Below are 60948 nucleotides of genomic sequence, written 5' to 3'. Positions count from 1 at the left end.
TCTTGTGGTCTGTTAACTTGCTAGCGAAATTATAACAAAGTTACAGTGAGCCTAATTATTTAGTTAGCACTGCTAAGTAGTCCAGTCTCAGAAGTTTCATCTATAATTAATGAGAAACATTAGCTTTTGGTTAACAATACTTTATTAGCTTTGAATCCAAGCTAGCTAGCTAGCTAGCAAACCGATCTAGTGATGTGTTGACCCGCAGATAGGAAGGCAAAATACTTGCTTTCCAGTTCCGAGTAGCTTAGTCTCAGAACCTCAATTGGTGAAACACATAAATGTGACGTTAGCTTGTGGTTAACTACTTCCTAGAACGACAACTTTGTACAATCAACGGACATTTTAATGTGCTTCCTTTTTCCTGAAAGCTTAACGGCCTTCTGGGCTAATAATATCTCACCAGGTGATCCAGTGTCCTCCAGAGATGCTAGCTTACAATCGCTAACTTAGTCACTTCCTTTACACCATTTCAACAATTCCTTTGAAATGCCCACAGGTTTTCATTGTTGTGACGAGAAAATTCATGCAACCCAAACTTTGTAGCCGCATGTTAGATATCAATATCTGTGATCCTTAGCTAGCTGCTAACAGCTAAAATTCTTACTACAGTATAAGCTAGGACCTTATCTTTACCGTTTGGTAAGGCTGTGAAGCTAGGACCTTATCTTTACCTTATGATGTCACAAAGCTATGATCTTTGATTTTTGCAACTCGGAGATGGCATAGGAGCTTGCTCTGTCCACTCCACGCAACGGCCCGGTATTGCAGTACCTCCGGGAACGGTGCATTCGCAATGATCGCGGCAAGGCTTTAGGGCTAGGACCTTAGCTTGGCCTTTTGGCTGAGAGTAAGTGTCCCGGCTCCTAGGCTTTGTAGCGTATTATGAACTGACCGATAATGGATAATGATTTATGAACAAGCTAAATAACCCTTAAAACCCCTAAACCCCCCCCCCATTTTACAATAGAAATTTGAGTATTACACCCAACTCGAGATTTACTAATAAGCTACATGGTCATTAGCCTCAAGTGACAAGCTAATTACCAATAGCTCGGTTACTTTTTGGCTAGACAATGAAACAGTGGAAAATGCCTTGTTGCTTTATTTAAACCAGGGATGTCAAACTCATTTTAACTCGGGGGCCACACGATAGAACAAACATTCTGTCGGGGGCTGGACTAGTAGATTAAAGAGAAAGAAAAAGCGATAAATAATTAAGAGAGAGAGAGAGAGAGAAAAGTCGAGAGAGAGAAGTCGAGAGAGAGAGAGAGAGAGAGAGAGAGAGAGAGAAGTCGAGAGAGAGAGAGAGAGAGAGAGAGAGAAGTCGAGAGAGAGAGAGAGAAAAGTCGAGAGAGAGAGAGAGAAAAGTCGAGAGAGAGAGAGAGAAAAGTCGAGAGAGAGGGAAAAGTCGAGAGGGAGAGAGAGAAAAGTCGAGAGGGAGGGAAAAGTCGAGAGGGAGGGAAAAGTCGAGAGAAGTCGAAAGAGAAAGAGGAAAGTCGAGAGAAAAGTCGAAAGAGAAAGAGAAAAGTCGAAAGAGAGAGAAAAGTCAAAAAAGAAAGAAAAGTCGAGAGAGAGAGAGAGAGAGAAGTCGATAGAAAAGTCGAGAAAGAAAGAAAAGTCGAGAGAGAGAGAGAGAAGTCGAGAGAAAAGTCGAAAGAGAAAGAGAAAAGTCGAGAAAGAAAGAGAAAAGTCGAGAGAGAGAGAGAGAAGTCGAGAGAAAAGTCGAAAGAGAAAGAGAAAAGTCGAGAGAAAAGTCGAGAGAGAGAGAGAGAGAGAGAAGTCGAGAAAAGTCGAAAGAGAGAAGTCGAGAAAGAGAGCGTGCGAGAGAGAGCACACGATGCGCGAGAAACAAATCCAAGTACAGCGTCTTTGTGAGAGGAACCTTGCTTTGGCAACATCAAGTTGACATATTTCAACCAGCAGCTTGTTTTTCTCTTGCGCTTCTCTGAGTTGTCTCGCGGGCCGGATTCAATCCCTTAGCGGGCCTGATCTGGCCTGTGATTTAAAAAAAATACCTAAACACTTTCTTTAATGTTTTTAAAACCACCTTTCATTCAGAACAACACACAACTGGATTATCAAATTCAAGTTTATTTACAACCTCTGTAACAGTCAGAGAAAGAAAAACAGTGATCTATATACGTCAAAAACCAACAAAGAAAAAAAGATGGCAGCTATTCTCCCTGAGCTTTACAAAAACAAAAAGGACAAAAACAACCTGCTCGGTTGGAGACAGGAGAACAAGACAATGTCCCGATAGCCCTAACACCACACACGTCATACATCTCCATGTGGATATAAATGGCGTTATTTTGTTGTGGTCGGTATGTGTCGAACGGCATAAATGTCGTAACTATTCAGAGACAAAAAATGATTTGCTCGGTGTGTGTGATTAACAAACCAATCAAACTACTTCCGACCGCTAGCAAAAAAGAGCATCCAGTTAGCATGTTAGCTTCCTTTCCTTTGCTCAGAACAAGGGAGTTGAAAACTACTAGCATGTAGATTTTTAACGATAGCATTCAGCATAACCGATCCGATCTTTGTTATCAGCTACAAAAATACAGCCGGCTAATTTTTCCTGCTACTTAGCTAGCATCGCTAGTAGCATGTCCCTACTAGTGTGCATAGATGAAGGAAGCGATTACGAGAAGACTGGATTCGATATACTAGTGCAGTTTTTTTGTCATTCTACTAGCTTGCGTAGATGTAGGCTAATAATATATATTTTGAGTGGGTGGTCCGAATTTTGAGATCCGATATGGATGCTAGCCCGCCCGTCGGAGAAATTTCAAGTGTCTTACTAGTATGAGTCAATAGAAAATGAACCGAACTAATAAAATCAGACTACGACGGTACAGAATTCCGAAAGATCGTAAAAACATCCAAATCCGATAATAAGTACTAGTGGTCTGTTCGAAAAATACTTCCTACTAGCGTGCTAAATGAAGGTGGCGATAGAAAATGTTAGTAGCAAGACCAATAAACAAGAGTACAGGATTCTGAATGCTAGCAAGAATTTCATTCTCAAATCCGATATCGATACTATGTATATAAAATTTAAATGAGAATATTTCGGGTACCGAATTTTTAAATATCGTACGAATCGGATATTAGCGTATTTTTCGGAAAATATTTCTGTAGTTCTACTAATATGTGTTGAAGAAGGCAGCAATAGAAAACAAATGCTAGTAGTTAGCAAGATCAGTCATTTCCAATCCAATATTGTAACGACTTAGCTCCTCGAAAAATATTTCAGATGTCCTACTAATTTGTGTTGACTCTTTTGGACTTGGAGGCCACATGGTTGAGGAGGGGAAGGACAAAAAAAAAAAAAAAAAAAAAAAAAAAAAAAAAAAAAAATCACGGGAGCCTGACTAGTAGATTAGAAAGAAAAGAGGGACAGAGAGAGAAAGACAAAGGAGAACAAAAAGGACGTAGAAAGACAGTGGTAAAGACAAAAAAAAAAGAGGAAAAGAAATGAGCGAGAAACAAGAGAAAAGAAGTGAGAAATTGAGTGAAAAAGACTACACAAAAGAAAAGGAAAATGTATAGCTCCAGTGACTCTGCAGGTGAAGTTTGGCTCTGTCAATAAAGTGGAATTTTTTTTAACTAAACTTATTTTTCTCTTGTGCTTCACTGGGTTAAAACCCTCAATGGGCCTGATTTGGCCCGCAGGCCGCATGTTTGCCGTAGATGAAAGCATCAATAGAAATTTTATGAGTAGGACAGTATTAACAGAGTACCGGCGCAAAGTTCGGGAAAATTGTACTCTTAACACTTGCACTCCATCCTCTCGAGTGGGACATTAACCATCGTACTCAAACTTTGCACAAAGCTAACACCTACATGCTACTAGTTTTACACAAGAATCAGTTCTCACCTCCCAAATAAAAAAAAAAAAGTGACATCTGATAGCCACAAGGAAGAAAAAGTCGTGGCGCAAAGACCAATACTTAACACCAATCCAGAAAGTGAGCGCTAGGTTGTTAGCTTAAGCGCTAGTTCGTTTTTTGGGCCCGACCAGTCTCCAAGTGTGTGAAGGACGTCCCACAGAGCGGTAGAGGGACAAAAGACGTATTGCTTGGTTTAAGGTGGAGCGCCACGGCGACTAGCGCTGAGAGTTAGCCGTAGCGTGGCCGTTTTGGACGCCGCCGTGGTTGTTGTCGTCGACCAGGTATTCTTCGGGAGGCCATCGCAGTTCGCCGCTTTCCACCTCGCCGTCGGTGGGTTCCACCACGATGGAGGGGAGGCGGTCTTTCAGCTTGCAGCAGCGCTCAAAGTCCGACGGGTCGGGGAAAATCTGCCCAAAAATGGACAATATTTCATCAGTCCATCATTCAGTTCCATATTATTCAAATAAAATTTTAATGTAATTATAGCATTAAACAATTTGGCTCACCACACAAAACATTTTCTTCCCTCCAAAGTAAAATGATATTCAGGGTTAGTACACTTTCCATTGACAAATTCATGCACTTAAGGCCATTTTTTTTTTAAATTTCCAGTACCTTCAGAGAAATCCATTACTATTCAAAATACATTTTTGTTGTTTGCTCTGATGACTAAAATAAAGTCCCTATCTTGCTGCTAGCACATACTCTGCTATTTTGAGATGCCCCTATCTTTGTGTCAATGGACCGCTATGAACAGACATTAATTCTTCCATTCTGCTTTAACAATCCACGCACAGCTTCGATACGTCACACTTGTTTAGAAACACAGAAAATGGTATAAGTGTTGGGTAATGAGAGAGTCATTTACAGAAACTAAAAAAAAAGTACTGTACGTATAAAAAGCAGAAAAATGAGCCACATTTGGACTCATTTTAACGATTGCCAACTGCCTCGGTCACCTGTTGTGAGTCCGTCGTTTAATCCATAGAAGTGTTTTTGTAATAATGTGTATATGGTGGAGAGGGACACCAGGGATGAGAGTGTCATGATTACTGATGTGAAGCACCTGTGCCCGCTCCTTTGGCGCCAACTGCCTCAGACTGATTGGCTCCCTGTCCCTGTTAAACCACACTCCTTTCCGTCACCTGTTGTCAGTCCGTCTGCAAACCTCAGTTTACTCTAGGCAAGCTTTTCGACCCCGACTCACTCCTGATTTTGCTCCCGTCCGTTTCCCGGCTTCAACCCGTTTTTTGATCTTGACCATGTCTACTCCCCTCTCGTGGCTTTCGACTTGTTGCTGATCCCGACCACGTTTTTTTTTGCTCTCCTGTCTCAGCTACTGACTCGTTTTTCCATTCCCGACACCGCCATCGCTCGTCACGGAAGTGCCACTTCCGTGTTCAGAGCGACATGCTTCCCAGGACCAGCAGATCATGTGTGTAATTCTTTCCTTTCTTCCCAAAAAAACAGAAAGGAAACGCAAGTGGGTCCTGTTTCCGTTCTGGTCTTGACAGAGTGCATTTGATCTATCAATTTTAGTGCTGTTCTTTTGCTTTACTTTTGCACGTTTTTCAGAGGATCCGTGTTTAAATGCATTTAAATCATTTATTTATATCAGTGACACGTTCATACTTTTAATTCATGGTTTTGTATTTTCGGACTTAAATCTGTCCAGTTTGAAAAAAGATTTTTCAGGGATCCCTGCAAAACATAAAATGACTAATTACTAAAGAATTCTGCGAATATTTTTTTATTGATACTATATCATAAAAAACTAAAAGAAATCTCAGGAGTAGGTTGGGAGCCGAGAGTGATCTGAGCCAGTTCTAAATAGAGCCGTCCTCTTGAGTGCAACCAGTAGTGGTGACACTTCACATAACGTCATAATACACATCATAGATTTCTTTATTGAGCCAAACTGCCAAGAAACATGGCAATAGCAAAAAAGTTTAAGCATTTTTAATCACTTTATCGAAAATCCAAGAATTTTCCTGACCTTGAAAACGGAACAATAAAATTCAAGCATTTAAGGATTTCAAGCACCTGTACAAACGCTGGATATTTTCGTCCATTTAAAATATTCAAATGAATGTATAAAATCTTTACAAATGGAAATGCAAAACAAAGAACATTTTTAGATTTTAATCCAATTATTTCATCCAACAAAATATCGAGCGAGCCAGAGAAAAAAAAGCTGACGTTAACAACTTTAGCGGCTAGAAGGAATAAAATGCTAATAAAATGTTTTAAGACTTAACCCTGTAGAACATCGTAAGCTTTATTTACACATAGCAGCTGACAATGACAGCTAGTGGTGAGCTAAAGCTTACATCAAAGTAGCTAACAGGAGTGGCTAGAGAAGGAAAGGGTAAAAAGTGCCTGAAGAAAAGCGGCCAAGTGACTAGAGAAGGGAACAGTGGGAAAAAGGCTGAGTCACAGGACTTTACCACATTCTCGTGCAGAATCCAACAATTGTGGCAAGTCATAGCCGAGTGGGTAACATGAGTGCCTAGAGAAGGAAACTATGGATAAAAATGGAGTTTGTCCAAATCAGAGAACAAGGCTGTGAAATGCGAATAACACTGAAAGACGGAGCAAGCTTTATTGACACCGAGAAGCCAACGATAAGTGACTGATGTGAGCGGCTAGAGAAGAAAACGGAGAAAAAAAAACACCAGATGCCTGAATCAGGAAAATCTTCTGTGAGTGGTGAACGACACTGCAAGAGCGGTTTACAATAACAGCCGCGGCTAATATGAAACTCCGGAAAATAGTGTTTTTGCTTATTACTGAATCAATACTCTTACTCACCACTAGGAGCCGCTATCCTACACACAGGGGCTTTAAAACTATGTCTAAGAGGCTAAACATAATTACCTTTAACTACGACACCCACTTCACAAAATGGCAGCTCATCCCTCCAGCAGCGAGCACACATAACATGTTAATCTCGAGCATTTAGCGGGCCAACGGCCACAGAGATTACAATAATCCATTCCCGACCAATCAAAATCCAGTGTCCAATATTCCAAACCGGAGTCAAAAAAACGTGAAAATGTTTGTCTTAAGGCCCGGACGTCCCAGATGATTTGAGATTTGTCAACCTATAGTACGTTCTCAGGAACCGACGCATAAACCCACGGGGACCCCGAAAAAAATGAAAAGCGGCAGGTCCGAAAACAGCGTTTTTGTTTGCGCGAATATTTTTAGCCTGGCATATTTCAGCGAGACGGAGGTTGGCGGGTCGGCGTCTGGGCAACGTGCCGAGTGGAAAGTGAGCGAGAGACGAGCGGGACGAGCGAGACGAGGGGATGCAGCTGTGGCCGAGCTTGCAGGAATTTCCGGTCCATGCATGAGAAGAGCTACCGTTTGTCTTGCAGGTATGTTAGGTTTTAAATATTAAAATGTATCGTTTACCAAATTGATCGAATAGTCAATGTTCCCTGTAATTTTCCTTACGGGTCTGAGCGTTCACACAAAGTCGGTGAGCAACGCTTGAAACAACAGTGAGCAACAGCAATCCCAAGTGTGGCAACTAAATCATGATCAAACATGTCCAAAATTTGACATCCAGTTACATTTTGCTGAGTTTCCGGCGATGCAAAATGATTTTTCTCTTTTGAATGAATTGACTCATGTACGATTGCAAAGGTTGTACGGCCTACAAACGTCGTTTGTTTTTACAACAATTCTTTCACAAGATATCCATTTCTTTTTATTTCCCGATATATTTTGTCGCATAATACTAACATTTTGGGGGGCTTATTGAGTCGGTTGTAAGATACAGAACTTTACTTAATCACATTTTTCAGTGGAAGTACAATGTTGGCAACAAGATTCACTTGATATCATTGGAAATTATTTGAATGCAAGACAAACTTTCTTTTTTCTGTTTTTTTTTAAATTCCTTTAAAAAAAAATCTCATTGTGTTTATTTTTTCCGAGCTGTTCCTTTTTTCTTTTTGTTCTCTATTTTTTTCCTACATTTCTTTCTTTTCTTTTTTCTGGCTTTTTTTTCTAAATTTTTCCTTCTTTTTTTCTCTTCATTTGTTTTTTTTTTTTCTCAGCTTTTCACTACTTTTTCCTTTTGGTATTTTTTTCTTTTTTGTCCTATTCCCCCCTTCCTTTAAGTCATTTTGTGCATCATTTTACATAATATTTAGTCATGTTGGGATTAAAGAAGCAAAAACAACCCGAAAGAGCCGGTTCCTTTTAGTGAGCCGAGCCGAAGAAGCCAATTCTCGACAAACTCTACTAACTTTACTCGACTTCAAAATACCGCATTTAGAACAAAGTGTCAGTGGAACCCGTGTATTTTGACCTCCATGCACTGTAACTTTGACTTAAGTTGCTTCTTAATTAGTCATTTTGAGCCCTCATTTTTGTGCGCTGGCTAGATTTTCTTGTGCACTGAGAATGTGCGCGCAGCTTAGAGGGAACACTGCTAACAATGCGCGCTCGTTTCTTGATGGAAAAGGGCAGATTTAATTTCATTAAAAATTGAACTAAGTGAACTCCATCGAATACGACCGAATTAGTGTCATTGGAGTCTCTGGCGGGCCTTCTCTCTCAAATCCTCTAGCTTCTCCTCTCGGCCCACGTCTTTCCGCAAGATGGTGTGCCGGCTCCTCCCATGGGCGTGCCAATGAAGCCCAACGTGAGCCCCACCACCTCGCCTCGATGTCTTTAACACTTAAAACAGCACCGAGCGTTTCTCAAGATAATGCCTGCCGTCCTCAGTCATCGGGGCCTTTCTGCGTCGTCAGATGTGCTGACTGTCTTAGCCTCACGTCCCGTTCCCGCCATTCCTGTAAACAATATTTCCTACCAGGGTGCCCTGAACTTACACTGCTCATTGAACTTAAGCCTACTCGAGGAAAATTTTCATTGCACTCAATAAATGTAACTTGTATTCAATCGTATAAGATCCTTTATAGTCAAATCCTTGAGGCATAACGAGAGGTGGGGACAGGAGGGCAATAACTACTACTAGAGGTAAACAGATTATCCGCACAGAATTTTGGGAACTTATTCAACAGGCTGATTATTTAGGCTCAGATACAGCACAGCCTCTCCTTCCCTCTGTCTCGGACGATACCCACTCCGAACCTTCTGATTAGATAAGAGACCAGAGGCAGGAAGAATGACGTTAGAGCGAAGTAGACAGTTGCAGCTCGCTTAATTTACGAGTCCCAACATGCTTGTGAATCAAGACAGCTGATGATATGGATTTTAAAAGGTTAGTGGTAGAAAAGTGTGTGAATAATAGATGCCGTAAAAAAATGTCCGTAACTTGTTTTAGGAAAGCAGGTTCAAGTGGAGACTGAAAAATTAGCTCTTATCGTAACATTAATTTTTCATTTAAACCTGTGTTGCGTGAAAGAACGTAAAAAGCACGCTAAAGTGGAAGACTGAGTGATTAGCTGTTACCATAACATTAGTTTGAATCACTAGCTCCATTGAAATTTCGATGCACTTTATTTTAAGTTCATCTAAGTCATGTTGGTTGTATAGATATGTTTATTAATCGTTTAAAATAAATAGATAAAGTCTTGAAGTTTTTATGTACCTTTATAGGAGTGACTGCTAATCCCAATTTCCTAGTTTAGTTTTGGGTTCAAGTGAAAGATTAGTCATGTTGAAATTATAATTTACTGTAAAAAGTTTCAGGGAGCTCCAAGTTTTTACGTTCTGTATTTTGATGACCATAGGACGTGTTAAATGGCAGTCTCTGTAGCTGGTTCCATTTCTGGATTTAAAAATTACACAGGGCGCACCGCATGATTGGGTGCGAACACCCTCTGCTGAAGCAACCTTACAACAACAGACAAGTATACAAGTGTGTGCATTTAAAAATCCAATGTATATAATTATGTTTTGGTTGTCGATTGCGTTTTTCAGATTCCTCCACTTGCGAACCATCGATTCATTCATCTTTATTTCTCTGTTTTTTTCTGCGTAGCGTAGAAATCAACACACCATGGCGGACGAAAACACAGCAAGCATTCAATGGAGGGAAAGTGAGCTTACGGATTTAATTTTAGGGGGGTGGGCGAACTGTTCAGCCTGCAGTAGAGCAATTACTTTTAAATTGCTGGATATGCTACGGCGTTAGCATCCATGACTACTTCCGCAAACAACGGTTGCATGTCCTCTTCTGTGGGACACTTCAAACAGGAGATATTTAAAGGGATACCCAAATTCTAAAACATACAAATTGGGAGAAAATAGAACTTTTTTGCATAATATCTACAAGTCATTGGAATTTTCCCGTTAATTTCCGAGAGTCCATTTTTAGGTCTCGTCTTTGAAGCAAAACAATGAAGAGATGTAATTTTCAGCAAAGGGTAATATAGCATTCCGTCCCGATGGGCGAGTCTGTGTGCGGAACCTAGACAGGAAGTAGTCTTCCTGTGGATCAGCCCACGTCCTCAAGCCCTTAAAGACCCAGGTCACGCTATTCCCTCGGTTTCAGCACCTGGTGCGAATTGTGACGGCGGCCGTTTGACGGGATGAGCCGCCTTAAAGTGACAGCGAGACAAAGATGCTGCAAGACGCTTGTCAACAACACCTGATAAGCGACCGCGTCCGAATCAGCTGCAGTCTTCCACTAAGATGCAACGTCTCTGTGAACCATTTTGTAACAATGATTTTTTTCATTGCTTCATTTTTATTGGTTTTTACTAAAGGGGGGGGGGGTTCCACTATTTTTAACGCTTCTAAGTAGGGATGCATGACAACTTTTTTCCAACAGAGGCCATTAAAATCCTGCGTCAAGAGATGGATACTTTTCTCTTTTTACAATGAACATACTAGTCAAGTCGTTCATTTGTGATGCCCTTAATCACAAAGAGTCTCAAAGGGCTGCACAGACCACAGATTATTTCAAACTACAGATTTATGACAGTATCCCCTGATCTAAAACCGACATGAGGGCAAGAGAAAACTACAAAACCTCAAGTCAAGTCATGTTTATTTGGGACGCTCTTAATCACAAAGAGTCTCAAAGGACTGCAGAGACCACAGATTATTGCAAACTACAGACTTGACAGTATCCCCAGATCTAACACCGACATGAGGGCAAGGGAAAACTCAAAAACCTCAACTCCCGTTTATTTGTGACGCCCTTAATCACAAAGAGTCTCAAAGGGCTGCACAGACTACAGTTTATTGCAAACCATAGACTATTATGACACCATCCCCTGATCTAAAACCTACAAGAGGGCAAGGAAAAACCTAAAGTCAAGTCAGGTTTATTTGTGACGTCCTTAATCACAAGGACTCTCAAAGGGCTGCACAGACAACAGATTATTGAAAACCACAGACTGTTATACCATCCCCTGATCTAAAACCTACATGAGGGCAAATAGTGAAATATGACAAATGCAATTAGTTTGAATATTTTCATTTACAATTATAAAGCTCCAGAAACAAGTCTTTGAAAAGTAGTGTTGGAAAGAATGGAGACCTTATCAATTGATTGATCAATACTAGCTTTGTGTGTCAATAACACTGATATTTTTTCCCGCAGGTCAAAAGCGGTGCGTTACGTTGAATGAAGCAGTTTTCAGCTTTTCATAGAGTTGTTTACATCACGGGTTTTCAGATCATGTCAAAATAGCGATTACCATACAGTTAGATAGCAATTACGATCATAGTATGTCCTAATGTGCAGAAAGAAAAGGCGAATGAGGGCTGAGTCACAAGCAACTCATGTGGATTGTGAACTAAACGGCTCTGAAGTGAAACAAAAGGAGCTGGGTTCCCACCTATCAACAGCCAGTTCCCTACGAGAAGCCTTTTTTCCTTTGTGATTGGTCGATATGCATTTTTGGGGGAACTGTGTGGTTGACTTACAATTTGTTGAGCATCAAGGTTCAAATATGTTTATTTTTCCTTCCTTTTCGTGGTAATGCGTTTACATAAAAATGTAAAATTTATTTTCTCACTGTATTTTCATTTTTGCCTTTTTCTCCGTTGAAGTCATTCAGTGCATAATAAATGGTAAGATATGAACAAAAACAGCCAAAAGAGCCGTTTGGGACTTGAAAACCGGCTATTCAACTGACTCAAAAACTGCTGTTGGCAATTGATACGATCTCAAAACAAGTTATGGAGAAGTACGTGACACGACCAAGTTGTGCTACTATTTATACTAAAAATCAAAATATAAAAAGGAACATGAATTCATTCTTCCTTTTTAACTGTGTGAGTGTAACAGAGTTGAAATATGATTGTTTTGAGTTTTTTTGAATTCTCACAAAATCTGTTTTTGTTGCATTACTGTTAAAACTGGTACCGCATTCATTTATTAAGCCATGGGCGTGTAGTTGTCGTTTGGCACTTTATGGGCTTCTGCGCTTGCCGTACCTTCAGCTATATCACCTCATGCTGAAGATGTATGCAGTCATGCACAGACGCCCTGACTTATTTGTATTGTTTATTGAATGCAGGCAATAAACAGAGTGACTGAACCCTTGTGTCGCGCATGATGGAGGGTTGTTACATGAAGAACAAATATTTGTAGCAGTATTAACTGCTCCAATGCCTCACGCACATTATGAAGAGGTAAAGTGGAGAAAACCAAATAATGTCATAAGAAAATCTTAATCTCAATAGGCGAGAGTGTGCTGTGTCAGGTTTTCGATGTAAATCTCTTGAATTTCTGTCTCAAGGTAATTAGCTTGTTTTTATATTACTAAATATAAAAACAATGTTTCTCATACACACACACACACATAAAGTAACGTTTCAACAATGAGTGTAATTATATCTCTTGTACGTTCATCAATCTTGTATTCTTTTATTTTGAAGTCATGTTCTTGTGTGTACTGAGTTCTCTGACGCAAAATAAACCACTCGCTCTCTCTGTTTGGACTTCATCCATCATCATTTAGAATTAAACTATATACATGTATTTTATCTGTGCAAATATAGCCACCAAATAGTCTTAATATTGTCTATCTCTGACAGCTGGGAATCAGATGGACTGAACCATAAGGCAGTTGAGTATTTCTGACGCTGTGGGGATTACCTCATGTGCAGTCCCTTCCTAACCTTTCTTCATTTTCCTCATGTTGAGGTTTTTGAGTTTTCCCTTGCCCTCATGCAAGTGTTGGATCAGGTGATAGTGTGAACTTTGCAAAAGTCTGGTCTGTTCAGCCCTTTGAGACTCCTTGTGATGAAGGGCCAAACAAATAAACATGACTTGACATTCATTGTTTCACTTTTTTTAATCTAGCTGTTTTGTTTTTTGTCATATTCAAGTCTATTCCGTCCTGTCCTTTATTAAGAAAATGTTTTAAAAATGCTATAATTCTTGGGGGGTCTTAAGTTGAATTTTGGGGGTTTGAACACTCCGCAAAACGGGATGTTTACAGTATTTTCCACACTATAAGGCGCACCTAAAAGTCTTTATTTTTTTCAAAAGCTCACCGTGCGCCTTATAATACAGTGCGCCTTATATATGGCTCAATGGTGTGTCGCAAAGTCTTGCAACTAATGCAACAGCCGCAGACTAGATTTTCCCCCGAACGTGAAGTAGTCTGAGGTGTATGATGGGATTTATATACCGGCGTTTTATTGGCTAACCAATGTGTCAATCATCATTTGAATCGATCACTATTGGCTAAAGTTATTCAGAGGTAAAGGGGGCGGATCCTTTTTAATCATTTACAGGCTCGGATAGGCTAAAGGGGCAAAACAAACCCTGCAATTGGCCGAAAAAGATGAATGTGAATAGCAAGTTTGGTTGGTTGTCTACGGCATAGAGAAAGCATGTTTTATGAAAAATGATCTGCATTTATATAGCGCTTTTCAAGTCAATGACTTCCCAAAGCGCTTTACAATGTGCTCCACAGGCGCCAACCTGCTTATTGGGGGTATTAGGGGTTCAGTGTCTTACCCAAGGACACTTCGACATGTAACACGGACGAGCCGGGATTCGAACTGGGATTCCTTGATCCCAAGACGAGCACTTTACCTCCTGAGCTACTGCCGCCCCTTACTATTCTGTATTTGTAAATATTTTATTCTCCTGGATTTACTACACTCACGGACATAAGAGGACCATGGTTGCACATTATTATTGAACACAACGACTCCGGTGAGCTACTCCGGCTATATATTTTCCCAGTATCTTGTTTCAGAGTGATGGGTCTTTTTTTAAATTAAACTCAATTCCAATTGTTTATTGTCATATGCACAGTAAAGTTGCGAGCGAAAAAGAAAATAGAAACTAAGGAATTGTTGGCATTTCTTGAATCCCAAGACTTTAACCTTCCGAATGATATTTGAAACGATGCATTTGATTGACATCGTACGGACACCGCATCCGCACGTGTTCTCGACACGTATTTGCTTCTTTGCAAGCTTTGGGAATGTTAAGGGGGTAAAAAGTTGGACTGAACTATCTGACTGTTTTGTCGACATTCCCATTGTAGCGCCTTATAATCCGGTGCGCCTTATATATGGAATATATAGGACCAAAAACTATTTTTTGGGGGGTGCGCCCTATAGTGCGGAAAATACGGTACACCCATGTTCCTACTCCCAAGTCCATTTTCTATTTTAGTATGCTTTTGTGGACTGGAAAACATACCTGGAAAGGAAGTCTGTCCTTGCTGGGACTGAGCCTCATATCGTCCATGGGGGTGCTGTTGACCATCACCTCGGTCATATCTCACACAAACGATAAACTGAAGAGGAAAAACAAAAAAATGTTGTCGTTATAGGTCACGGGCCCCGGCCAAGAACTGAAAGTGAAAACATGGAATGTTTGCGGTTAAAAGTTGCTGACATCTGACCGAACAAAGAACCCGACGCACTCTCGTTCCATCGAAGCACGAACAAAGTTTCCGACTCGCGCAAAATCGCCTACGAGTCCGTTTGCTCGTTGAGACCTTTTGACTTTGATGCTTTCGTGGCCATTTTATGACAAAATTGGGGGCGGCGAGGTTCGCTCGCCGTCTCCGGGCCTTCTCACGCAGTCTATTTAAAGCTCGAGTGTACTTTGGGTGGCGGAGAACTGACAAGATGCTGGATGGGAGCAGACTCAATGGAGATTTAGCTTGACCCACTTAAAAAAAAAAAAAAAAAAGTAACTTATTAGAATTTGATAGGATTTCTATAAAAGTAGTGCCAAAACCTAATCATGGCTCCTCCCTACCTCTTGATAATGTTTGTGAGGCATCAAAGCAGACACTACTCAGTGAAGGATTTTATACATTTGACTATAAAGTATTTCAGTTCCAGACGGAGTCAAAACACATGTTGGCCTGGGTGCCACCAGGCTGTACTCGCCCTAGACACACCACAGGAAATGGTGCTCCTATGACCTGAGTGGATAAGGCAAAACCCAAATAAGAAGTACAAGCTGAGGTTTTTGACTTCTTCCTTGCCCACATGTAGGTTTTGGATCAGGGGATGGTGTCATGAGTCATTCCTAAGACTTAAAAAGTGGTCGGCGGCGCCCTCTGTTGGCTGCGGCTGCATCGGCTCGCTACAACGGGTCAGGTGCAATCGACATTTCGTTCTGTGTACATTGTTACACAGAATGACAATACAAGGAAATTATTATTATTATAATAGTCTGGTTGCAATAATCTGTGGTCTGGGCAGCCATTGGAGACTGTGATTAAGGGCTAAACAAATAAACATGACTTGAGGTTGAGTTTTCCCTCGCACTCGTGTAGGTTTTAGATCAGGGGATGGTGTCATAATAGTCTGTGGTTTGCAATGATCTGGTCTGTGCAGCTCTTTGAGATACCTTATGATTTAAGGGCATCACAAATAAACATGACTTGACGCTTTTGAGTTTTCCCTTGCCCTCGTGTAGGTTTTAGATCAGGGGATTGTCATAATAGTCTGTACAGCCCTTTGAGACTCCTTGTGATTAAGGGCTATACAAATATACGTGACTTGACAAGCACAACTTGGGCACCGGAGACCTAAATATCGCATGCAGTTTAAAAGAAAAAGGTTCTAAGCATTTATGTGAGGAAGCTATTCTCTTTATTATTGAAATATTATGTAAGCATTTACCTTATTTCTATTTTGACTTTCTAGAAAAAAAAAAAAAGCACAACTTGGTTGTTTCTCTGCTCCATCATTGCATGTTAGGTGCGAGGCACCAGAGAGCTTCTGAATATAGTATGCACCAAATACATAAAATTATTAATCATGTGGTCCGATTGACTGTTATGGTAATAGCTAATCAGTCAGCCTTCTACTTTACTGTGCTTTTTATGCTCTCTTGATCACAAACACACTTGATTGAACAATTAATGTTATAAAAGCTAATGTATCAGTCTCCATCTAAATCTGCTTCCTCAAAAAAGTTAACTACACTTTTAACCCGCTCTCCTAATCTCACCAACTTTTAAAAATCCCAATACAAACAGCGGTCTTGAATCACGGGCATGTCTGGACAGGTTGGTAGGCATCTGCTCTAACAATACTGTTGTTACTTTAGTGGCTCTGCCCCTGGTTGTGTATCCAAGGGTGTGGGGAGACAGGAGGATGACAGAGGGGGGAGAGTCTCTGCTGCATCCGAGCCTGAATAATCAGCCCGTTGATTAAATAAAAACGCAAAATTGTAATTAAATTACCGGTCTCTAAAACCAGGATTTTATCAGTATTTTAACAAGTTATCGTGTCGCCACATGACTCAGAAAAAATGCACCATTATGTAAACGTTATTTAGAGAAATGTTCACGCGTGTCAGCTGGAGGACATTTTGCTTAAAATACATTTAATGGCAGAACGGACGAAAGCCCAACTGTGAAACATGGGTTACATCACAAAACATCTCTCCTCAGGAATGCGGCGTCTGGCTTTTGTCGAACACGCCGACCCGGCGGTCCTCTTCAACGAGAGATCGGATGACGGAGCTTTTACACAAAAGCTTTTGCGCGAGTTTAAACAAAGGAGAATTTTTTTATAGAAATTGACATTGTTTTGCACAAATACAGGACTTGAATTAAAATAATTCAAAATCAGTTTAGGTTTTGCACAGGATGCGATTGTTTAGTTTGGTACAATAAAACGTTAATAGTTTAAAATTTTGAGAGATTGAAAGACTTGGAAACAAAAAATGTGAACAACAAGTAAGAATATTAAAACAGAAGTTCTACAAGAAGTGCCACAATTGACTTTTCTGGTTAATTTTCTTTACGCTCTCACAGTCCTAAATGCTTCACAAGAATTAGAACATCACGTTTTAAAAGACAGACTACAGATTTGAGGTTGAGCTGTTATCCAGCGGGCGTATTATGGCTACAGGTATCGGTCTCTGCATTTTTATTTAATCAACGGGCTGATTATTCAGGCTCAGATGCAGCAGAGACTCTCCCCCCTCTGTCATCCTCCTGTCTCCTCACACCCTTGGATACACAACCAGGGGCAGAGCCACCAAAGTGGCAACAATATTGTTAGAGCAGATGCCTGCCAACCTGTCCAGACATGCCTGTGATTCACGACCGCTGTTTGTATTGGGATTTTTAAAAGTTGGTGAGATTAGGAGAGCGGGTTAAATGTAGTTAACTTTTTTGAGGAAGCAGATTTAGATGGAGACCGATACATTAGCTCTTATAACATTGTTCAATCAAGTGTGTTTGTGATCGAGAGAGCATAAAAAAGACGCTAAAGTGGAAGGCAGACTGATTAGCTATTATCATAACAGTTGGTCAATCAGGCGCTAAAACAGGAACAAGCCCAATTTTATTCCCACATCAACTGCTATTTAAGGTCAACAAAAACAATGCCAGAAAACATCCATAAATTATTCATTCAGAAAGAGGAAAATTCTAACTAATGGGGCTGTAGTAAATTCATAATCCCAAAGGTGAGAACCACCAGGAAAAGTATGTGTGTGTCTGTATGTGGAGTAAAACTTTGGAACAATTTACAAGACGAGATCAAACAATGTCCAACTATTCACTTGTTCAAATTTAATTAGTCATTTTAGTCGTTTTGAAATTGTATTTTACTGTAAATGTTTTCAGAGCATTATTTGAGTTTTATTTTTTTGCATTATCAAAAATGATGCCAATTTTAAGCCTTTTAAACCTCAAATGAATATTGGCTCCCTCTTAGTACTAATAACCAGTATCATCCCCAAAAAACCCAAATTGGTCGATTTTTCCTCATCATTCAATGTGTATTACAAAAAAATAACTAAAAAACTATCAGGAATTGCCTTTTCCTCAGACTTAAACCCAATCGAGACCTTCCATCCTTTTCTATTGAATTGCAAAATTCCATGTTGCCACTTGGACAGGGATTCACGTACATGGTATATATTCTAGCCGCTAATGTGTACATCTGAGAAAAATATACTACTTATTGTTATCAAGTGGTATTTTCTTTACCAAAACATGTGTGACCTTAAGTATTGGAGCAATTGTATAATATTTTTCCTATAGAATTTGCTTCATTGTCAGGGTTTAGATTGAAGGATTTTTTAATTTTATTTACTTGACTAGAAGGGATTTAATATAATACAAATTACATTTGATGCAGTAGAGAGATTCACCGACTTTTTCTTCAAGGTACATTAGAAGGTTAGGCTGTCTGGAATGCATCAGACGACATTGGAGAACAGAATTCCTGTGATTGCTGATGCGGGAATTAGGCCTGGTTTTGATAAACGCTTGGCATTGCTTTGAGCGGATAAGCTTTCTTGTTGTGAGTCCTTCAGACATGGCGGTGTCTTTCGGTGAGGAGGTGGCGACTAGGTGGAAGCCACGTGAGGAGATGCCCAGAGGAGGAGTCAGCACGCCCCATGGGGGGTGGCCGACGCCCCGACGTGTCAAAAAGACGGAGAGAGACGGGGGATCAGATCGGAGAACGAAAAGATGGGAGTAAGTCGCTACGAAGCCTAGTTAGACTAATTCGACAATAATTCGGAAAAATTCAATGGAATTCACTTAATTTAAGAAAAATAAATCTGCCCCCGTGTGGAAAAGCCTGTCTCTTGTCAATACGTTTACCTAAAATTAAGAAAATGAGCATGCATTGTTAGGAGAATAAAGTTTGTGTCCGGTTAATGGAGTCCGATAACTAATCTGAACAATTTGGTAAACGCTACATTTGTAAATATACTTTTTTCCCCTAACAAAGTCAAGAGTATTTCAATCAATCTCTTTAAAAAGTTACGCAATCGTCGTTCGAGCGGTACAGTACAACAAACCGATAATGGGGACAGTTCTTCAGGATGGATGTCCTTTTATCCGCAAGTAGAAGGAAGAGAGGAAAGAGGAGGAGGGATGCTGGCAGAAATGTGACAGTGACGACCTGAGAAGAGGGAAGAAAGATAAACACCCGGGCCTTGCCAGTCATATTTCCACGCTGGGATTTTATAAACATCCTGCTTGGCTAAGAATAACAGAACATTGGGCTAATAAAACATAACGGGGGCACCGAGAGGAAGCGCTCGCATGTAAGGACCAATCGGAATGGGAATGTCAGGTGTTTTTTTTCCCCAATTTTACAAACAACCAATAAACGATTCTATGAGCTCCAGTATTTCTCGTAAAATCCAGTCCTGCCGCCAATGCACCAACATAGTAAAACCACAAAACGCCCATAAAGAGGCTCAAGGAATGAATCAACGACTTTAACAAAACTCTTAAAGGGACAGTGTGTAATTAGTCACCATTAAAAGTCGTCGTAAATTAGAAGGGATCCGAGTGTGGGCATTCGAACACACGATTGAAGCCTGAAGGATACCACTTGACATAATTGGGAAGCCACTTCATATTTTTTACGATAAATTTCTAACAGCGACAGGAAAAGCTGATGTTAACAACCAGAGCGGCTGAAGAGAACCAATTTCTGGAGTTGGTCATAACTGGTGAGAGTGGCTAACTTCAGCGGCGAGCAGAAGAATCAACTAAAAAGCCCAGTAAAAGAGCAAGGGCAAGATTAATTTACACATGGCAGCTGGCCATAACTTGCAGCTTAGAGACCAACATGAGTGGCTAGAGAAGGAAACCGTGCTCAAAAAGAGGACAACAAGCACCAGACTCTCAGAACTGGGTGCCATTCACTTGCATGAACAGCTAAAAATAATGGCGAGCCATCGGTTGCAACCATGTGGCAAACATGAGCGGCTAGAGAAGGAGACCATGGAAAAAGTGAGAGACGTCGAACTCATGGGTCTCTGCAACCATCACATTTAGAGCTCAGCTCTGGAACAAGAAGGACAACTAAGGCAGAAGCAAGCTTTACACAGAGCAGGAAACGAAACAAAATATTGCATCTTAAAAATAAAAAATAACTAAGAAATTTGCCAATGTGGAGTATATTTTTCTTTTGTTTGGAGATTGTCATCTTAAAAATAGATAATTAACAATAACAAAACTGTCTTTTTGAGCAGATTTTAGATTTAGCTCATATTAGAAAACACTACCATGATCGGTCAGAGTGATCAGTGGTTTTCTTCGGTTCCGGGATGAAAATGGTGAAAGTAAGAAAGGGACTATTTCAAATAAAGTCCAAATGGCAACCCCAAAAAGATGAAAATACAAGTTTATTCAAGTGGATCATAGAATTTCACATACTTACAAGTTCAACAAAACGACTGGCAATTTTTTCAGCCAGTAGATGGCGTCACCAAGTAAAATATTTTGAAGTTACATACACCACCATCAGTGTTCCCTCTAAGCTGCGCGCGTGCGCAATTGGGCACTGCTCGCACATTCTCAGCGCCCAAGAAAATCTAGCCGGCGCACAAAAGTGAGGGCTCAAAATAACTTATTAAGACACGACTTAAGTCAAAGTTACAGTGCATGAAGGTCAAAATACACGGGTTCCCCCGACGTTGTGTCCTAAATGCGGTATTTTGAAGTCGAGTCGAAGTAGAACCAAGTGGAGTAAAGTTAGTAGAGTTGGTCGAGAACCGGCTTCTTCGGCTCGGCTCACTAAAAGGAACCGGCTCTTTCGGGTCCTAGATGGCTCTTCAGGTTGTTTTTGCTTCTTTCATCCCAACATGACCAAATATTATGTAAAATTATGCACAAAATGACTTAAAGTAAGGGGGGAATAGAACAAATAAGAAAAAAATACCAAAATGAAAAAGTAGTGAAAAGCTGAGAAAAAAAAGAAACAAAAGGAAGAGGAAAAATTTAGAAAAAAAGCCAGAAAAAAAAAAAGAAAAGAAATGTAGGAAAAAGGTAAACAGAACAAAAAGAAAAAGTAACAGCTCGGAAAAAATAAACACAATGAGATTTTTAAAGGTATTTTCAAAAAAGTAGAAAATACAGAAAAAGTTTGTGTTGCATTCAAATAATTTTTGATATCAAGTGAATCTTGTTGCCAACATTGTACTTCCACTCAAAAATGTGATTAAGTACAGTTCTGTATCTTGCAACCGACTCAATAAGCCCCCAAAAATGTTAGTATTATGCCACAAAATATATCAGGAAATAAAAAGAAATGGATGTCTTGTGAAAGAATTGTCAGAACAAACGACTTTTGTAGGCCATCGTCCATGAGTCAAGTCATTCAAAAGAGAAAAATTATTTTGCATTGCCGGAAACTCAGCAAAATGTCAAGTTTTGGACATGTTTGATAATGATTTAGTTGCCACACTTGGGATTGCTGTTGCTCACTGTTGTTTCAAGCGCTTCTTACAGACTTTGTGTGAACGCTCAGACCCGTGGAAAATTACAGGCAACATTGGACCACCATTAACAAACAAGTTTCTAAGATAATATATATATATATTTATTTTTTTCCAAAAGTATTACTTCACCACTAGGAGTCGCTATAACAGTCACATTAAGAGCCCCCAGAATTACTAACAGTTAAAGTTTTAAGTACACATGGCGAAGCTGCCATTAGCCAATATGCCGCACACAAGACCGAGTACTCCTCCGAGAGGATATTGTGAACCTTAGAAAAATGAAGAAAACGGAATTTACATTCCATTCTTTACGAGTTCCGCGCGAGACTGGACACCGTGTCCCGTGGTGGAGCCTGCAGACGGACTTTGAAGTAAGCAAGCTGTAAATGGATTACAGAAAAAAAGACAATATATACACCAGAGAAGACACCGGAGCGGCGGTTGGAAGCTCTCAGCCGTGACGCGGCACGTCCGCACTCAACCCGAGTGACCCCGACGCAGGTCAGGAAAAGAAAAAAAATCCGACATCTCGACTTAGGTAGGATGTAGAGCGCACGTGCTAAGAATAAAACGACTAGACTGTCGGGAGGTAAGGATTACGCAAGGAGGTGACCGACTAGAAAGCCTGAAGATTGAGAGTGTAAAGGATTTTATACAATTGACTACAAAGTACATGCATTCAGTTCAATGCAATAAAGATATTCACTGACTGTCTTTTAATTGAAGGTACCGTATTTTCCGCACTATAAGGCACACCTAAAAGCCTTTATTTTTTTCAAAAGCTGACCATGCGCCTTATAATACAGTGCGCCTTATTTATGGATCAATATTAAGTCGCAAAGTCTTCCAACTAACTTGCAGCCGCCAACTCGATTCTCCCCCGAACGCCAAGTAGTCTGCGGTGTATGCTGGGATTTATTTACCGGCGTTTCATTGGCTAACCAATGTGTCAATCAACGTTTGAATCGATCACTATTGGCTAAAGTTATTCGGAGGTCAAGGGGCGGATCCTTTTTATCATTTACAGGCTAGCATTGGCTTAAACGGCAAAACAAAGCCTGCAATTGGCCAAAAAAGATGAATGTGTATAGCACGTGGCTGACGGCATACATAAAGCATTTTTTACTATACTGTATTTGTAAATATTTTATTCTCCTGGATTTACTACACTCACGGATATAAGAGGACCACGGCTGCACATTATTATGAACACAACGACTTCGGTGAGCTACTCCGGCTATATATCTAGTTTCATACTGAACTCGATGTTTCTGTGATAAGCGGTGCAGATAATGGATGGAATGGAGTGTCTATTTTTAAATTAAATTTAATTCCAAGTGTTCATTGTCATATGCACAGTAAAGTTGCGAGCGAAAAAGAATAGAAACTAAGGAATGGTTGGCATTTCTTGAATCCCAAGACTTGAACCTTCCAAATGATATTTGAAACGATGCATTTGAGTGACATCGTACGGACACCGCATCCGCACGTGTTCGACACGTATTTGCAAGCTTTGGGAATATTAAGGGGGTAATAAGTTGGACTGAACCATCCGTCTGTTTTGTCCACGTTCCCATTGTAGCGCCTTATAATCCGGTGCGTCTTCTGTATGTCAAAAATAGGACCAAAAACTATTTTTTTCGGGGTGCGCCCTATAACCCGGTGCGCCTTATAGTGCGGAAAATACGGTACATTATAAGGTCAGGCTGTGTGGAATGCAACAGACGTATTTCTGCTAACAGAATTCCTGTGAGTGCTGACGCAGAAGGCCAGACGCAGAAGGGCAGTCATCGGGGCGCCGCTGGTAAGCGAAGATTGTGGAGCCCCGCCGACACGCCCTCATGCAGGGAGAAGACCAATAAGAGAAAGCTAACAATAACTGAAGATGACACATAGCCAATGGGATGTCTTTGCTTTGTGAAATGTATAAATGATCCTGGGCAACTGGGAGCGCATAATTGCTGGATTTTTAAAAACATACAGGTGGGTCATTTTGACCAGAGTATAACAGGGGGGTTAAGTAGTCAAAAAAAAAAACTGGCACAGAAAATAGAGTACTTTTAAAACAAAAAAAATCATATTGAAATCGCAATAATGTTCTTAAAAAAATTAAAAAAAAAATCCTAAAATTGTCCAGCCTTAATATCTACCCTTGCCAGGTTGCGTGGCCGTAATCATTTGACCATCAAGATAACTAAATAATGTGCATCTGCCATCTTCTCCCTACTCTGCATCCAACTGCTACTCCAATGTACCAGCTCAAGTGACATGACACCAGGAGGTAAAAATATACTATTTTTTCCCCAAAATCATCCAGCCTTAATAACTACTCTCGCCGGGTTGCGTGGCCGTAACCATTTGACCATCAAGATAACTAAAAAATGTGCATCTGCCATCTTCTCCCTACTTTGCATCCAACTGCTACTCCACTGTACCAGCTCAAGTGACATGACATCAGGAAGTAAAAAAATACTATTTTTTCCCCAAAATCATCCAGCCTTAATATCTACCCTTGCCAGGTTGCGTGGCCATAACTATTGGACCATCAAGATAACCAAAAAGTGTGAATCTACCATCTTCTCCCTACTCTGCATCCAACTGCTACTCCACTGTACCAGCTCCAGTGACATGACACCAGGAGGTAAAAAAAAAATTGTATTCTTCCTCGTTTAAAATGGTATTTCATTACATGCACGTGTATTACATGCAAGTAGTACATGTGTATAAATTTATTCCAATGTTTTTATCTGGAGTAGCGAGGATTCCAAACGCATTAACTGATTAGCATAGCTTACTAATGCCACACTGTGCAGCAATTTTGCCTTGAAATCCCCACCTCAGAAGGGATTCATGTCGTAACCCGGGATCTTCTGTAATCCCATGAGCCTTTGGGGTTGTACCCAATATATTCTAGACGTGATCAAGTACAAAATTAGACTTCTATAATTGTTGTGTGGTTAGCTAATCAAAAGTGGAACAAATTTAGCCCACCCCTAAATTATTGGTGTCTTAAAGCTGTTTTGCTGGAGTGGAAAAGCAATCAAATGTGACTTTCCGGACAGGGTCGATAACCTGCCTAAATAAGAAAAAAAAAGAAAAAAAAACGAAGCTAGCGCATCCTCCTCAGAGACGGGAAGGAAGTTTAACACGATTTTAGAAAAACCACAACCAATTTATAGTTAAGTTCAGGCTGGCTGTAGCAAAGAGACTGCTACCCAAAAGCTTCGTCAAATAATTGATTATCAGTTCAATGCACCGTTGTTCCCTTTTATTAAATGGTCTGCATTTCAAGTCAATGAGGACCTCCCAAAGCGCTTTACAATGTGCTTCACACTTACCCATTCACACAAACAGGGAGTCGGCCTCCAAACGTTTTGAGGATAATCAAGATGCTAAATGGTATGTGGTCTGCATTTCCATAGCGCTTTCCAAGTCAATGAAGACCTCCCAAAGCGCTTTACAATGTGCTTCACACTTACCCATTCACACAAACAGGGAGTCGGCCTCCAAACGTTTTGAGGATAATCAAGATGCTAAATGGTATGTGGTCTGCATTTCCATAGCGCTTTCCAAGTCAATGAAGACCTCCCAAAGCGCTTTACAATGTGCTTCACACACACACCAATAGGGAGTCGGCCTCCAAACGTTTTGAGGATAATCAAGATGCTAAATGGTATGTGGTCTGCATTTCCATAGCGCTTTCCAAGTCAATGAAGACCTCCCAAAGCGCTTTACGAAGTGCTTCACACTTACTCATTCACACACACCAATAGCGGCCATGCAGCCAAGCAAGGGGGCTACATGCTTATTGGGGGCATTAGGGATTCAGTGTCTTACCCAAGGACACTTCGACATATAGCACAGAGGAGCCGGGAATCGAACCTGCGATCTCGATCCAAAGACGAGCGCTCTACCTCCTGGGCACCCGGTTATTGTTCCATAATTCTTGGGGGTATATCACCTGCAGTGCCTTACTTTAGCACAGTATTCATATGCTATGTGTTCCAATTCTTTCAGCGATGCTAAAGGTAGAAGAAAATAAGAATACCATGGAAACCGAGGTGGCAACTATCAAGAACTACGGAGATGCCCGTCTGCTATTGTTCAATGTCATAGAATTCTCTTCTGTTATTGTTTTGCGTGATAGCCTCATGAAAATGCAGATATGCCATCGTCTGAACTCCCTCCCATAATGCCTTTCGGTCCCTGTAGTCAGTTCAAAATCTTGTGCGCTTGGTTAATACTTTACGGGTCCGTGCTAATGACCTCTGCGATCCCCTCATAACCGATTCATGTCATGCTGGGGGGTCTTCAGAATAGAAAATCTGAAATGAAGGCGGTGGGACGGGTGCTCCCCCTTTTTGTGACTGCAGTGCACCTGCAGCTATTATACAACTCCGTTTCAGGTAGAGGAGGGGGACATTTGGTTGTTAGTGGATAGATACATGAACAAGGCATAGATGGAAAATGATAGAGGGATAGAATGAAGGACAGAAAAATAAAAAGGATAGATGTATAGAAAAGACTGACAAGGAACTAAGAACAGAGAGACAAAGAAGGATAGGACAAGGACAAACAGAAGGGTGGAAAGAATGATAGCCAAAATGACAGATAGATAGAAAGGAATAGAAGGATAGAATGATAGAGCCAAATCAATTTTTTTTAAAGCACTATAAAAAAAAATCCCTTATTTGACCACACCCAACAACAGCAAAAATTATAAAATACATACACTTTTGACAACACACGGACTAACCATGTAAGGAACTGGACCAGATAGTGAGATGGATAGCTGGAAAGAAGGAAATACAAAGAATGATAAAATGAAAGGCTAGACAAAACACATACAAGAGAAAAATAATAGAGATAGGTAGGAAATAAGATAGGATAGAGGGAATGAAAGAAAAAAGGCTAGAAAGAATGAAACAGAAAAGATGGAAAGCATAGAATGAGAAGAGCAAAACCGATGGATAAAAAAAGGATACATGGGAGGGAGGAAAGAAGGAGTGAAGAAAGAAAAAGGACAGAAGGATGTATGCAGATACAAAGAATGGAAAGAATATGAAAAGGGATAAAAAATGAAAGGATAGATCTGGCTATTCCTCTATTAAGGAGAGACAGAGACAGAGAGAGAGAGAAACAGAGACATAGAGACATAGAGAGCGAGAGCGAGACACAGAGAGCGAGAAAGAGAGAGAGCGAGAAAGAGAGAGAGCGAGAAAGAGAGAGAGCGAGAAAGAGAGAGAGCGAGAAAGAGAGAGAGCGAGAAAGAGAGAGAGCGAGAGACACAGAGAGCGAGAGACACAGAGAGCGAGAGACAGATAGTCTGATATAAGGTTAGAAAATAATATGATGACAGTATAGTGGTGGAAAGAAAGGACAAAAAGAAACGACAAGGATAAAAAGACGGGTAGAAAAGAAAGAATAAGAGATGGAAAGAACTGATAGAAGGTAAAGATGGCAAGAACGGTAGAGAAAGGATAGAAATGTACAAAGATCCATCCCTCCATTTCTAAACGCGTTTCATTTTGCCACTGACGGACGACTCCGAATATTTAACGGGATTTTAATATGGCCACTTTGATGTCACAAAAAAATGGATACCAATTCAGAATTTATTTTTTTAAAAACGCTTGGAGAAAAAATAAATAAAATAAAAAAATACAAATATTAAGAAATACTCACTTGAATGAGTCCGAAGAGACAATGACATCAACTCCAAGCGCACCTGCAGCCACTCGCCTGGATGATCTTCTTATAAACTTCACTTCCTGGTTCCAAAGAGCCACAAAGACCATAAAACAGGAACTGCAACAGAACCTGACCAGAACTTCAAGAGAACCAAAACTGGGTCCGGTTCCGTCTGCTCCCTTCTGGTTTTGAGCCACGCGTGGACGACGCCGTCAGATTCCTCAATGGCGAGGGACCCGCCCCTTTTTATCGACGCCGGCCAATTGGGGGAGGCGCCGGAGTCTGACGTCACATCACCTTCGTCATCTCTCATTTTGGAGATGCTGCGGCAGGATTTAGGGCGATTTGATTTTTTATTTTTCATTTTTTTTGTGCTACTTCATAAACAGTCCTGGCACGTCTAGAATGACACACAGCCATTCATAAATATAGCTTTTGAATCGCATCTGTGATGAAAAGAATAAAACAAGGTTTTCCTGCGTGACCTTCACAAAAACCTTGTCGCCCTCAATTTCGAAGTAAAACTGGTCTCTACTGTCCTCTAGCGGTTGTTTGACGTCATGACATATAGCACAAAACCGAAATGGACTAAATTTAAATACTGTACTTGTAATAATTTTCTAATCAAGTCAGGTCCATCCAGCCATCCATTACCGCTTATCCTCAGTAGGGTCGCGGGGGTGCTGGAGCCCATCCCAGCTATTTTCGGGCCCTGGGCAGGGGACACTCTCAAGGGCAAACAGGGACAGACAACTCACTCGCTCATTCAGACCTATGGGACAATTTAGACCGACCAATAAAGCTGTCATGCATGTTTTTTGGAATTGGGGAGGAAACCCACGCAAGCACAGGGAGAACATGCAAACTCTACACGGGGAAGGCTGCGTGCCAGCCACCCAGCCGCCTTGCTACCCTGTCAAGTCAAGTTTATCAATATAGCCCTTAAACACAACAAGTTTCAAAGGGCTGTACAGACTTCAGGCTATTATTATACCATCCCCTGATCTAAAACCAACATGAGGGCAAGGAAAAACTCAAAACCTCAGCATGAGGAAAAGGAAAAAACCTCGATAAGGGACCACATACGAGGTAATCCCATTTACAGGGTGACCACTATTTTTTTGTTTAGAGTATTTTTGTAGTATTTTTGCTGTTGTGTTTTGTAGTGCTTCCATAGTAGTATTTTTGTAGTATTTCTCTGGTTTTAGGTATTTCCATGATAGAATTTTTGACCTATATCCGTAGTATTTTTCTAGGCTTACTGTGTTATTTTTCATGGCGCCTGTTGGCGTCGACCAGGGGTCTTCAACATGGTGCCCGTGGGCACCAGGGTGGACCCCAAGGACAGTTGAGGTGCTTGCAGACCTGTACTGGTTCATTGTGATTGTCTAGTAAAACCATTTTTAAAAATGAGTCTATTTTACCCTATTTATTATAATTAAACGTGTAATAACACAGTAATAACATAGTAACAATCTAGTAATAACGGGATAAGCTGTTATTTTAGAAATGCCTATCGAACTCGGTGCCCTTTGTTGAGCCTCACGTGGTGGACCCAGATGCAGGAAGCAGGAAGCAGGAAGCAGGAAGCATGGCAAGGTGCTTAAAAATGATGGCGTTTAATCACAAACTCATGCACAAAGTAACAAACAAATGGTCAAAAGCAACAATGAAACAGTTTGAACCGCAGAACACAAAACAAACCTCGGAAACAAAGATAAACTTGTCAAAGGTGATGGTGGATCTGATGGTGACCTTGACGGTGGAAAACAGAATGTGGAAAATGAAAATGTCCCGACCACGGGTGCTTTCCAAAATGTCCTAATGAAAGGTCAGGCCCACTAGGGACAGGAAATAATGAGGCGCCCTCTGGTGGATGGAGGTCAGACTATAACAGAACTTTTTTTTATTCCTTAGTTAAAATAAAACAACCACGATTGTGTAGTAAAAAATAACACATTTATCTTTTTTATAACCGTTTTTGTTTTTTTAAATCAATTGTTTTTTCTCCTCAAATTGTTAGTTGGGGAGATCCATCCATCCATCCATTATCCGCACCGCTTATCCTCAGTAGGTGGCGCTGGAGCCCATCAGTTGGGGAGATATATAATTTAATTTTATGGATTTTATGTTGCAATTTGATCTGTAAATAATGCTTAGCAAAAATTAATATTATCTAATTGTCTGGGGAAAACAACAACACAGTTGGGAATTGGTTTTGAATACTAATAAATTGGAAAAATATTTCGACGATCACTTTTTTTGTAGTGCAATGACAAAAGAATCCGCACCGCGTCGCTGTTGTCTGCTAAATCGTTGAAAGTGACCTCACAGCGTTTAAAAGTAGAGGGCGGCTGCTTCTCACGCGCACATAAATAATAACATCTGGCTGTAAAATGACTTCTTTTGGGATACTTTGACAACAAACATGCGTTTTTATGGTTTTCTTTTTGAGTTTTTTTGTCTTTCTTGTTTGTTGCCTTTAGTGGTGTGATCGGAGAAGCAGATTCCATAAACGTAAACAAAAGTAAGATTTTATAAAAGGATTCATTTACAGAAAACGAATCTCTCTATCGGATAGTGTACAGGAACAGAACAATAAAGTTTCTTGGGATCTTCAGAAAATCAGAAACCAAAGCTCTACTTTCATCATGTTGAAAATGAACAAAGCATGACGCAGGATACTAGCTCTAACTGAACAAAATATGGAAGAACAACAACGATATAAAACATTCCCAAACATGGACGGAAAAACGACGAGAGTGTCAGGACAAAGAGTTCAACACGAACCGGTTCTAACTGAACAAAACAAGAAAGGACAAACAACACATGAAACTTTCCCACTCGAGTCTCATGATAAAGAGTTCAACATGGACCAGTTCTAACTAAACAAAACATGAAAGGATTAACGACACATGAAACATTCCCACTCGAGTCTCATGATGCAGAGTTCAACACGGACCAGTTCTAACTGAACAAAACATGAAAGGAAAACGACACATGAAACTTTCACACTCGAGTCTCATGGTGAAGAGTTCAACACGGACCAGTTCTAACTGAACAAAACATGAAAGGATAAACGACACACGAACATTCCCACTCGAGTCTCATGGTGAAGAGTTCAACATGGACCAGTTCTAACTGAACAAAACATGAAAGGATTAACGACACATGAAACATTCCCACTCGAGTCTCATGGTGAAGAGTTCAACACGGACCAGTTCTAACTGAACAAAACATGAAAGGATAAACGACACACGAACATTCCCACTCGAGTCTCATGGTGAAGAGTTCAACATGGACCAGTTCTAACTGAACAAAACATGAAAGGATAAACGACACACTAACATTCCCACTGAAGTCTCAAGATGATGAGTTCAACACGGACCAGTTCTAACTGAACAAAACATGAAAGGATAAACGACACACTAACATTCCCACTGAAGTCTCATGATGAGTTCAACACGAACCATTTCTAACTGAACAAAACATGAAAGTAAAATGACACATGAAACATTCCCACTCGAGTCTCATGATGAAAAGTTCATCACGGACCAGTTCTAACTAAACAAAACATGACAGGATAAACGACACACGAACATTCCCACTCAAGTCTCATGATGATGAGTTCGACATGAACCAGTTCTAACTAAACGAAACATGAAAGGAAAATGACACCTGAAACAATCCAACTAGAGTCTCATGATGAAGAGTTATAGAAATCAATAGCAATAACAATAACACAACTCTGACAGAACAAAACATGAAAGTATAAACGACACCTGAAACATTTCCACTCGAGTCTCATGATGAAGAGTTCAACACGGGGAAAAATGAAAGTGATATGTTGGAAGATCATCTATTTCTAACAGAACAAAACACGAAAGGTTGAAACACAACATACATTCCCACATGTGGATGGAACAAGAACGAGAGCTCTAACTGAACAAAACAGAAAGGGAGGACTATGTTGGAGTAACACCTGTTTCTGACTAAAAGGAAGAGGATTTGAGAAAAATATGTATCGAAAGCAATAACAATAACACAACTCTGACAGAACAAAATGTGAAAGTCAGCACCAAAAACGTTCCCATGCGTGGTCAGAACAGCATTGAGAGTTCCATGCCGAAGATATGATGCAGGCACACCAACTGGCTGTAACTAAACAAAACATGTAAGTAAGACACCGCAGGATATGTTGGAACACTAATTCCCTGTAACTGAACTAAAGATTAGAGAGAAGAAATAGGGTCCGTTGAAAAATTCCCTCGGAACATAAACAAGAAAGAAATATGGTATTTTGCGACACTTACCAGCTTTAACTGTACAAAACGTGAAAGGACATTAGAGAGAAGAAATAGGGTCTGCTGGAACAAAATTTCTCACTGAACAAAACAAGAAAGAAATACAATACCTGATATTTTGGGACACTCACTAGCTTTAACTGTACAAAACATGAAAGGACATTGGAGAGAGGAAATAGGGTCCGTTGGAACAAAAATTCCGACTGAACAAAAACAAGAAAGAAATACAATACCTGATATTTTAGGACACTCACTAGCTTTAACTGTACAAAACATGAAAGTAAGAACACATGGGATAAGTTGCAAACCTAACTAGCCTTGAAGGAACGAAAAACAGGATATATCGGAACACTAAATAGCTGTAACTCAACAAAAACAAAGAGGACAATGACATATGTAAAAACGGCTTTCCTTCTCTAGTCACGCATGTTAGCCTCTTGACGAGCTGTTTTTGTTAATGCTAGCTGCTTTAGCTTTGTCCTTCGGTGTCACTTGGCTTTCCAAACCGCCCGTGAAAGCTTACATGACTGAGTTCCGTGATTCCTGCATCTTCCACGTTTTCCTTCTCTAGCCATTAAATGCAAGATTGGAGGAAGCAACGTTGCGGGGGGCAATTTTAGGCCCCCCGGCAGCCATTTTTTTTAGCATGTTTGTATTGCTAGCGTCCTTGTCAGGAGTCAAGTAGAGCCTCTCAAAATGTGGCCCGGGTTCAAAGGTCATCTGCTAATGAGTAGGGGGCAAAAATATGCGAGGGGGAGGGGGGAGGTGTGAAGGGATGGACGTTGGCAGGGGGGGAGTAAGGTGAAAGACCCCCAAGTCCAAAACACAAGAGGGGGGGGCGGGAAGTGCCCAGGCGAGAGGTGAAGTCTCAGGTGAGAGGGGGTGACAAAAAAAGAGATGATTTTGCTTCAGATGGAGGAAAAGGGAAAAAGGAATTTATTTATTCTTCCATCCGGCGTTTGTTTTTTTCAATCTACCCTTTCTTTTCTGTCTTTCATTTTCTTTCTTTCTTTCTTTCTTTCTTTGTTCTTTTGTTTTGTTAGTTCATACCTTTCATACGCCCTCCCTTCCCCATTTCTTTCTTTGTTCCTTTCTTCTTTTGCTTTTCTTCTTTCTCCTTGCATCCCTCCCTCCCTCCCTTCCTTTCTTTATTCATACATACTTCTCTCTTCCACCTTTGGTGCCTCCTTCCCTCTCTCCCTCCTTCCCTAATTTCCTCCCTCCTACCTTCCATCTCTCCTTCCTTCCTTCCTTCCTTCCTTCCTTCCTTCCTTCCTTCCTTCCTTCCTTCCTTCCTTCTTTTCTTCCTTCCTTCCTTCCTTCATTCCTCCCTTCCTTCCTTTTTTCCTTCATACATCCCTCTCTCCCTCCCTTTATTCATTCCTACATATCCCTTCTCTCTCTCTCCCACGTTCTTCCTTCCCTCTCTCCCTCCCTCCTTCACTCTCACTTTCTTTCCTTCCTTCCCTTCTCTCCTTTCTTTTCTCTATCCCACCTTTGGTTCTTCCTTCCCTCTCACCCTCCCTCCTTCCCTCCTTCTCACCTTCCTTCCTTCCTTCCTCACTCCCTCCCACCTTCTGTTCTTCCTTCCCTCTCTCACAAAATTCTTTTCTTCCTTCTTTCCTTCCTTCCTTCCTTTCTTCCTTCCGTCCTCTCTCCCTCCCACCTTCTGTTCTTCCTTCCCTCCCTCCCTCCCACCTTCCTTCCCTCCTTCTTTCCTTCCTTCCTTACTTCGTTCCCCCTCACACCTTCTGTTTTTTCTTCCCTCTACCTCCGACCTTCCTATCTTCCTTCCTTCCTTCCTTCCTTCCTTCCTTCCTTCCTTCCTTCCTTCCTTCCTACCTTCCTTCCTTTTCTTCCTTCCTTCCCTCCATTCTTCCTCTCTCCCTCCCACCTTCTGTTCTTCCTTCCCTCCCTCCCACCTTCCTCCCCACCTTCCTTCCTTTCTTCCATACTTACTTCGTACCTCCCTCACACCTTCTGTTTTTCCTTCCCTCTACCTCCTACCTTCCTTCCTTTCATTCTTCCTTCCTTCCTTCCTTCCTCTCTCCTTCCCACCTTCTGTTCTTCCTTCCCTCCCTACTTACTTACTTACTTATTTCCTTCATTCCTCCCTCACACCTTCTGTTTTTCCTTCCCTCTACCTCCAACCTTCCTACCTTCCTATCTCCTACTTTACTACCTTCCTTCTTTCCTACCTTCTTTCCTTCCTTCCTCCCTTCCTCACACCTTCTGTTCTTCTTTCCCTCTCTCCCTCCCATCTTCCTTCCTTCCTTTATTCCTTCGTTCCTTCCCTCTTTCCTTCATTCCCTCCTTCTTCCTCCCTTCCTTCCTCCTCTCCTTCAAACCATCCATCCAGTTTTTCTCAACTTCCTATGGCCCGTCCAGTCCAAGAACACGCGAGACGGCAACGGATCGGTGTCTCGACTCGTCCGCGGGACCACACAGCCTGCTGACCCTGTCCCGATCCCACCCCCAAACGAGAAGCCCCCTTTGGCTTTTTCAGCGTCCAGGTGGTCTTCTTCTCCACACTCCATCATGTACATCTACATCCAGCCAAGTTCTCCAAAACCTCAGCCCAAGTAGAGAAGTCCGGGGATTCCGACACGAGAAATCAAAAGTTTTCCGTTATCATCAAAATTCGATTTATGGAAGTTTTTGTGCAGGTGCGTGCGATGACCCCCCCCCCCTCCCCGAAAGCAGCCGTTTGAAGGTCCTCTCCAGGAAGACCCCCCCCCCCTTTGGCCTCCTCCTTCCCATGCATTAGATGAGCTCATCCAGATGTCAGCAGCATTCCCTTCTTCTCTGTTTAGACAAGAAGAAGAGAGAAGGGCCACGTCCCAATTAGAGAGGCCTAAACACTTGATGGAAAGGAAACTAAAGCTAACATTTACAGGCTGCGGAAAAGCTTTCAATTTGCCTTCCCAGAGTGCACTGGGGCACGTTTTGCGAGCGTGGGACACTTTGCTGACTTTCTTGAAGATCGACTTGACGTTTTTTTTTTTTTAAACATCTACAGCATTTGAGCTCAGGGGCCACGTGGCTGAAAAACCATTCACATGGGGAGCAGACTAGTAGATAAAAGAGAGAGAGCGAGAGAGACAGAAAGAGAGAATAAAAAAGGGTGACAGAATGAGAGAAACACAAATAATGAAAGAAAAAGAGAAATAGACAGAAAGAGAGAATAAAAAAGGTTGAGAGAATGACAGAAAAACAAATAATGAGAGGGACAGTGAATGAGAGAGATAGAATAATGAGAGGGAGGAAGAAAGGTAGAGAGAGAGAGAGAGAAAAAGAAAGAAAATGAGAGCGAAAGAGGGAGAAAGAGAGACTAACAGAGAAAGAGAGAGAGAATGAGAGAGTGACAGAAAGAGAAAGAGATAGAGACAATGAGAGAGAAAGAGGGGGGAAAGAGACAGGGGAGAGAGAGACTAAGAAAGAATGAGAGAGAATGAGAGCAAGAAAAAATGAGAGAGAGACACGAACAGAGAAAGAGGGGAAGAATGAGAGAATTAAATAAAGAGAAAGAGAGCGAAACAACAAGAGAGAAAAGGTGGAAAAAGAGGGTGGGGGAAAGAGAGAGACTAAGTGAGAAACAGAGAAGATGAGAGCGAATGAGAAAGAAAGAGAGGCGAACAGAAAAAGAGAGATGGAATGAGAGAGTGAAAGAAAGAGAAAGAGAAAGAGAGAGAGACAGAAAGAGAGCATAAAAAAGAGGGTGAGAGAATGAGGGAAAAACAAATAATGACAGAGACAGTGAAAGAGAGAGAGAGAAATAGAGTAATGAGAGGGAATGAGAAGGATACAGAGACAGAGAGAAAAAGAGAGAAAATGAGAGCAATTGAGGGAGAAAGAGAGAGAATGAGAGAGTGACAGAAAGATAAAGAGATAGAGACAATGAGAGAGAAAGAGGGGGAAAGAGACAGGGAAGTGAGAGAATGATAGAGAATAAGAGCGAGAAAAAATGAGAGAGAAAGAGAGAATGAAGAAGAGGTTGAGAGAATGAGAGATAAACAAATAATAAAAGAGAAAGAGAAATAGACAGAAAGAGAGGATAAAAAAGAGGTTGAGAGAATGACAGAAAAACAAATAATGAGAGAGACGGTGAAAGAGAGAGATGGAATAATAAGAGGGAAAAAGAAAGGTTGAGAGAGAGAGATAAAGAAAGAGAGACTGAAAGAAAGAGAAAGAGACAATGAGAGAGAAAGAGGGGGGAAAGAGACAGGGGAGAGAGAGACTAAGAAAGAATGAGAGAGAATGAGAGCAAGAAAAAATGAGAGAGAGACACGAACAGAGAAAGAGGGGAAGAATGAGAGAATTAAATACAGAGAAAGAGAGAGCGAGACAACAAGAGAGAAAAGCTGCCCTGTTTCCTGCCTGATTCTGGTTGCTGACCTATTTTCTGGACTCGTTACCGCCCTTGCTCCCCCGTCCTGGCCATCGACCTGTTTTCTGTAAAAACGAACGCTATTGGTTCCTGTCCGTTTCTGACTTGCGACATATTGAACAGGACAAAAATAAACGGGAACAGGGAACATTGCTTGCGACCTCACGTTTTACTCCAGGTTTCCGACCTGCACCGGGCCACACTTGAGCCGTGACCTCATTTGGGGCGCCGGAGTCCAAACCATTATCCCATTAGTGCTGCCGCTCACCTTTTTTCTTTTTTTTTTGTGTTTAGCGCTCGGGATTCCCACACGTCAAGGGAAAAAACAGGAACACCTGGACGGGCTTCAAAGCCACGGGCCCACCTGCGGAACACAAGGCTTAAACGCTAAGTGTGGGGACTGCAGGTCTACTTATCTGCATAGACCAAACAAACACTTACGCACATGTATAATCCAGAAACGGTACACGAAGAGGCTTGGGAAGGGTTTTTAGGAACGGGGCGGGGTCGCCCTGTTTGAAGCCAGCTGTCTCAACCCGACGGCCTGTTGTTTTAGGGGCCGAAGGGGGCCGAAGGGGGCCGAAGGGGGCCGAAGGGGGCCGAAGGGGGCCGAAGGGAGAAAAACAACAGCAGGAATGCGTACAAGTCTGGACCCAACAGTAAATCCATCGTTGCTTTTGCTGAAAATGTCACAAGCCAGGAACGGAGACGGGACCCAAAACGTAGGTTTTACTCAGTTTTTAGTAAGAAAGAGAACAGGACTTGCATCCACGATCCGATGAATGGGGGAGCAAAACAGAAACAAGTCCAGAAAAGAGGTCAGTAACACGTATCAGGCAGGAAACAGGGCAAAACAGGTCGATGGCCGGGACGGAGGAGCAAAAGGCGGTAACGAGTCCAGAAAAGAGGTCGGTAACAAGTATCGGCCAGGAAACAGGGCAAAACAGGTCGATGGTCGGGACTGAGGAGCAAAGGCGGTAACGAGTCCAGAAAATAGGTCGGTAATAGGTATCAGGCAGGAAACAGGGCAACACAGGTCGATGGCCGGGACGGAGGAGCAAAGGCAGTAACGAGTCCAGAAAAGAGGTCGGTAATAGGTATCAGGCAGGAAACAGGGCAACACAGGTCGATGGCCGGGACGGAGGAGCAAAGGCAGTAACGAGTCCAGAAAAGAGGTCGGCATCAGGTATCAGGCAGGAAATAGGGCAAAACAGGTCGATGGCCAGGACGGAGGAGCAAAGGCAAATGTAATTTGTATTTGATCATACAAAATCCCTTATAGTCAAATGAATACATGTACGCCTCTAAGCCATACATCACTGTTGGTCCCAACACCTCTTCATACAATCCTTGCTTTGAATCCATTGGCAGATCTCTCCGTTTCAACAATCCCTTCAGCACACCCATTGCCTTGCACCCTTCACCCACCCTCTCCTGCTCCAAAGCACCACCACCTGCCTCATACAAACCCTAATACTTAAAACCATCTACCTCCTGCAACTTCACACCATTCAACATCATCTAATTCTCCTACCCCACCACCTCTGGAACACCTCATAACCTTACTCTGGTCTGCATTTACCTTAAGCTTCTGTCGCGAACCAGAAACGGACACAGGACCCAATAGCGCTCGTTTTCTCAGTTTTTATTGAAAAAAAAGGGAGAGTAGGGCTTGCTTCCATGATCCGATGGCTGACGGACAAAAGGAGCGAGCGGTGCGGAAGTGGAATTTACGTGTCTGGTGAAGAAGATCGGAGAAAGGCGGCAATAGCAAGTCGTTGGCCGGGTCTGGAGATCAAAGGCGATGTCGAGTTCGTAAGCAAGGTCGGTAGCAGGAGGCAGGCAGGTAACGAGGCAAAACAGGTCCGGTAACAGGCAGGCAGAACGGGGCGTAATCAGGTCCGGAAACAAGTCAGCAACAAAGATCAGGCAGAAAAATGCAGGGCAAAAACGGAGTCGGGCGAAAAGGCTAACTGAGCTGAAGGCAACAGTTTGCATAACGATCAGACGGCTTCCTCTTGGAAGCCGGGGGTTTAAAAGGAGAGTGACAGCCAATCAGCAGTCCGGGCTGTTGGCGCCAATTAAGCCGCGCAGCTGCGCTCAATCGGCAATCATGACAGCTTCCTTCTTTTACACACTCTTATTAAACTCAAACTGAATATATATTTATAAATAAAACATGGGTAAGGACAACAATGTATTAGTACGTGCATGGGCACGTGCATGGGCTCGATGCCCGGAAAGGCTTGGAACTCGAGCGGTCATCAGGAAGTCAAACCTTCTGGAGCGCATTAGGAGTCGGCTTTTGTAGCCAGCGCGAGCGCCGCCGGTTCTCACCGTCATGGCAGTCGGGCGAGGAAAAGTCACAATTCGAACAAGCGGACGAGCAGGCCCGGTCTTTGCAGAAGCGGCGCAAGTATGCAAAAACAAGGTAAACAAACAATGGCCACCGGAGAGATCGTCTGGGATTTGTATCTCCTGCGCCTCAAAAACAGACTTTTGGGCTGTTTTGTTTGGCAGTTCAGGAGCGGTGTCGGGGATAACACGGGTGTAAATAATGCCGGTATGTAACAGTGTTATTTTTTTTCAGTAACGGGTCTTCTAAGTTTTTGAGTTACAGTTAATGACGGTAAAAAGTGGTGCGTTATGTACGTTTTTGTGCGTGCTTATGTTGGTTTTTGTGAGTTTTAGGTACGTTTTTGCGTGTACGATTTTTTGAGCGTGGATTTTTATGTGTTTGTTTTCGTGCGTATGTATTTGTAGGTTTTTGTCTGTATCTATGTACTGGTATGTTTTATGTGTTCAGGTACGTTTTGTGTCTATATACGTTTTTGTGTGTGTTTATGTCCGTTTCTGTGCTTGTTTACATACGTGTTTGTTCATGTATGTTTTGGGGAGTTTTTACATACGTTTTTGCGCGTAAGATTTTTTGAGCGCAGATTTTCATGTGTTGGTTTTCGTGCGCATGTTTTTGTAGGTTTTTGTCTGTATCTATGTATGTTTTATGTGTTTAGGTACGTTTTGTGTCTATATGTACGTTTCTGTGTGTGTTTATGTCCGTTTTTGTGCGTGTTTACATACGTGTTTGTGTTTGTTCAGGTATGTTTCTGGGAGTTTTACGTACGTTTTTCTGTGTAGGTTTTACTTTGTAGGTTTTTGTGCATACGTTTTTGTCTGTATTTACGTATGTTTTTGTGCGTGTTTAGGTACTTTTCTTGAGAATACGTTTTTATGCGTGCGTTTTTGTATGTACATTTTCATGCGTTTGTTGTATTTGTATGTTTTTGTGTGTATCTATGTCTGTTTTGTGTGTTGATGCACATTTTGTGTGTTTGTATCCGTTTCTGTGCGTGTTTACGTACGTGTTTGTGTTGGTTCATGTATGTTTTTGTGAGTTTTTACGTACGTTTTTCTGTGTAGGTTTTTCTTTGCAGGTTTTTCTGTGTAGGTTTTTCTGTGTAGATTTTTGTATGTATTTACGTATGTTTTTGTGCGTGTTTACAAACAGTACGTGCTTGTGAATTCTTGGGTACTTTTCTTGTGCATACTTTTTTATGCGTACGTTTTTACTATCTGTTTCTGTCCCCGACCACGTTTTTGCTCTCCTGTCCTGGAAATCGACCAGTTTTTCCAACCGTGACACCGCCATCGATCGCCACGGAAGATCCACTTTGGGACTGGGAGAGCAAGGTGTGGTCGGAAACGAGTCGTAAGCCCGAACGGGAGAGCAGACGTGGTCAGGATCAAAACGGGTCGAAGCCGGAGACAGACAGGCGCAAAAACGGGACAGCTGGGTGTCAGGGTCGTATAAGGCTTGCCTAGTATATACTGAGGTTTGCAGACGGACTGACCACAGGGGATTGTCAGGACTGGGTTCAAATAGTGACAGGGAGGCTTTGGTTGGCGCCAAATGAGTGAGCACAGGTGATTCAAATCGGTAATCATGACAAACAGAAGCAAACTAATCTACCGGTAATAAGAAGTCAAACTTAGAAAAAATAATTAAGAAAATTGGATTCAAAAAGTGGAATTGACATTTAGCGGGCACATAGAAACTAATGCATTTTTTAAATATATATATAATTTGGTGTGAAGAGACTTGAGCTGTTCCAGTGAAGTAGCAGGTGGATGCAAAGCGAGGGAAAAGGGGGTGACCGCAAATTAAAATGATTTGCATTTATATAGCGCTTTTCAAGTCAATGACTTCCAAAAGCGCTTTACAATGTGCTCCACATTTCCCAATAGCGGCCTTGTATTGCAGCCATTTAAGACACTAACCTGCTTATTAGGGGTATTAGGGGTTCAGTGTCTTACCCAAGGACACTTCGACATGTATAGGAGTTTGGTGTTTGTGTGTCTGTATCTACTCAGGACGAGCCGGGATTCGAACTGGGATCCCTTGATCCCAAGACGAGCGCTCTACCTCCTGAGCTACTGCCGCCCCAAGGCAGGCCGGGACGGGAGAGTAACTGGTCGGGATCAAAAACGGGTTGAAGCCGGGGGACTGGTCGATTGCCAGGACAGGAGAGCATGAAACTGATTTCAATCGAATTGCAAGGATGTTCATGTCCTCAGAATATTTAGGCATGAAACTTAGCAAGGGTAGGGATTCGTGATCCTTCTTCGTATTTCTTGATAATCACGGGCTTCTTTTCCCTGGTTATCACATTTTTGCCTCCTGCTTTAGCATCGCGACAAGCCGTGGAACCCATAGCGTATAAATAAACCCCCAAGTAACCAGACGAAACAGTCGGGTAAAGCAAGTAGCGAGGTCCCTTGACCAGGACTTTAATTCTTTCAGCGAGTCCTTCCGCGAAGCCAGGACGAAACCCAGACGCCTCATAGAAATACTTTGCAAAAGTCCCTGTTGACTTTTTAGGGAGAGCCTGCTTTCCAAGGCGTATGTAAGGTCGTGTGTGGAACAGGATTTTTTTTTATGGCCTCTTTTGTGTCCTGTGATGAAACATCTGTTCGCAAGACTGCCATTTTTTTTTTTTTGGACTGCATTTGAGAGCAGCGGGTGCACGCTAGTCTCATGTGTACGAGGCGCGGCCCCAGCTGTTTACATCTGCGCCCGTGTTTTGCCTTTCTTGGGAGTCCAACGAAAGGAGGGAGCGCCGCCTTTTTGCAATCTCGCCGGGGGGTGTCGAGCATAGGGCCCGTGGGCCCAAACGGGACGGTTATCGGATGAAATCTGGCTCGCAACACGACAACTTGAGTGGTACGTGAAACGTATGAGAGCAAGTTATGTCGAAACATGACCTGCAGTTTCAAATACATCCATCGGATGTCGTGAAAGACTCCATCCATCCATCTATTATCTCACAGGTGTCAAACAGGCGGCCCGCGGGCCAGATCAGGATCAGGCACATCACTCAGAGAAGCGCAAGAGAAAAACGAGCTGCAGGTTGAAATATGTCAACTTGATGTTGCCAAAGCCAGGTGCCTCGAACAAAGACACTGTATTTCTCTCTCCCTCTTGTTCTCTCTCTCTCTCTCTCTCTCTCTCTCTCTCTTTCTTTTCCACTCCTTTTCTCCCACTCTGTCTCTGTCTCTTTCACTCTCCATGTCTCTCTTTTTCTCTTCCTTTGTTGCTCTTTGTCTCTTTCTCTCTCTGTGTATTTTAACCTCTTTTGCTCTAACTTCCTTTTTTCCTTTTCTCTCTTTTCTCTTTCTCTCTTTTCTCTCCTTTTGTCTTTCTATTTCTCTTTGGATTTCTTTCTTCCTCTCCCTTTCGTTTCCCCCTCTCTCACGACTTTTTATCTTGTTTTTCACACTCTCTCCCTCTCTCTCTTTCTCTTTCTTTGTCCCGCCCTCTCTTCTTTTCCCTCCCTCTTTCTCTTATTTCTTTATCTCTTTTTCTTTCTCTTGAATCTACTAGTCCGGCCCCCGACAGAATGTTTGTTCTATCGTGTGGCCCCCGAGTTCAAATGAGTTTGACACCCCTGCATTATCTGCACCGCTTATACTCAGTAGGGTCGCGGGGGTGCTGGAGCCCATCCCAGCTATCTTCGGGCAGTGGGCAGAGGAGACAGGGACAGACAATTAGCACACTCATTCACACCTAGGGACAATTTGGACCGGCCAATGAACCTGACATGCATGTTTTTAGAACGTGGGAGGAAACCGGAGTGCCCGGAGGAAACCCACGCAAGCACGGGGAGAACATGCAAACCCCAGACAGGAGGTTCGATCTCATGACCTCAGAACTGTGCCGCACACGCGCTAACCACTGCACCGCCGTGCTGCCCCGTGAAAGACTCCACACCTCTCAATTTCCAGGTTTTGCAGTCTTGTAATCCTTAGATATGTCACAAGGACGGACCCAAATGCAGGACAACTAGGAGACAGAATACAAGGGACGTGATTAAACCCCATTGTGGCTTGTTTATTCAACAAAAACTGTCACGAACCGGGGACGAAGACGGGACCCAATTGCGTTCGTTTTACTCGATGGCCGGGACGGAGGAGCAAAAACGTAAACGGGTTCAGAAAAAGGTTTGTCAGGCCTGGCATCTCTTTTTTTTCTGTCCACAAAAAAGACAACTGCACTCGGGCAGCCGTGATCCATTATCCCAGATTGTAGATTGCTGTGAGCAGGGGCCGGCAGAGCATATTTTTGACATGCTAGGCGGTTTGTCAGGCCTGGCATCTCTTTTTTGCCGTTCTGTCCACAAAAAAGACAACTGCACTCGGACAGCCATGATCCATTATCCCAGATTGTAGATTGCTGTGAGCAGGGGCCGGCAGAGCATATTTTTGTCATGCTAGGTGGCTTTTTTTCAGTGCTACCCACCAAAAAGTCAAAAGCCGGTTACTTAAAAAAGCTGAGCTACTGCCGCCTAAAGATATTTCAATATTTCCAACAAGTTTTTAAAGAAAAGAAGGAATATATGTAACTAAAAACGACACATGTGAAAAGAAAATGGAGGACACCAAAGGAACAAACGGGGATGTTAATACAGTCCAGGTTAGCATGCGCGAGGGCCGTTTGGGAGTTGCGGAATCCGAGAGAGCGCGTGATGAATCGCCGGCACCTGCACATCTCACGGAAAGATGGCGGGGGGAGAATGGATTTGACAAGGACAGGAATCACCTGCTCAGAGAAAAAGAAGAATCCTCACGTTAGCTAACTCGCAATCAACCTCCTGCCTTGTCGCAACACGTTAGCCTCCATGATGTGGTTGTGCAATCGCTGCATGCTATTACTTTCATTTCCACTGTTTTGTTACAAAACAAGAGTAGAGCTTCGTTTCCATGGTTATCATGTTTTCACTCCTTCCTTAACGCGTCCTTGAAAAAATTAAATTGGTTCTGTATTAGGTATGTGTTAACAATTCAGAAATGATTTCAGAGAGCCTTTTTATGTTTTTTCCAACCACGCCTATATGCTTTTATCTTAGGAAAGGAAGCAGGGTGGATGGGGGGAAGAGAGTGATTTTACGCATTTGTTTTAAAGTGACATACACCACCTTTAAGCATCACTGCAAGCCTTGGAATCAATACAGTACCAAAATACAGTATTGTAAGACAGAATCGAAGCGTATTACGACCTGTTTTGATCTCGAGGAAGGGCGGTAACAAGTCCAGAAAAGAGGTCGGCAACAGGTATCAGGCAGGAAACTGGGCAAAACATGGCCGGGAGGGAAGAGCAGGGCAGAAACGGGTCCAGAAACAGGTCGGCAACAGGTATCAGGCAGGAGAAAACAGGCAGGAGAATGTCGGAAGGTACAGAGCTTGCCTAGCTGAAAGCGTAGGTTCGCAGGACAGTCTGACAGCTTCCTCTAGGAGGCCAGGGGTTTAAAAAGAGTCAGGGAACCAATCAGCGACCAGGGCTGTTGGCGCTAAAGGGCATTCGCAGTTGCCCCGAATCAGCAATCATGACGGAAGGGAAAGGATTGCACACACGATCCGGTGATGGCTGGTCGCGGGGAGCAGGTCGTCCCGAACGCGGAAGTGGGACTTCCGTGGCAAGCGATGGCGGTGTCGGGAGCGGAAAAAACAGGTCCGTAGCCGGGACGGGAGAGCCAAAACGTGGTCGAGATCAGCAACCAGTAAAAAGCCAGGAGAGGAGAGTAGATGTAGTCAACATAAAAAAACGGGTCGAAGCCGGGAATCAGGAGTGAGTCAGGGTCTAAAAACTTGCCTAGAGGTCCGGTAACAGGCAGGCAGAACGGGGCGTAATCAGGTCCGGAAACAAGTCAGCAACAAAGATCAGGCAGAAAAATGCAGGGCAAAAACGGAGTCGGGCGAAAAGGCTAACTGAGCTGAAGGCAACAGTTTGCATAACGATCAGACGGCTTCCTCTTGGAAGCCGGGGGTTTAAAAGGAGAGTGACAGCCAATCAGCAGTCCGGGCTGTTGGCGCCAATTAAGCCGCGCAGCTGCGCTCAATCGGCAATCATGACAGCTTCCTTCTTTTACACACTCTTATTAAACTCAAACTGAATATATATTTATAAATAAAACATGGGTAAGGACAACAATGTATTAGTACGTGCATGGGCACGTGCATGGGCTCGATGCCCGGAAAGGCTTGGAACTCGAGCGGTCATCAGGAAGTCAAACCTTCTGGAGCGCATTAGGAGTCGGCTTTTGTAGCCAGCGCGAGCGCCGCCGGTTCTCACCGTCATGGCAGTCGGGCGAGGAAAAGTCACAATTCGAACAAGCGGACGAGCAGGCCCGGTCTTTGCAGAAGCGGCGCAAGTATGCAAAAACAAGGTAAACAAACAATGGCCACCGGAGAGATCGTCTGGGATTTGTATCTCCTGCGCCTCAAAAACAGACTTTTGGGCTGTTTTGTTTGGCAGTTCAGGAGCGGTGTCGGGGATAACACGGGTGTAAATAATGCCGGTATGTAACAGTGTTATTTTTTTTCAGTAACGGGTCTTCTAAGTTTTTGAGTTACAGTTAATGACGGTAAAAAGTGGTGCGTTATGTACGTTTTTGTGCGTGCTTATGTTGGTTTTTGTGAGTTTTAGGTACGTTTTTGCGTGTACGATTTTTTGAGCGTGGATTTTTATGTGTTTGTTTTCGTGCGTATGTATTTGTAGGTTTTTGTCTGTATCTATGTACTGGTATGTTTTATGTGTTCAGGTACGTTTTGTGTCTATATACGTTTTTGTGTGTGTTTATGTCCGTTTCTGTGCTTGTTTACATACGTGTTTGTTCATGTATGTTTTGGGGAGTTTTTACATACGTTTTTGCGCGTAAGATTTTTTGAGCGCAGATTTTCATGTGTTGGTTTTCGTGCGCATGTTTTTGTAGGTTTTTGTCTGTATCTATGTATGTTTTATGTGTTTAGGTACGTTTTGTGTCTATATGTACGTTTCTGTGTGTGTTTATGTCCGTTTTTGTGCGTGTTTACATACGTGTTTGTGTTTGTTCAGGTATGTTTCTGGGAGTTTTACGTACGTTTTTCTGTGTAGGTTTTACTTTGTAGGTTTTTGTGCATACGTTTTTGTCTGTATTTACGTATGTTTTTGTGCGTGTTTAGGTACTTTTCTTGAGAATACGTTTTTATGCGTGCGTTTTTGTATGTACATTTTCATGCGTTTGTTGTATTTGTATGTTTTTGTGTGTATCTATGTCTGTTTTGTGTGTTGATGCACATTTTGTGTGTTTGTATCCGTTTCTGTGCGTGTTTACGTACGTGTTTGTGTTGGTTCATGTATGTTTTTGTGAGTTTTTACGTACGTTTTTCTGTGTAGGTTTTTCTTTGCAGGTTTTTCTGTGTAGGTTTTTCTGTGTAGATTTTTGTATGTATTTACGTATGTTTTTGTGCGTGTTTACAAACAGTACGTGCTTGTGAATTCTTGGGTACTTTTCTTGTGCATACTTTTTTATGCGTACGTTTTTACTATCTGTTTCTGTCCCCGACCACGTTTTTGCTCTCCTGTCCTGGAAATCGACCAGTTTTTCCAACCGTGACACCGCCATCGATCGCCACGGAAGATCCACTTTGGGACTGGGAGAGCAAGGTGTGGTCGGAAACGAGTCGTAAGCCCGAACGGGAGAGCAGACGTGGTCAGGATCAAAACGGGTCGAAGCCGGAGACAGACAGGCGCAAAAACGGGACAGCTGGGTGTCAGGGTCGTATAAGGCTTGCCTAGTATATACTGAGGTTTGCAGACGGACTGACCACAGGGGATTGTCAGGACTGGGTTCAAATAGTGACAGGGAGGCTTTGGTTGGCGCCAAATGAGTGAGCACAGGTGATTCAAATCGGTAATCATGACAAACAGAAGCAAACTAATCTACCGGTAATAAGAAGTCAAACTTAGAAAAAATAATTAAGAAAATTGGATTCAAAAAGTGGAATTGACATTTAGCGGGCACATAGAAACTAATGCATTTTTTAAATATATATATAATTTGGTGTGAAGAGACTTGAGCTGTTCCAGTGAAGTAGCAGGTGGATGCAAAGCGAGGGAAAAGGGGGTGACCGCAAATTAAAATGATTTGCATTTATATAGCGCTTTTCAAGTCAATGACTTCCAAAAGCGCTTTACAATGTGCTCCACATTTCCCAATAGCGGCCTTGTATTGCAGCCATTTAAGACACTAACCTGCTTATTAGGGGTATTAGGGGTTCAGTGTCTTACCCAAGGACACTTCGACATGTATAGGAGTTTGGTGTTTGTGTGTCTGTATCTACTCAGGACGAGCCGGGATTCGAACTGGGATCCCTTGATCCCAAGACGAGCGCTCTACCTCCTGAGCTACTGCCGCCCCAAGGCAGGCCGGGACGGGAGAGTAACTGGTCGGGATCAAAAACGGGTTGAAGCCGGGGGACTGGTCGATTGCCAGGACAGGAGAGCATGAAACTGATTTCAATCGAATTGCAAGGATGTTCATGTCCTCAGAATATTTAGGCATGAAACTTAGCAAGGGTAGGGATTCGTGATCCTTCTTCGTATTTCTTGATAATCACGGGCTTCTTTTCCCTGGTTATCACATTTTTGCCTCCTGCTTTAGCATCGCGACAAGCCGTGGAACCCATAGCGTATAAATAAACCCCCAAGTAACCAGACGAAACAGTCGGGTAAAGCAAGTAGCGAGGTCCCTTGACCAGGACTTTAATTCTTTCAGCGAGTCCTTCCGCGAAGCCAGGACGAAACCCAGACGCCTCATAGAAATACTTTGCAAAAGTCCCTGTTGACTTTTTAGGGAGAGCCTGCTTTCCAAGGCGTATGTAAGGTCGTGTGTGGAACAGGATTTTTTTTTATGGCCTCTTTTGTGTCCTGTGATGAAACATCTGTTCGCAAGACTGCCATTTTTTTTTTTTTGGACTGCATTTGAGAGCAGCGGGTGCACGCTAGTCTCATGTGTACGAGGCGCGGCCCCAGCTGTTTACATCTGCGCCCGTGTTTTGCCTTTCTTGGGAGTCCAACGAAAGGAGGGAGCGCCGCCTTTTTGCAATCTCGCCGGGGGGTGTCGAGCATAGGGCCCGTGGGCCCAAACGGGACGGTTATCGGATGAAATCTGGCTCGCAACACGACAACTTGAGTGGTACGTGAAACGTATGAGAGCAAGTTATGTCGAAACATGACCTGCAGTTTCAAATACATCCATCGGATGTCGTGAAAGACTCCATCCATCCATCTATTATCTCACAGGTGTCAAACAGGCGGCCCGCGGGCCAGATCAGGATCAGGCACATCACTCAGAGAAGCGCAAGAGAAAAACGAGCTGCAGGTTGAAATATGTCAACTTGATGTTGCCAAAGCCAGGTGCCTCGAACAAAGACACTGTATTTCTCTCTCCCTCTTGTTCTCTCTCTCTCTCTCTCTCTCTCTCTCTCTCTTTCTTTTCCACTCCTTTTCTCCCACTCTGTCTCTGTCTCTTTCACTCTCCATGTCTCTCTTTTTCTCTTCCTTTGTTGCTCTTTGTCTCTTTCTCTCTCTGTGTATTTTAACCTCTTTTGCTCTAACTTCCTTTTTTCCTTTTCTCTCTTTTCTCTTTCTCTCTTTTCTCTCCTTTTGTCTTTCTATTTCTCTTTGGATTTCTTTCTTCCTCTCCCTTTCGTTTCCCCCTCTCTCACGACTTTTTATCTTGTTTTTCACACTCTCTCCCTCTCTCTCTTTCTCTTTCTTTGTCCCGCCCTCTCTTCTTTTCCCTCCCTCTTTCTCTTATTTCTTTATCTCTTTTTCTTTCTCTTGAATCTACTAGTCCGGCCCCCGACAGAATGTTTGTTCTATCGTGTGGCCCCCGAGTTCAAATGAGTTTGACACCCCTGCATTATCTGCACCGCTTATACTCAGTAGGGTCGCGGGGGTGCTGGAGCCCATCCCAGCTATCTTCGGGCAGTGGGCAGAGGAGACAGGGACAGACAATTAGCACACTCATTCACACCTAGGGACAATTTGGACCGGCCAATGAACCTGACATGCATGTTTTTAGAACGTGGGAGGAAACCGGAGTGCCCGGAGGAAACCCACGCAAGCACGGGGAGAACATGCAAACCCCAGACAGGAGGTTCGATCTCATGACCTCAGAACTGTGCCGCACACGCGCTAACCACTGCACCGCCGTGCTGCCCCGTGAAAGACTCCACACCTCTCAATTTCCAGGTTTTGCAGTCTTGTAATCCTTAGATATGTCACAAGGACGGACCCAAATGCAGGACAACTAGGAGACAGAATACAAGGGACGTGATTAAACCCCATTGTGGCTTGTTTATTCAACAAAAACTGTCACGAACCGGGGACGAAGACGGGACCCAATTGCGTTCGTTTTACTCGATGGCCGGGACGGAGGAGCAAAAACGTAAACGGGTTCAGAAAAAGGTTTGTCAGGCCTGGCATCTCTTTTTTTTCTGTCCACAAAAAAGACAACTGCACTCGGGCAGCCGTGATCCATTATCCCAGATTGTAGATTGCTGTGAGCAGGGGCCGGCAGAGCATATTTTTGACATGCTAGGCGGTTTGTCAGGCCTGGCATCTCTTTTTTGCCGTTCTGTCCACAAAAAAGACAACTGCACTCGGACAGCCATGATCCATTATCCCAGATTGTAGATTGCTGTGAGCAGGGGCCGGCAGAGCATATTTTTGTCATGCTAGGTGGCTTTTTTTCAGTGCTACCCACCAAAAAGTCAAAAGCCGGTTACTTAAAAAAGCTGAGCTACTGCCGCCTAAAGATATTTCAATATTTCCAACAAGTTTTTAAAGAAAAGAAGGAATATATGTAACTAAAAACGACACATGTGAAAAGAAAATGGAGGACACCAAAGGAACAAACGGGGATGTTAATACAGTCCAGGTTAGCATGCGCGAGGGCCGTTTGGGAGTTGCGGAATCCGAGAGAGCGCGTGATGAATCGCCGGCACCTGCACATCTCACGGAAAGATGGCGGGGGGAGAATGGATTTGACAAGGACAGGAATCACCTGCTCAGAGAAAAAGAAGAATCCTCACGTTAGCTAACTCGCAATCAACCTCCTGCCTTGTCGCAACACGTTAGCCTCCATGATGTGGTTGTGCAATCGCTGCATGCTATTACTTTCATTTCCACTGTTTTGTTACAAAACAAGAGTAGAGCTTCGTTTCCATGGTTATCATGTTTTCACTCCTTCCTTAACGCGTCCTTGAAAAAATTAAATTGGTTCTGTATTAGGTATGTGTTAACAATTCAGAAATGATTTCAGAGAGCCTTTTTATGTTTTTTCCAACCACGCCTATATGCTTTTATCTTAGGAAAGGAAGCAGGGTGGATGGGGGGAAGAGAGTGATTTTACGCATTTGTTTTAAAGTGACATACACCACCTTTAAGCATCACTGCAAGCCTTGGAATCAATACAGTACCAAAATACAGTATTGTAAGACAGAATCGAAGCACACGACATTCTGACGTGAAGAGTGGGAAAGGCATTGTGGGCAGGAGTTCAGCCTATTACATATCCGTATTTTTATGATGCTGTGACACTGACCATTTTATAATACCTCATTAGAGACGTGCGAGGCACCCGACCCGCACAGTTATACATTGATACACTGCGCTAAATGAAACAAAATGCTAGCAAAATCAGACGATGCTGATTGGTAGGGGCCCCCCACCTATCCCAGTTTCTCTACATAACACTTTTCCTACTTATTTATTATCTAAAGCTTTGTTTCCATGGTTATTGTTTTTTTGCTTTAGCATCACTGCAAGTTTTGGGACCCCTAAGTAAATTTGGGCTAATTGTAACGAAAAGCTGTCAGAACAAGAACAGGAGGATGACCCAGATGCGCAATGTTTTCACACAAGCTTTATTTTACGGGAATGGGGCAGTCATACGCGTGAACAAAAACGCCAGTGATTCAGCGATTGCTGGGCGGAAGAAGTAAGACAGAAGTCCGGCGTGGAAAAACAGGAAGCCAGAGGCCAACGAGATCGATACCAGATACCGGACAGACTGGGTTGATACCGGACAGGACGGGACAGACAGGATCGATACCAGATACACGAGCATAATACTGGACAGACAGGATCGATACCGGACAGGACGGGACGGACAGGATCGATACCAGATACACGAGCAGATACCGGACAGACGGGATCGATACCGGACAGGACGGGACAGACCGGATCGATACCAGATACTGGAGACTGGAATCAGATATCAGACAGGACAAGACAGACGGGATCGACACTGGATAATGGAGACTAGCGCAGGATATTGGACAGGATGAGAGAGGCAGAATCGATACCGGATACCGGAGACCTATACTGGAGTCAGATATCAGACAGTTTTGCCAACTCGAAAGCCAACATCTTTATCAACACTGATGTTATGCCTCAGGGCCTGCAGAAATGATTGTGAAGGCCTGGTCGAGAACCACTGCGCTAAAAGAACTGAAAGGCTTGGCAGAGAGTTAATGTGTCATGACCAGAACGGAGACAGGACCCACTCGCATAACGTTTCTCACAGTTTTATTGGGAAGAAGGGAAAGGAGTGCACACACGATCCGGAAATTGCTCGTCGCGGGGATTAGGTAGCTCAGACGCTAAAGTCCCACTTCTGCAGCGAGCGATGGCAGTTTAGGGAACGGGAAAAAATGGGTCAGTAGCCAGGATAGAAGAGCAAAAACGTGATCGGATCGGAAACAAGTCGAAAGCCAGTAGAGGAGAGTAGACGTGGTCGATATAAAAAACGGATCGTTATTCGGGGCGGGAGAACAGACGTGGTCGAGATCAAAACAGGTCGTAATACGGGACAGGAGAGCAGACGTGGTCTAGCACAAAACAGATCGTAACGGGAGACTAACAGGATAAAAAAAAACAGGACAGGCAAAAAAGGGCTTGCCGTGTAAAAACAGATTCGCAGACGGACCGACCAAAGAGGACTGACAGGACAGAGTTTAAATACTGACAGGGAGCCTATCTGTCAACAAGCTACAGCCTGCGCCATACGGTCGGGGCCAATAGTGCGCCATGGCAACCGTGACACCCCCTTGATCCTCGTTTTTCTTTATAATACTACATACAGTAGACCTTCTTTGTATTTCTTTCTTATCCCAAGCATCTGTCCATGGTTATCATGTTTTTGCTTCTCCTTTTAGCATCACTGCAAGAATCATCAGGCCTGGGAGGTACAAGAAAACATGTGGCGGTGGAAAACACATCGAACTGGACGCGTTCCTTCATCTTTGGCTGCACCTGTGATGACAACCCCTTGTGTGCACTCCATTGATTGTGTAACCTGGAATGAGGTTGTCGGGGTCACCATTTGAGGAGGGGGGGGGTCTCGATGATGTAAAGCTTCCCCCAACTTGTAAATCCACCAACCCCCAAATTCACCCCACCCCTGGAGTCCTTGGACGGGGTACGGAGGCACCTGGGGTTGGGGGCGGTCTAGTCCTTATCCGATGCACCACAAGTTGACTTTCATAATGCTCCCCCTCCTGGATTCTGCACAAGTGTGTTGTTACAAATCATAATAGTAACCAGACTGTAATCATATTATTGCACACATGGTGTTTTTTTTTTTTTTGACAAGTGGTGGGAGTCATGTGCTAAGGCTTTGGCAGGGTTTTTTGCACCCCTCTCCCAGCTGTGAGCTCCGACCCAAAACTGAAAAAAAAACCTCGACTCCACACACACATTACTACCACTAGCCCTTAAAATTGCTTTGTTCCATTTGCATCCATTTGAACAGGGATGTTCTCATCATCTTTCACCCCAGATTTTTCTTTATCTGCCATTAAGGCTTTGACGAGAACTGTGGGCTTTCATTTCCACACAATATTCATACTAGAAGAAAGCGCCAACTGCCTCGGACTCTGATTGGCTACCTGTCACTTTATGTACCCCCGTCTAGTCATAGGCAGCGGGAAAACTGGTCGATAGCCGGGAAGGGGGAGGAAGGGCGGTAACAAGTCCAGAAAAGAGGTCGGCAACAGGTATCAGGCAGGAAACTGGGCAAAACATGGCCGGGAGGGAAGAGCAGGGCAGAAACGGGTCCAGAAACAGGTCGGCAACAGGTATCAGGCAGGAGAAAACAGGCAGGAGAATGTCGGAAGGTACAGAGCTTGCCTAGCTGAAAGCGTAGGTTCGCAGGACAGTCTGACAGCTTCCTCTAGGAGGCCAGGGGTTTAAAAAGAGTCAGGGAACCAATCAGCGACCAGGGCTGTTGGCGCTAAAGGGCATTCGCAGTTGCCCCGAATCAGCAATCATGACGGAAGGGAAAGGATTGCACACACGATCCGGTGATGGCTGGTCGCGGGGAGCAGGTCGTCCCGAACGCGGAAGTGGGACTTCCGTGGCAAGCGATGGCGGTGTCGGGAGCGGAAAAAACAGGTCCGTAGCCGGGACGGGAGAGCCAAAACGTGGTCGAGATCAGCAACCAGTAAAAAGCCAGGAGAGGAGAGTAGATGTAGTCAACATAAAAAAACGGGTCGAAGCCGGGAATCAGGAGTGAGTCAGGGTCTAAAAACTTGCCTAGAGTAGACTGAGGTTCACAGACGGACTGACAAAAGGTGACAGATAGACGAGGGTTTAAATAGTGACCAGGAGCCAATTGGAGTCCGAGGCAGTTTATATATATATATATATATATATATATATATATATATATATATATATATATATATATATATTATATATTGCTTTTCAAACAACCAGTGATTTACAAAGGAAAATCTTAAAACTGATCAGAGGTGGCCAAAGTTTTTTCATACAACTGTATATAACAATTACGTAGTCAAATTCCAACAAGCATTTCGACATTAGGGTTCAGTTCATCCAAATAGGACGCATACCAGTTCCCGTACGGCTCCGTGCTACATACGATCCCCTTTCATTGGAATCCTAACAATAACCTGACCAGTGTGATGTCATTATATAATACGAGCTGATGGCCCACATCGTTTTTATCAGGTGGAATGTCTTGCGCAAAAACTGATTAAAATCGTGTTTTGAAATCAGGGACACGTTGTTATCCACGGCTGGATCATTTGCTCATTCACGAGCGCTGTAAACAAACAATATTTTTCCTAAATGTAGCATGGGAGGGAAAAAAACGGGCTTAATGAAATTATACAGTCAGCAATTAGGTCATCGACGAGGGGAATTTCATCATTTAGGAAAACAAAGACGCTTTACCGACCACAAAAAATACGACATGAATGGAATTTCAACAAATCTGCAGGTTAGCGCTCACGCACGGTGGTCCTCACATCAGATAATACGGCAGGAATTCCCGGAATGGTTTCCTCCGGGAGGAGCTAGTGGGAAAAGAATCAAAATGGTGACAATCCCTTGATTTGAGGGAGCGAAAACATGGCCTCATCAAAAATGTTTAAGAGGGAGGAGCAGATAGCGACACGTCTGAGGTGGATATCTAATCTCTTGGCCGTGCTAGATGTGCTTGAAGGACCAAAACAAGTTGGAAGGAACATTGTTCCTTTGATGGTTAGCTTAGATTTAGCCTCTGACATCACTTTAGCATTTAGTAAAGAATGATTGAGCAAAAACCGATAGTGTCAAAGACCTAGGCAAAATCTAACCCTAAGCCCTAACCCTGAAACTCCCTTGGCCATCTCTGGTCCCTGTCACGGCAGCAACAAGAAGGTCCCTGTCCTGGCACTGAGGACAAAAAGTCCCTTGACTGCTTTTGGTTTCTGTCCCAGCAGTGAGGAAAATGTTCCTGTCCTTGGGGCAATGAGAAGCTGAAGCACTTCTGCTACCTGTCCTGAGGGTGATAAGAAGGTCCAGAGGATTCTTCTGCTCCCTGGCAGCAAGGAGAAGGTCCCTTCAGCTGCTTGGGGTCCCTGTCCCTGTGGTAAGAATGTTTTTGTACTGGGGGCAATGGGAAAAGGTCCCTTTGCTTTTTCATTCCGTGTGCTAAAGGTGGTAGAGGGAAAGGTCCCTCAGTTGCTTCTGGTCCCTGTTCCAGTGGCAAGGAGAATTTCCCTCGGTCACTTTTGGTCCCTGTCCAGATGGTGAAGAGAAGGTTCCTCTGCCACTCCTGTTCTCGGTGGTGATGAGAAGAAGATCTCTCGGCTGCTTTTGTACCCTGTCCCGGCAGAGAGAGAAGCCCCCCTGGCCGTTTTCGGTCCTTGTCCTGGTGGTGAGGAGAAAATCCATCGGCCACTTCTGGTCCCTGTACCAGTGGTTAAGTGAAGGTCTCTCGGCCGCTTTAGTTCTCTGTGGCAGAGGTGAGGGGAAGTTCCCTTGGACAATTCTGGTCCCTGTCCCTGTGGTAAGGAGAATGTTTTTGTACTGAGGGCAAAGGGAAAAGGTCTGTTTGCTTTTCCATTCCGTGTGCTAATGGTGGTCGAGGAGAAGGTCCCTCAGATGCTTCTGGTCCCTGTTCCCGTGGCGAGGAGAAGGTCCTTTGGTCACTTTTGGTCCCTGTCCAGATGGTGAAGAGAAGGTCCCGCTGCCACTTCTGTTCTTCGTCCTGGCGGTGATAAGAAGATCCCTCGGCTGCTTTTGTTCCCTGTCCAAAAGAAGAAAGAAGCCCCCCTGGCCGTTTTCGGTCCTTGTCCTGGTGGTGAGGAGAAAATCCATTGGCCACTTCTGGTCCATGTACCACTGGTAAGGGGAAGGTCCCTCAGCCGCTTTAGTTCTCTGAGGCAGAGGTGAGGAGAAGGTCCCTTGTCCAATTCTGGTGCCTGTCTCGGCAGCGAGGAGAAGGTCCCTCAACTGCTTCTGGTTTCTGTGGTGAGGAATAGGTTCCTCAGCCACGTTTTAATCTATAACTTTTTTAGTAATAATGTGTATATGGTGGAGAGGGACACCAGGGATGAGAGTGTCATGATTACCGATGTGAATCACCTGTGCCCGCTCCTTTGGAGCCAACTGCCTCGGACTCCGATTGGCTCCCTGTCCCTATTTAAACCCACTCCTTTCTGTCTCCTGTGGTCAGCCTGTCTGCAAACCTTAGTTCACTCTAGGCAAGCTTTTCGACCCTGACTCACTCTTTGTTTTTGATCCTGTCTGTTTCCTGGCTTCGACTTGTTTTTTGATCCTGACCACGTTTTTTTGATCTTGACCACGTTTTTGCGCTCCTATCCTGGCTAATGCCCCGTTATTTCCATTCCCGACACCGCCATCGCCCGCCACGGAAGTCCCACTTCTCTGTTCAGAGCGAACTGTTCCCTGCGACCACCAGATCGTGTGTGCAATCCTTTCCTTTCTTCCCAATAAAACTGAGAGAAACGTAACGCAAGTGGGTCCTGTCTCAGTTTACTCTAGGCAAGCTTTTTCGACCCTGACTCACTCCTGTTTTTGCTCCCGTCTGTTCCCCAGCTTCGACCCGTTTTTTGATCTAGACCACGTCTACTCTCCTCTCCTGGCTTTCGACTCGTTGCTGATCCCGACCACGTTTACTGCTCTCCTGTCCCGGCTACTGACTTGTTTTTTCCGTTCCCGACACCGCCAACGCTTGCCACGGAAGTCCCACTTCCGCGTTTAGAGCGACCTGCTTCCTGCGACCAGCGATCACCGGATCGTGTTTGCAATCCTTTTCTTTCTTCCCAATAAAACTGAGAGAAACGTAACGCAAGTGGGTCCTTTCTCTGTTCTGGTCTTGACAGAGAGTGGCAACAAACAACAACAAAAATTTAAAAGGACCGTTTTTTTTTTAACGTTTTGTTCGGTAACTCATATTAAAAAGCTTGACAGCAACCCGCAGGCTGTAGTTTGCATTTCCTAGAATGCCAGATTTTGTTTTTTCAGTCCACCATGAGACACAACCACGAGACGCGATTCGTCATCGGGATTCTTTTCTTCTTTTTTGTTGTTCACAGGAAAAATAAAAGAGAAAAATGTGCGTACGGCGAGAAGGGCAACATGTGTTTCTCCGTTCTTTCCTATTGGCCTGTTTTGCATTTGCGGCCGCATTCATTTCAGAGGCTACGCCAGGCCTGGGTTAGGACGCAAGCTATAATTTCTGCCGGCTTTGATCATGTTTGGATTCCGAAACGTACGCGCCGATACCTAAAGGTTACGCCGCCGGTTGGAAGCCATGTATGGACTAAATTACAGTGACGTTGCCTCCGAGTTTGTATAAACAAAGCGACTCTGGACAAAGGAGCCCGTTGTGGCGCGTTCCACAGGTGGTCGTGATTTTTTTTTTTTTTTTTCACGTCTGTTTACTGTCGCTCGAATTGACTTTTTTCACGTTACGAGCGTTTCTTCTGAACTCGGTCTCACCCTGTCATCGAGGTTCAATAACAAAATTAAAATACGAGACAACACCTCTTGTCCAGATGGTATCTTCCATTTCCTGTTGATTGTTTTTCCACAAAATAATCAAGGTTTTATATTGTGCTTGAAAATACAGCTGGACTGTTGTTGTCAGCCACGGGACCTGATTGCTTGTTGGACTCTTTTTAAACTCCTCCCTTCCTGAAAGAACCCGTCAGATCTTCCGCGAACCCATGCTTCCAGCTAGGCAAGCTTTTGTGACTCTCCGACTCTATCCTGCCCTGTTTTCTGCCTGATACCTGTTGCCGACCTCTTTTCTGGACCCGTTTATGTTTTGTGACTCTCAGACTATCCTGCCCTGTTTACTGCCTGATACCTGTTGCCAACCTGTTTTCTGGACCCGTTTATGTTTTGTGACTCTCCGACTATCCTGCCCTGTTTACTGCCTTATACCTGTTGCCAACCTGTTTTCTGGACCCGTTTATGTTTTGTGACTCCCGACTCTATCCTGCCCTGTTTTCTGCCTGATACCTGTTGCCGACCTGTTTTCTGGACCCGTTTATGTTTTGTGACTCTCCGACTCTAACCTGCCCTGTTTTCTGCCTGATACCTGTTGCCTACCTGTTTTCTGGACCCGTTTATGTTTTGTGACTCTCCGACTATCCTGCCCTGTTTACTGCCTTATATCTGTTGCCAACCTGTTTTCTGGACCCGTTTATGTTTTGTGACTCCCGACTCTATCCTGCCCTGTTTTCTGCCTGATACCTCTTGCCGACCTGTTTTCTGGACCCGTTTGTTTTGTGACTCTCCGACTCTAACCTGCCCTGTTTTCTGCCTGATACCTGTTGCCGACCTGTTTTCTGGACCCGTTTATGTTTTGTGACTCTCCGACTCTAACCTGCCCTGTTTTCTGCCTGATACCTGTTGCCGACCTTGTTTCTGGAACCGTTTGTTTTGTGACTCTCCAACTATATTCTGCGCTGTTTTCTGCCTGTTGCCGACCTCTTTCCTGGACACGTTTATGTTTTGTGACTCTCAAAATCTATCCTGCCCTGTTTACTGCCTGATACCTGTTGCCGACCTGTTTTCTGGACACGTTTATGTTTTGTGACTCTCCGACTCTATCCTGCCCTGTTTTCTGCCTGATACCTCTCCGTTCCTGGCTCGTGACAGTTGTCAAACTAGACAACGCACAACGAAAAAAATTAGACCCTCGGGAAACAATATGAATTGGTTTTGATTGCAACGTTCAATTGCCGTATAGCAGGGGATGGAAACCTATGCTACTTTGCTCTGCAAGCTTAGTTTCCATGGTTACCACATGTTTGCTTCTCTCTTTAGCATTACTGCAAGTCCTAGGTCCCATACTGAATAGATGCAGTGGAAAAAATACAATATTTTATCTCTGACATGCAAAGTCTAAAAAACACAAAATTCTGAACTGAATGAATGGAAAGGGATCATGGGAGGTATTTCAGCCGATAGAATCTTGTGTTTTTAATGATCCTGTGTTGCGAAACAATAGAAGACGGCATTTTCTATGACATCGACCAATAGTAGACAAGTACATTAGAGGCACACAGAGACAGCAAAGTCAGAATTTGTAAGCATACCAAATTATTTAGTGTTGAAGTCGTATAGTGGGGATAAGGTCAGGGTTTGGTGCCTGCAGTCCTTCTTTTCTTCAAAAGATGGTAGCTTTATCCCCCTCTCATTACCTCTCAATAGGTGTTTGCAATTACACAATCAGCCACCTTTACTATAAATATCATGGGCTCCCACCTCACTTTGCTGAAGTGTTTTGATTCCTGAGGACTTCACTCACCAAAACGACAAGCTTTTGTCTCCTACAACCTCCTCGTTCACTTCCCTCTACGTTCCAGTTTCCCCTCTCCGAACCTGCCACTTCAACCGTTTTCTTAAATGTATCCCCTTTTTTCAAGATTCTCACTGTCATGATTATCGATTGAGAGCACCTGCGCCTGTTTAATTGGCGCCAACAGCCTGGACGGTTGATTGGCTGATGCACTCTTTTTAAACCCCCGGCTTCCAAGAGCCGTCAGATCGTTATGCGAACTGTTGCCACCACCTCAGTAAGCCCTTTCGTCCGACTCTGGAAACCGAAATTAAACAGGACAAGATAAACGGGAACAATACCGGACAGGAAGGACCAACAGGAAACAGGACCGAGTCAAAACCCACGTCTTGCGGGGCAGAGGTTCGTTGACGGACTGACAAAGGAAGAGTGAGAGCACTGAGCTTAAATAGACGGAAAGCCAATCTTTCAACCAGCCGCAGCTGGCGCCACAAGGGCGGGGCCAATTGGGCGCCATGGCAACTGTGACATAAAACAACAATCAGCAGTAAACAACATAAAGTAAATTTAATGAAGTCAATGGAAAAAAAGAAACAAAAGAAAAAAACATCATGTTGTCGAAGGTGGACCCTAATGAAGATAAGCGGGGGGCAGCTATGCTAAACAAAGAATAGTTTTTTAACAAAAAACAGGAAAAAAACTGACAAAAACAAACCAATTTTAAACAACTTGCAAAGTGTCCAATTCTGAAACCAATACCTAAACCCGATTGGGGCCCCCTGGGAGAAGTTATCGCGCCAGATAGTGACAAATACAATAACAAAAGTGTCACGACCAGAACGGAATCAGAACCCAATTGCAAAACGTTTACCACAAGTTTTATTGAAAGAAAGATGAAGGGTTGCGCCCACGATCCGGTGTTCGTTGGACGCAGGAAGCAAGTCGCTCTTGCACTCGGATTGTGATCCGAACACGGAAGTGGATCCTCCGTAGCTGTCACGAAACGGGTCGGGAAGCAGGAAGTCGGAACTCATTTGCGTAGACGATCTGTCACTTTAATTGAGAAAGAAAAGTCCAGCACACAAACGGACCAAAAACAAAACAAATCAGGCTCAAATGCAGGAAAAACTACAGACGGGATTAAACAGAATTTGCAGGAATCTCTCAAAATGTTACACCGAAGCGCAACAAAGTCCAACAAGCGCAACAAGAATAAACAGGTATCAAACAGGCATGAACAGGTTTTCAACAAGGGTAAACAACGATCTGGCAAAGGGCGGTTCCAAAAGGAACGTTTGAGTACCGTATTGTCCGCACTATAAGGCGCACCGGGTTATAGGGCGCACCCCCAAAAAAAATAGTTTTTGGTCCTATATTTTCCATACATAAGGCGCACCGTATTATAAGGCGCTACAATGAGAACGTGGACAAAACAGTCAGATAGTTCAGTCCAACTTATTACCCCCTTAACATTCCCAAAGCTTGCAAAGAAGCAAATACGTGTCTCAGACATGTACGGAAACAGTGTCCGTACGATGTCACCAAACAAACATTTTAGTTTCCATTTTATTTTTTGCTGGCAACTGTGTGGACAGCAAAGTAAGAATTTGATTGTGCAGGGAGACGGGGTTCTTTACTGTGCATATGACGATAAACACTTTGAATTGAATTGAGTTTAAAAATAGACTCATCACAGAAACATCAAGATTGTTCTAAAACAAGATACCGGGAAAATATAAATCCGCGTAGCTCACCTAAGTTCTCTTGCAACCATCACGTTCAATAATGATACGTAACCATGGTCTTCTTACAACCGTGAGTGTAGTAAATCCAGCAGAGTAAAATATTTACAAATACAGAATAGTAAAAAATGTTTTCTCTATGCCGTAGTGCAACCCAACGTGTGATTCACATTCATCTTTTTCGGCCAATTGCAGGCTTTGTTTCGCCCCTTTAGCCTATGCGAGCCTGTAAATGATAAAAAGGATCCGCCCCCTTTACCTCCGAATAACTTTACCCAATAGTGACTGTGTCACGAAAGGGGTGAGACCGGACCAGAACGGAGGCAGGAGGCAGAAAGGGAGAACTCAATTGCGTGACGATCAAAACTTTTATTTACCAAAATGAAAGTTGTCCAAAACTCAGGGACAAGACAGAACAAACAGATTCTTACACTCAGAATGGGCAGGTACAGGTTTCCTCCGACTCAAACTAAACAGGACAGGGCATAACAGAACGGAAAATGTGTAATGAGCCAACCCCTGCAATACCCACCACCCAACCTTAAATAGCAGCCACGCAATTAGCTGATCTGCTTCAGCCGGTGCCCAGGGGGCGGGGCAGACCGGTCGCCACGGCCACCATGACAAACTGATTCAAATGATGATTGACACATTGGTTAGGAAATAAAACGCCGGTATATAAATCCCAGCATGCACCGCGGACGACTTCGCCTTTGGGGGAAAATCGAGTCGGCGGCCGCTTGCTTTAGTTGCGAGACTTTGCGACTTAATATTGATCTATATATAAGGCGCACTGTATTATAAGGCGCATGGTCAGCTTTTGAAAAAAATAAAGGCTTTTAGGTGCGCCT

The 60948-nt window shown here is 43.2% G+C and overlaps 1 protein-coding gene and 1 pseudogene across 2 annotated transcripts; one reads left to right on the top strand and one right to left on the bottom strand.

The window, feature by feature from the left end:
* Positions 1 to 623: 623 nt before the first annotated feature.
* Positions 624 to 796, top strand: LOC148352228 (U2 spliceosomal RNA; annotated as a pseudogene).
* A 1278-nt stretch (positions 797 to 2074) lies between these two features.
* On the bottom strand, positions 2075 to 27446 carry LOC148352227 (protein LBH-like). 2 transcript variants are annotated; one of them, XM_088354756.1, is made up of 4 exons: positions 27211 to 27446; positions 19090 to 19193; positions 14500 to 14596; positions 2075 to 4306 (listed from the first exon to the last, which is right to left on the bottom strand). In XM_088354756.1, exons 3-4 carry the CDS (start codon positions 14575 to 14577, stop codon positions 4115 to 4117), a joined length of 270 nt encoding a protein of 89 aa, XP_088210882.1. In that variant the 5' UTR covers positions 14578 to 14596; positions 19090 to 19193; positions 27211 to 27446; the 3' UTR covers positions 2075 to 4114. The 2 variants fall into 2 exon arrangements, with proteins under 2 accessions (XP_088210882.1, XP_088210881.1); XM_088354755.1 differs by lacking the exon at positions 19090 to 19193.
* Positions 27447 to 60948: the final 33502 nt, after the last annotated feature.

Source organism: Urocampus carinirostris, chromosome 15 (genome assembly GCF_059441175.1).
Source record: "Urocampus carinirostris isolate Australia breed hairy pipefish chromosome 15, RoL_Ucar_1.0, whole genome shotgun sequence".
NCBI classification, from domain to species: domain Eukaryota; kingdom Metazoa; phylum Chordata; class Actinopteri; order Syngnathiformes; family Syngnathidae; genus Urocampus; species Urocampus carinirostris.
This window is presented reverse-complemented; position numbering and strand designations above follow the sequence as displayed.

Bases quoted from the DNA above. Each gene is read 5' to 3' on its own strand.
- LOC148352227 (XM_088354756.1), bottom strand. From the start codon at position 14,577: ATGACCGAGGTGATGGTCAACAGCACCCCCATGGACGATATGAGGCTC. The intron at 4,307-14,499 runs GTATGTTTTCCA...ATTTTTGGGCAG, and splicing joins AGGACAGACTTCCTTTCCAG to ATTTTCCCCGACCCGTCGGA.